Source organism: Amblyomma maculatum, chromosome 8 (assembly GCF_055883805.1).
Source record: "Amblyomma maculatum isolate TAMU_Amacu chromosome 8, ASM5588380v1, whole genome shotgun sequence".
Lineage (NCBI taxonomy): Eukaryota > Metazoa > Arthropoda > Arachnida > Ixodida > Ixodidae > Amblyomma > Amblyomma maculatum.
The window spans coordinates 124,068,947-124,138,495 of record NC_139351.1 but is presented as its reverse complement, the minus strand read 5'-3'; the positions used below and the strand labels follow the sequence as shown (position 1 = coordinate 124,138,495).

At 45.7% G+C, this 69,549-nt stretch overlaps 1 protein-coding gene across 1 annotated transcript; it reads right to left on the bottom strand.

Moving 5' to 3' along the window:
• Positions 1-18,452: 18,452 nt before the first annotated feature.
• Positions 18,453-69,081, bottom strand: LOC146182462 (ileal sodium/bile acid cotransporter-like). Its single transcript, XM_084577587.1, has 5 exons — positions 68,557-69,081; positions 49,851-50,087; positions 21,033-21,204; positions 20,690-20,927; positions 18,453-20,127 (listed from the first exon to the last, which is right to left on the bottom strand). Exons 1-5 carry the CDS (start codon positions 68,992-68,994, stop codon positions 19,650-19,652), a joined length of 1,563 nt encoding a protein of 520 aa, XP_084433713.1. The 5' UTR covers positions 68,995-69,081; the 3' UTR covers positions 18,453-19,649.
• Between the last annotated feature and the right edge of the window lie 468 nt (positions 69,082-69,549).

Here is a 69,549-nt window from a genome sequence, read left to right as displayed (position 1 = left end):
GGTATGGAGGCGCCACTGCTCCGGAACAAGTAGCGCCACCTCCCGCCGGCGCACCCATATGTGGTATGTCTGCTCCTCGGAGAGAGGCGGCGGAGTGAACGCGAAGTCTACTCTTCTCGGCAGAAACCTTGTGAGAAGAAAACTTTTGTCGGTCATTTCCTGCCTCGTGTCACACGCGTACATAACAGACACATGTACCATGTGTGTGTGTTGAAAAATAAACCAAAAGCAAAGCGAAGAAAGCCGCTACCCATTCATGCCGTCTGGGAGAAGGCCGCCGGCGCTTTGGGCGCAGCGCATCGTCGGCGCGCGAGCGCTACTGCTGGCGGCTCTACGGCTTTTTTTTTTTTTCCTTTGAAGTAGGAATTCGGAACCCGAACAATATGGCACTTTGAAAGTAAAGACATAACTAAAACAAAAACGCAGCCAGTGTGCAATGCGAAGCACTGGCTTTTCCCCTCGGTGGCAGTGTATGTGGAAACGGCATGCTAGACCCCCCAGAAGCGACAGCCGAGAGCTGAGCTCCGTTGGTCAATAGAAAAGCTCTTAAAAAAAAAAAAAAAAAAAAAATAAAAATCACGTTTTCCCCAGGACGGGACGAGCAGGCTGTACATGGAGATGTACCCTAAGGCGTTGGGCCTTGCGTGCACGTGCTTTTTCGGCGCTCGGCAGTTCTACCGTAGTTTTTATTTTCTACTCGATGCGTCGAAATAAGTGGTGACGGTTCAGTGCACGGAAAAACAGCCATGGCTGAGCAAGCTCCACAGCGCGTGCTGTTGGGGGATTTCGCGTGATCGGGAATGTTGAGATTTAATTTAAGAATAACTGCTTGGTGCGCGGTCAAAAACTGTACGAAGCCAGCACGTGCGTGGAGTGCGCGGGGAACTTCACAGTGCAGAAGGATCCTCGGATATCTTCAGAAAATGCGCTAACGAGATGAAAACCGCCTTCTACGACGTCAGCTTGAAGGTAAGTTTTATTCGGCCCTTTCGGCGTCTCTTCACCACATATGTAATTCATTTTTTTGTATGTAGTTGTTGGCAAACCCATGCAATATCACGGATGCCAGTTGCATCTGCAAGGCCGGGTGCCACTGTTAACGATGCGACACATCGCTCTCGTATGATTTCCAAGGAAACCGCAAAAAAAAAAAACTTGATTTTCGATTGCCGATCCCGACGTTTTTTTTTAATAACTATTATGACACCCATAAACTCAACAGCAGATCGAGCTGTTCGTTTAAAAGGACGTTTTCTCTTTGCGGGGAGCCAGAACGTGTGTAAAGTCGGAAAGCGCGCACTCCTGCAATGTGCTTCGCTCTCCATGTCGTGCTTCTACGTCTTCTACGTCAGGCTAGGCTTCCCAAAATCGAGCACCGAGAACAGCTGGAAACTATTATTAGGATGTCGTTAGAAAAAAAAAAAGCTCCCGTTGGGCAGGAAGGCTCCACGCTCTCTACAACACAGGCCGTGTCCGAAGACCTGCCAGCGCTGGTTACAACTTTTAGTAGTTGTTACAACTTTTAGAGCTCGAGTTGGGTCCAGAAGTAAAAAAAAAAAAAAAAAAAAAAAAAAGACCCTTTCTTTTGTGTGTGTGTTTTTCGCGTGTTGCGCGCTCGATACAAACAATCGATCGCTCGTGCATGCTTGAAAGAAACCTAGCGTCAAGTACTGTACAAAAAAAGAAAAGTGGGAAATGCGCAGCCGAAACGAAAAGCAATGGGTGCGATATGAGATTCGAAATGACTAAGTAAGTACAGGCCCTTGTTTCAGTCGCTGTTTATTTTTTATTCTTACGGGGAACCAAAAAGAAATCGGAACACAGCGTCCGCGCTACCCACGGTTGCGGATCCAGACAGCCGCCTTTTACAGCGGCGCCTCCCAGACGGCGCCACATGTTCGGCCAAAGCTGCAGCGCACCAGGCCCATAGGGGTAACGTGAATCCAGGGTCCTAGCAAGCTGATTCTGACATAACCGTCCCATGTGAAGCGAGAGACCCAAGTTGGCAACTCCTGCCAGCCCACCCCGCTTTAACCAAGCCCCAAGTGACGTCACAGCGCGCAGCCGCGGCTGCGACCGCGCTACGCCGACCGCTGGAGTTGGCAGACCAGCTCTCACCCTAGTGTCACGTGAGGTGTGACGTCTATGGGGGTTCATTCTCGTAAGAGAGAATGCGCCACGGGGAGGCTATAGACGCTAGAGTCGCCTTCTAGCCCCGACGTGCCAGCCCTAGCAGACAGAGCTGTGACCCCCAACCCGCGGTGCGAGAAATCGCCACTGCGGCGGGTTCGGGCCAGAGGGGACAAACACCGAGTTACGTACTCGAACAGAGTTTATTGCACTGCTCGAGTACACGGCAAAGGAATAGCAATTAAGAACAACCACCGTGTAGCGAGCGAACGCCGCGTACGGGGGTGAAATAACAACCACCTAATAGGGAAGCGCGTCAAGTAGGTGAGAGGAAGTGTCTGCTCACCTGACACAGCTCCTCGCTCACATCCCGTTGCGGTAAGTGCCTACGGTCAGTGTGCGATTCTCGGTGACGGCGGTGGTCTCCTCGGCAGAAATCATGAACCGCGCGCGTGCGCGCCCATTCGCTGAAGAACCCCGAGCGAGTTGCTACAGTCGCGCTCCTCGACAAGGAACGGGAGAGGAGGTCTCCCGGTTACGCCGGCAGGAAAGAGGGAAACCAGCGGCAGCGTCTCCGCAGGCCCAGGAGGCGGCGGGGGGTGGCCAGCATGCCCTCTCCTCCGCCAACCTCTCTGCCAGCGCGCGTAATCACGCGTGTTAATTACGCGCGGGCGTTACAATGGAGGAAGGGGATTGTGAATCCCCACACGTCACAGCGACACGTGGGTAAGACTGGCTACCGGCCGCGCCACGCTGAAGGCTCGAAACCTAGAGTAGTATTGCTTTCGCAATAAAAAGGCCGAATGGAGGGGGTGAGAATGTAGCGATCAGAAAATTCCGGTGGGTGTTCTGACACAAAAAGACCGCGCACGTGACATAAATGCAGACGAAACCTCGAATGCCCCTCTACTACGCCTTGCTGACAAGCCGATAGCAAGACTCAAGCTTTGGTCGCTTTGTAGCGACAAGGTCTGAACATCGCTGCTTTAATGTGCAAAAAAACACGCAAACACATTATAACAAATAACTTTAAGGAAGTTATAAACACCTGCCGTTATATTGTGGTCATACAAAGAGTGATGTTCTCACATTCTCACACGCAAGAGGTCTGAACTGTCTTTGCCGATTTTTTTTTTTTTTTTTTTCTACCAAGCACCAGGCCAGATAGGCCGCAGAAATCGATGGAAGCATGCGTTCTGAGACAAGTTCAGTGCAGCAGTGTTGTAAATTGATAAGTGGTGACAACAGCATCGAGAATACTGAAAGTAACTACATTTTTTTCTCAGGATTCTGAAATCGATATACTAAACAGAGCTTTCAGGAGGGTTAGACATGCTCTTGTTTCACAGTATAATATTCTTTTTGTCATGTACTCGACCGAATAGTGGCTTTTGTAAGTTGCGGCTGTGCTTAGCTTTTTGTTCTGCCACCCCTACGCGCCTGTCTTACATTCAGTGTACCTAGCCTCTTACAAAAGAATTTGTCGTAGATGCGCCATCCGTCCATACGTTTGCATTCCCATGCATGGTAAAGGTACATTTCGCGTTGGAGCTGGTTCTAACCTGAATAGGATAGTTACACGATTTTAAGAAAATCCAGTGGGGCGGCAACCACTCATTAACCCCGATAATGGTAGCTCGAAGGACAGATTTGCCGCATATTCTCGTAGGCTCTTCGATGTGACAGGAGCTCAAAAATATTAGGTAGACCCCCTTGACAAGACGCCATTCTATATCTTCAGGCAAAAATAAACACCTCTGGGTAAAATATCACATTTCGCACAGATATTTTGTTACCTTGTGTAGTCGGAGAATTGAAGTGGAGCTTTCTATAAGACAGCAACGAAAGATGTGTCGTTCGAACGACGTCAATCATCAGAAATATTTTTATGTGGAATAGTTGATCTGCAAGATGCATACTTCATTGACTAGAGCCTCATAGCATTCAGTGCCATAATCCGTGCTAGTACAGAAATATTTTATGGAGTACTGTTGGCAAGGGACACATAAATTAAAAAAAAAAAAAGTTTTTTTTTCTTCTCGGACAGCTCGACCGCGCCGTAATAGATGGTGAAAGCGAAAGAAGAAAGAGGAAAGGTGTGCCGCAGAGAAAGAAGCGTAGAATAAGGCTAGATGTGCCGAAGTAGAAAAAGTTGCCTTTAAAGGGGGCAGCAGAAGATGCAGGAGACACAGGCCTAGAGTGGATGTTAAAAGCAGGTTCAGCACTAAGGCTGTGTTGTGTCTTCATCTTCCCCTTGACTGTCTTCTTCTTGTTAGCGCTCCACCTGGATAGGCTTCCACGCAGTGAAGAAATACAGATGGTCCTCTGCTAGGCAAAGTCCTGCACACACACCCTGGACCACATCGGTCCAAAACGCGGGCTCCGTGTGGACACTATATGTAAGGAGAAAGAGAGAGAAGTGAAAAGGACGCAATAAACATGATAACATCGATCGTAATCCTAGAGCTGCTAGTCCACGAGAACGTGAAAATATGTGTAGACAAATCCGAATGAACCCTGCTACGTGAAATTAGTCAAAAATGTTGGGTGCTCCATGTCTCGGGAGCCAAGAAATGAAAATTGTAGGAAGTTTGAAAATGTGAATTTTATTATTTGCATCTATATAGCGTGGCATGACAAGAGATAGACTCTACCGTAATCATGGGATGCATATTGCTCTCTTGCTCTCAAGACTCATATAGGACAATGTTTTGAAGTCCGCAAAACCCGATATATATATATATATATATATATATATATATATATATATATATATATATATATATAATAACGCGTCCGGTGCTCGTGGGTTCGGTTCCCACCATCGGCACGTTGTTTTTTCTTCTACTTTGTGTTTAATTATCTTTCCCCTAACAGATTACATTACTAATTTCTGTGATTATCCAAGTAAACATTAAAAAAAATTGACATAAAGTACCATCCCCAACGCTTTCCTTGGCCTCGCCGACTGTTGGCTTCTTTCCTTCATGTATTATAACGAGCACCCTCATTTCCCCTTAATTGTCCTGCTTATCTATATATATATATATATATATATATATATATATATATATATATATAAGTATTCTAAGAAATACCAAGCACAAAAGTAGGTTGATTCTTTCGAGTAAAGGTGCGTCTAGGGTGCGCTTCGCCGCACGACTGTACGCAAATAAACAGCTGCGTCATTAGCAAGGAACTATTACGAAACTAATAATTAAGTGAGGTGCAAAGTACATTTTCGGTAATTTTGAGCTTAGCTTAGATGCGATTTTCGCGTCAGCATGCGGCGCCCACAGGAAAACCCGCGATCGTACTACGCTGCCACAGTACAGATAGCACGCAAGCAGCATAACTATAGTATTCGGAGCCCACAGGCAAACTTGGGATCGTACCGCGCAAGCAAGATATAAAGTACGCTTGGCGTATATGACTAATGAATAGATGTGTCATTAGAAAGGAAATTCGCGAAATTAAGAGGCGGTGTTAAAGGCGATATCACATCTAATGTTAAGGCGAAGATTAAGCTCATTCCTATTTTTTCTATCTTTTTTTTTTCGGTTTCACTACTTGCGCAGGCCAGAAAAAAAAAATTCGTTTTCTTTTGTTTTTTGTTTTTTGCAGCGATAGGATATTACTGGAAACTTCCTTTGTCGTATGAAACATGTCCGCTCTCTGATTGATGTTTACATTTCAAGAAAGTGTTGCCAATTGGACCAAAGGCTCGTGCAAATCGGAAATAGACAGGTTTAGCAGCCTCTGTCGCTGTTCGCTCACACAGGCCATACATTACGCCGTAACTACCAAATATACTTACCCATGGGGTACAAAATGTGTTCCTTGAAATCAGAAACGGCCTAGTGGTCCCGCACCTGAAAGTAGAAAAAAAAGTTTCATTGCAATTTTGACCGAGGTAAATCGTCCAGAAAGGCAGTGCCCTTTACTTCTGCAACCAAATTTTGTCAACAAGGTCTGAGATTGTTTGTAGGGTTTGCTCATTGCAAGCGCAAAAAAAAAAAAAAAAAAAAAAAAAAAAACAAAAAAAAACATGGACATGTCCTGTGTCGCTCTCACATCCCTGTCTTTTTTTTTTTTTTTTCTTTCGCTTCAAGCTTCATCGAGATGAGCAAATTCGCTCCACCATGAAGTTTGCCTAACTAACATGGTCGACTATTCATAGGCTGGGAGTTTATGAGAATATTCTTATCAATTCATTATATAAATGTATGCACCATCAAAATGTTTTGCTCCGCAACCTAACGTTTGTAAAAATAAAAGCAGACGTCTTTTTTTTTTTTTTTTTCAATGCTTCCCGTATAGGGGGGCTGAAAAGGCAATAATATGCGGGCGCGGCCCCGCCCTACTATATATACGCAGCTGCCGACACACAAACATGCAATATGAGATCAATCAACACAGGCAAGCGCATTTAGCGAGCAAAGGAGCGCATGACTGCGCTCCTTTCCAGTTCCTAATTAGCATCCAAGTCTCTCCACAGTGTAGCATTTATGGCTACAAACCGCAAGAGTAATTTTCAGTAGCATAAAACTAGAACTCAAATATCATCATCATCATCATCATCAGCCTGATTATACCCACTCCAGGGCGAAGGCCTCTCCCATATTTCTCCACTTAACCCGGTACTGTGCTAGCTGCATCCACTTGACCCCTGCGAACTTCTTAATCTCATCCGCCCACCTAACTTTCTGCCGCCCCCTGCTACGCTTTCCTTCCCTTGGAATCCAGTTTGTTACCCTCAGCGACCATCGGTTATCCTCTCTTCGCACTACATGTCCTGCCCATGTCCATTTCCTCTTCTTAATTTCTACTAGAATGTCGGTAACTTGAGTTATTTCTCTGACCCACTCTGCACGCTTTCTATCTCTTAATGTTACCCCTACCATTTTCCGTTCCATAGCCCTCTGGGTTGTCCTCAACTTAAGTAGAACTCTCTTGGTTAGCCTCCCCGTTTCAGCCCCATAGGTGAGTACAGGAAAGATGCAACTGTTGTATACTTTCCTCTTGAGCGATACCGGTAAGCTGCTAGTCATAATCTGCGAGTGCTTGCCAAATGCGCTCCATCCCAATCTTATTCTTCTTGTTATTTCCTTTTCATGGTCCGGATCTGCGGTTACTACCTGTCCTAAGTAGACATATTCGCCTACTACTTCCAGTACTTCGCTACCTAATATAAACTGCTGTTCCTTCCCGAGGCTGTTGAACATTACCTTAGTCTTCTGCATATTGATTTTCAAGCCTACCTTTCTACTTTTCCTGTCTAGGTTATCAATCATTATTTGTAGTTCATCCCCCGAGTTGCTTAGCAAGGCAATGTCATCAGCAAATCGCAGATTACTGATGTATTCTCCATCTACCCTTATCCCTAACTGCTCCCATTCCAAGTCTCTGAATACTTCCTCTAAACAAGCTGTGAATAGTATTGGGGAGATTGTGTCTCCTTGCCTAACACCTTTCTTTATGGGAATTGTGTTACTTTCTTTATGCAGAACTATGGTTGCTGGGCAGCCACTATATATATCTTCCAGCACTTTCACGTACGGCTCGTCTACCCCCTGATTTCGCAATGCCTGCATCACCGCCGAGGTTTCAACTGAGTCAAATTCTTTTTCGTAATCAATGAATGCTATGTATAAGGATTGGTTATATTCCGAGCATTTTTCTATCACCTGATTGATGGTATGGATATGATCGATAGTAGAGTACCGTTTCCGAAACCCTGCTTGATCCTTTGCTTGATTGCAGTCTAAGGTTGTCCTGATTCTATTAGCGATTACCTTAGTAAATACCTTATACGTAACAGACAGTAATCTGATTGGTCTGTAATTTTTAAGGTCCTTAGAGTCCCCTTTCTTGTGAATGAGGATAATGTTTGCATTCTTCCATGATTCCGGTACCGTCGATGACACCAGGCACTGCGTATACATGGGTGGCCAGTTTTTCTAGCACGATATCCCCCCCGTCCTTCAGCAAATCTGTAGTTATCTGATCCTCTCCAGCTGATTTCCCCCTTTTCATAGTTTCTAGTGCTTTCTTGACCTCATCCTTCGTCACTGGTGGAACGTCTGACTGTTTTTCCCTACCGCCAATCTCATTACGGTCCTGACTACTTTGGCTACTGTAGAGATCTGTATAGAACTCCTCGGCTACTTTGACTATATATCTTTTCCATATTAGTGATGACGTTGCCCGCCTTGTCCCTTATCGCATACATCTGGTTTTTGCCTATGCCCAATTTCTTCTTTACCGCTTTAAGGCTTCCCCCGTTCTTTACAGCATGCTCAATTTTCTCCATGTTATACTTCCTTATATCGGCCACCTTGCGCTTATTGATTAGCTTTGATATCTCGGCCAATTCGATCTGATCTGTTGGATTGGAAGCTTTCATACTCTGGCTTTTCTTAATCAAATATATCGTCTCCTTAGACAGCTTACCGGTGTCCTCTCTAACTATCCTACCGCCTACCTCTACAGTACACTCAGTAATGTTCAGATTTAGGCTAATTCGGGGCCTCACCATCCTGTGGTCACTGCATCGCACTTTTCCGATTACCTCTATATCTTGCATAATGGCGGGGGTTGAACACATTATGAAGTCGATTTCATTTTTAGTCTCTCCGTTAGGACTTTTCCATGTCCATTTCCGGTTCTTCCGTTTGCTGAAGAAGGTATTCATGATTCATAAGTTATTGCGCTCTGCAAACTCAACTAGTAACTCCCCCCTGCTATTCCTAGAACCAATGCCATAGTCACCTACTGCCTTGTCTTCTGCCTGTTTTTTCCCTACCTTGGCACTGAAGTCGCCCATTAGTACAGTATACTGCGTCTTTACTTTTCGCATTGCCGATTCTACATCTTCATAGAAGCTTTCAACTGCCTGGTCATCATAACTACATGTAGGTGCTTAGGCCTGTACGACCTTCAGTTTATACCGCTTATTAAGCCTAATTACGATGCCTGCAACCCTCTCATTAATACTATAGAATTCATCTATATTACCCGCTATATACTTATTGACAAGGAAACCTACTCCTAGTTGTCGCCTCTCTGGTAAACCTCGATAACACAGTACGTGCCCATGCTTCAGCACAGTATATGCCTCATTCGGCCTCCTAACCTCACTAAGCCCTATGAGATCCCATTTCATGCCCTCTAGTTCCTCTAACAGCACTGCTAAACTAGCTTCACTAGCTAGGGTTCTAGCATTAAACGTTGCCAGGGTCAGTTTCCAATGGCGGCCTGTCCAGCAGAACCAGGCTTTCTTAGCACCCCCTGCTGCGTCACAGGTCTGACTGCCGCCGTGGTCAGTTGTTCCGCAGCCGCTGGTGACTGAGGGCCGGGGTTTTATGGAGCTTATCAATAGAGACGCCTAACCATTCAGGTTACGCAGCTGCTGGTGTTGGTTCGAACTGGCCGTTATATTACGATCACAACGCTTCAAACAGTTAAAAACACTGTGTTTTTAGACATCATAATTTCTCATTGACCATCGAAGAGAATTTTATTGTAACTCCGAAAACTGAGGATACATGCTGGTATACACACTGTCCAGCACTATATCAAACAATGATATACCCGTCCTACACAACGACCACTGCACTACAAGCATACTACAAGCATAGCCCCCCCCCCCCCCCCCCCCGCCCGAAAAAAAATTGAGACGTTACGAAGGGCAAATGACTTCTCGTACACAAGACTCATAGCAACCAACTTCTGTGTACGTGAAGTCTTCTACACTGTGTAGCGCTTTTTGTGTTGGCTGTTTTCACCTTGCATCATGAACCAACTAGCACAAAAACAAACTTTCCTCAGTTACGGTGTAGCGAGGTTCTAATGTTTGGTTTATATTTGATTTTCATGTTTTAAACTTTTTTTTCGCGCCCCTGTGCGTTTCAGGTAAAATGAGGATCCTCGTTCAGCTGACCAGTATACAGACGCTTGGGCCTTCATAGCTTCGAGTCGCTTTGCCCTGTAAAATATCTCAAATTCCTGAAAAAAATTTGTTTGCACAGAACGTAGAATGAATTATTCTAATCCAGAGGGGATTTATTGACTGGGTACAACAGCTAACGCTGGCAGTCCTTAGAACGCAGCGTAACAGAAAAATTACGAGGGACTTTAGCGTCTAAAGTAGTGAAAGGCGAAAGCCTAAGTGCCGCATTGTGCTACGCAACTGGCACTAATAATTAATTAATTACACATTAGTAGGTGTAAATAATTAGTTGTTCAATTATTCAATCAGTAATAGTTTAAATAATGAATTACTTAATCAGTCAATAATTAGTGCTTAATCAATCAGTCATCAATTACTAATTGGTCATTGATTGACATATATAAGACACTAATTCGCGCTTACTGTGGTAGTGCTCTGTGATTGGCTGAGACCTGTATGACGTCATCCCGCCTCGGCCAGTCAGAGGCGCCGCAAAAACGGGACACATTTTGTCCACGACAGCATGAGCCCACTAAAGGCTTTCGCCTTAAAAACCAGCCGCAGGCCGCATCTTCAGTGCGAGAGATGCTCGCTAGGGCCAAGGGCTGGCGGTAGAATGCCGCAGCGTTTAGTGTTCATCGTCTTGCTTACAGCAAATGAAGATTAGTGTTATATATTTTATCCTTGCCACTAAACATGACACGGAGTCCTTGTGGCTGATTTAAAAGTGAAATAAAAGGCCGTACTTACTCGCAGGACATAATCAGAGCCAAAAGAGCACACAGGAAAAGCATTGTCCACATCATTGCGGGAACCTGCGATTCGGCTGATTGTAATTGGTGAAAGTGAAGCAGCCCATTTCTGTGATCTGAGTCTTGATATTTAAATGCGATCGTTATGAGCGCTGACATATGCTTATATTTATTTGGCAACACATAACCTGTTGTGCTAAATCGCAACCAAGAATAAATTTTAGGTAACGAAATCGTTTAGAGTCAAAACCTAATCAACTGTCTACTGTCGCACAAAATCGAGTACAGGGTCCGGGACGATACATTAAATTTGTGATTCAAACTGGCTTGAGTACTTTTCCTCTTGCTTCAAAAGAGCCTTTAAGGTTCTCAGAATTAATGCATATTCGCTTAAAGCTTGTCAGTCTCTTTGTTAACGACTCGTGCGAATATTAGGCGCACAACGTTGTTGAGACACTTTCCTCTTTTTTGAGTTGATTCTGGCGTTTCACCCCTAGAACGTCATTCCTGATTAGTGCATTTCCATTCACTCAGAATCAGCGAATTGGTCGTGCGTATTGCCGAGAACCATTCAACTCTTTATTTGATGTTCTTTTAGGATTTCTTTAAAACAAATATAAAGGAGTAAAGCCGGAATTTCGTTAATCAAAAGTGTAGGTGTGAATTCAGTTCCTTTTATTTTTATTTTGGGAAACAAAATGGGGGTTGGGGGAAATAGTTGCAGATACTCCTTGGCAAGGCAGCATAGCTTCATGGAGGCCCAGGGTGGGCTATTTATGGTGACTCTTGTACCGCGATGGGATCATCACGGTAAACGTTGACTATACAGTAGACGCAAATGGCATAGAGGTTGCATAAAAAAAGAAATGCCTATGCACACAATTACAAAAGCATAATATGATGGTTTCCAGTATTGTGCACGTCAATGCAGTTCCTAAACATCCTCGCAGAGCGTTTTAAATGTTCCTAATTTAATTTGATTTTTCTAAAAAACCACCGTTGTTGTTTTTTCTGTTTTTTTTTTTTTTTTTGTTTGAACTGATGTCTTAAGGCCACACTGGAGAATATCCAGCAAGATATGTTTATAGAATCATGAAGAAACTTTAACAAAACTTTTTCCACGATGCCCTTTGAAAATCTCAATTCTGAATGCGCTGGTAATTGCTTAGCGCATTCCCATTTTCATGTTTAAAGACCAAAGTGGATCGATCGAGCAGCATTTATGTACAGAAAATACATGCAGACAAGATTACGTTATATATGTGTAATTGTGTATTAAAGCTAGACATAGTATGTCAAGAGCATATATTTCGGGACCCATACGATAACAACTAGACTCCTTCGATTTCCATTTTTATGTGCAGTTATGCAGGAGTTCATTTGCCCATGGCATGTAAGAGAAAAAGATAATGACTACGCATTCTCTGAAATACAGAAAGCTTCTGATATTTTGTTGGTAATAGACTGCTTGTAGAGACCACCGTTATGTACAGAAAATGTCGAAGGTATTCACAAGCGAAGTGCAGGAGGTACATTTTCTGTCGTGCTGGGAAAAACGTTCATGCAAACAAGTAATGAAAAGACCACAAGCAGAAAGGTTCTTTCTATGTTGATATTTGAAATTGTTCAAGTGTAGTTTAGTGTGCGGGGATGTCAGCTGTGATACAAATTCAAAATGCGGAACATTTAAGGCGTTATACTTTGGTGTGATATTAGCATATTAGACATTGTATTTGGTTGTCATATGTCCGCAGCTGTACTTGGTGGATGGCGTTAGAAAAGTTTCGTCAGCATAAGTCGATTTTCACGGCCTCGAGTCATTATAATTGACCTTTTCATTAGCGCATGCGAATGTTATATACGTCTCAGTTCGTCTTGTGCAGAGCATTGTTATACATATTTCCTTAGGGCCCACTCTAACGTCAGTCCTTTCATTGCGACAAGTTCCAATCAAAGCACAGACAGGCAACTCGACCAACCATACACTGTTAGAATACGAAATCGAAGAACATCGGTTTTCGAAAAGAAATTTGATGTAAACCAGTATTGCTTTATGCAATTTAAAGGCCGAAATCCTCTCGGTGAGGATAGAATTTCAGAGCCATTACTGCATACATACCACACCTTGGACATACGTGAAGCTATGGTGCGTAGACTATATCAGGTGGTACCAGATGGCTGTGAGAGCCATTATACATAGCCAGATTTGGGCCTCCATAAAGCTGTGGTCTGTAGGCTTCGTCAGGTGGTGCCAGATGGCTGTCAGAGTGCCTATACATAGCCCATCCTGGGCCTCCATAAAGCTGTGATCTGTAGACTTTATCAGGTGGTGCTATATGGCTGTCAGAGCCATTGTACATAGCTCATCCTGGGCCTTCATAAATCTGTGGTCTATAGACTGACAGGTGGCTCCAAAGGGGTACCTAACAGAGGACGCCCTGGAGGTTATCCGGAAGTGCCCTGATCTCCTGTGATCACCTAGTGTTTTAGGGTGAGCTGTCCATTATCCACTGCCTCCGTCCTTGATCATGCCTTGAATAATACTTCCCACGAATATGAAAATATGATTATGGATGGTATCGCGCTAATATACTTGACAAACTATATGAACTCTGTGTGCCAGCGTGAGATGCTGGTAAATTCAATACCGTTATTGAGTTAAAATCCCGTGAGAAATATTGTTAGGCGGCGTAGAGGAGACAAGAATGAAGTGTGGAAAATAAGCTCGCCAGAAGGAAGTTTGGGGAAGGGGAAGCTCGAAAGACAGTCTGCGTCAGCGTGCTTATGGACAGTTTTGTATGTGACTGTAAAGTCATACTTTTGTAATCGTAGGGCCCATCGCGCACCCAGGCCCAATATGATAAAGCACCAGGCAAAGCAAGAATTTAGCGACTTAAAATTTCTGACGTCAGATTTACACAAATGATCCTCATTGTCCAGCACTTAAAGAAACGTACTTAGCACAGTTTGAAGTTGACCCCTACATCTATGCTGCCGCACTTATGGCATGTGATTAACGGTACTTCGTAATGAGAAATCTGAGCTCAGCTCTTCAGGCATCTTAGTTTTGCGATATGCTGGAATAAATATTTTGAGAGGCACGCTTCTATATAATGCATATAGAGCCTACGTTATATTATCTAATTTATAACTATTTAACTTCCACTCAATCGTTTCTCTTGATTCTTACAAAATGGCAGCCGGCATGATACCTACCACCTTGCCTCGACGAACTCATCTCCAAGGCGCGTGGATGACATGGGCCCGTTTCTCTTTTGCGCAAACATATTTCACAACGTAAAAAAAAAAACATTGGGGATACTTATGCTTCGCCTTTGAAGGCATGAAGTGGCCGCGATAATAGACAGTTTTAGCGTAGCGTGATTGGCAGTGCGTACCGCAATCCGACATCACGCGTTCTAATGCGCATGTCCACATCGCCTTGATGGCGCTAGATGGCGCCACATGCTGAAATTCGTCACCAAGACCTGCCGCGTCACGACAAGTCAGCGCATAAGCACCGGCAACGCACGGTAGAGGCCCACGGTGACTTATCCCGGATTGCGCTATGCTAAATCTCTCTAATGGCTGCCTTTTGTGTCCCCCTTTTTGGATCCCCGTTCGCATACACGAATCCACCTTAATCGTCTCTTACTTTGTGTCATCATCTCAAACATACATACATAACAGACAGTCGTACGCCGGCACATTGGGTGAAATTACAAACGACACACCTATACAGCTCCACTTTAAACAAGCCGTTCGACTCGCGATTCAGGGATCCCGGCTTTTGTCATCCCACTTCGTAACCTACCAACTCTACGGTAGCAATGTATGCCCCCTTCGCTGATCATGAAGCCTACTTTCCCGCGTTAAAATTATGCATCAGCCGATGCAAACAGAGCGCCATCCATTTCTATCGCTACCATCGAACCCTCCTACTCCACCTTACTTTTCAATGTATTTCCCTCTTCCTCCATGCCCTCCTCACTCTCGCCATCGTTCCTCCTCCTTGCATGGCAGCCACCCTCCAAGATATTCCCAAAGCAGGCTAATTCCGACTGCGCATTCTTTTGCTCTACCTACATAGCCAAACCACTAATCCACCTGATGCCTTTTAGCCTCTTCCCTCCCTCTAAATTCGCTAAGGCGATTTTATTCTCTAGTCTACCACCCTCTAGTCGTGGCAGGTTGCGTTTTATTCACTTTTCAACTGCCTTCTACGGCCGTCAGGTGGCATGTTACGCCGACAACTACGCCAAAAACGGCGATGCGCAATCAAAGAATGGGAGGCTAAGAGCTGCATTCTGAATGCATCTTTCTCGTCAAAACCTGAGCTCTTATAATGCAGTTGAGGGCATAGCGCGACAACTCTAATGGCGCGCGTCAGTGGCTTGCCTTGAGGTTGCTCGTGCGATGCGTCAGCAATGCTACAACGCATCGGTGAAGGATAACGCTGTGGCGATGGGGAGGAGTGGCGGCGGAAACCCGGGGATTCGGTTTTCCCTCTGACCGGAGGGTCGTCCTCGATTTGGGCAGAGTCAGCGTTGAAGTGGTGGCGAGCAGAAGCAGGCGGAACGGCCTGCCCCTCTTCGCGGTAGCGGCTGTACCGATACACATGGCCAGGTTGTCCGCAGTAGAAACAGAGTGGTCGGCGGTCATAACAGTGCCACCTGCCAGTTCGGCGTAGTTGAGAACGCCAAGAAGGCGCCCACTGAGGTCCCTGAAAGAATCGAGTCTCCTGATGGCTCGGTGAGCTCGGTGGGGCGTGGTCTAGAGGCGGGCGACGAAGGATTGCGGCATAGCTCTCTGGTTGCGGCTCGTGGTAAGATGTGGTAAGATGCAGGGATGTCGGCCGTGTAGCTGACCGGTTGTGGAGAGTGGTATGGTTCGGAAATGGCTGCCGCGTTATCGACGGGGTGAGACTCGTGGCATGGTGCAGACAATGATAGGCGCGTACCGCAGTTCATTCCTCATGCCTTCTACGAGGGCCTCTGAAGGCTGAGCCTTCGTAGCCGTAATTAGCAGCTGCTCCTCAAGGACAATTCCTTGAATGAGGTCTCGAAGAGTGGTCCTATTGGTTGCAGTCAGCGCCGCCGCAGTCGTCTGAGCACAGTTGACGGGTCGGTTGCACTGGTGACAGCAGTCTTGGAGGGCTCGCTTTATAGCCGTAGCGTCCTTAACTCACTCGCGGTTTTAGGTGGGTTGCGTACCAAGCCGGTAAACCCCCGCTCTTTGACACCGTGAATGAGATGCCGTAGCTTCCTTGGTTCACTCATCAGGGTCGGCACGGCGAAAAAGGCGAGCCATGTCTCCCGCAAACATAGCCACGCTCTCATTCGAATTGTGGACGCGTACTTCAAGCAGGCGCAGCGCATAGTCTCGTCGATCAATTCTCGTAAAAGTGTCTACACTAGCTGGCGGCGGAAGTCATTCCATGCGGATAAGCTGGCCACGTGGTTTTCAAACCACGTTCTAGCATCATCCTGAAGGGCAAAATAAACGTTGCAAAGCTTCTGGTCTGCTCTCGACTGATTGATCTTGGCCACTCGCTCAAACTGATCTAGCTAATCCTCCACACCTTCAAACGCGTCCCCGCGAAAACACTTTGGCACCTTGGTGTTCTGAAGAGCCTTTGGCGTAGGCTTGGGAGACCTGACGAACTTGGGCATTTGAAGAGTCGCTCGGCAGATGGCTGTACTCCGGGGCTAGGCCTAGAAGGTGGCGGCCAGCACGTTGGACAGGCGTGTCGATGCCTGGGATCCTCTGTGGACTGCCGGAAGGAGTCTTATGCATACCCAGCGCCTCCACCAGTGTCACGTACGTCTCGATAGAACGCCAAGGAGGGCCTAAAAATAGGACGGTTTGAATGGTCGACCAGAACAAGTCGAGTTCAAGCTTCCTTTTCTTCCAGGCTCGCGCTTGTGGCCCCAGTCGTCATCTTTGCCGTTGTCTTCTATGCGGCAATATTTTAATCGTCTGTTATCTACTCTGTCCGTAATGCATTTCTTCCCGATGAGGTGCAGGTGCCCAGCTATTACTTTTACAATTACTGCGGCTTTTAATCCTTACGAAACACAGACAGAGCGCCCATAAGGCATTATGACGCGACTGATGGCGCCTAGCGATCGCGTGCCCACCGGAGGCCATACTGCAAACCACGTTCAAGAAGCACGAAGGCGTAGTTGCCCCCTACAGCGTGGGCGAGGCAAAGGAGGCTATGGCGAGGCACACGTGTAACGCGCCATCCTAGCAACAATAAAGCAATGGACGAGTCCGGATTCCCGATGCGATCGAGGAAGATTCGAGGAGACCAAAAATGCGCATGCTCGCCTCACATTGGGCATAATTGTTGAAGTATTAGGGTCCTGTGGACCTTTTGCCAATTGCCCTGTGTTCTTCTATCGGAGCTATTTGCTTTCAATACGTTTTTCGTCTTCGTGTTCCTATATTCATAAACTAACCTGAATGAAAACGGGATCAGTTTATGCGGTCGATACATTTGTAAGTTTATAGAATCAGCTTCTAAAATAAAGCGAAAATGTATGGCGCAGTCTCTATGGGTATCCATAGAAGCCATGCAAATGGTTTCGACTAGAAGTGAGCTCCCTAGGTCTTGATAAAGGTATTGATACAAATATGGAGGCATCATAAAAAGCTTACAGGCTAAGGATCTGGTTTAGAGTAGTGTAGTCGGGCAGTTACGACTGCCCCTAATATCAAAATTTTAGAGGACAGAAGAATCATTTTTATCGGGAGAACCTTGAAAGGTTTAGCGGCATTTTAAGTGTCAGGTTTTGCTACTCCAAAGCAGACACTGTGAAACGTGGTAACTTTTATCCAACCCTTTACGTAAACAAATAATCTGGTGGAAATCGCCGCATCGATCCAAGCCATTTTTAGGTGAGTGCTGAAAACATGGCGGCTCAGCATGTGTCACAACATACACACTGTGTCCGACGGGCAACTCGAAACTAAGCCTGATGAATTCCGTGTCGACCACAGTTCGTCCTATAACTGCTGCGATAAATTGGTCAACCCTATTTTCTAATACTGCCAGATGTTAAGTGCGTTGGCTGCTGACGTACAGTTACAGAAACTTGTTAAATTATAGCGTCTAAAATGATTTAGTTGCTTTTTCCAACAGCAATAAAAAGTTACTTATGTGTTTTTGTCGTCTTTCTAATTTATAGGCTGCTTTTGCATGCACACGTCACTGGGCATGACGTCATCTCCTTTCGAAAATGAATTTATGAGGTATTTATCGCCACGACATCGTAAATGCTCGAATCTGAAGGTTCATTACAAGCTTAGCTTGCACCGAAACTGAAAACTTATTGATAATGCATCCCCTTAAATATACATAAAGCTTTCCACTTGCAGGGGCATGGTCCCTCGCACAGTGTGAGCGCAAGTGGCACCTCCGCTACTAAACGCGTTGAAGGATGCCTTTTCTTGCTTCAACTTTCACGTACCAGTAATTTCTGCCATAAAATGCTCTTTATTGAACAACCTACTCACTTCTAGGCCGCTGTGTTAAGCGAAATTTCACATTTAATACGTACCGGTGAATTTAGTTCAACATAGATAAAATGATAAAGCAATAACAGAAGCAAATCTTCAGACTAAAACGTTCTATATTTTAAAAGTAATAAAGTGGAAGATCTTCCAGGTGTTGATTTGAACTTTGTCATTAAACAACCATAAAAAGCCTAACCTCTATAACAAAAACAACTTCCTGGACATGGTTTTCATGTGCCGTAAAAAACTACGGCATTGAAAACAAAATTGCGGTGAGGAAAATAATCTGCATGCTTGTACTCCAAACAATACTTGACAGTGCTTCCAAAAGAATAGTCTTCCGAGAACAAAGAACAGCAGGGGAAAATGTTGAAAGTCACTGTGCCTACAGAAACACCGCTTTCAACAACCCTTCTAACAACTCTAAAGCAGTTCAAAACGAAAACTTTCGATTTCCTGAAAATACACTGTGAGATGAAGCCCGTAGCAGCTTTCAAACATGAACAGTCTTTCAATTTTCCAAAAGCATTAAAAATATAAACATGTACTATACAACAGCACAAAAAGGTGTACTCTGAGGCAGCGACACCAATTGATCATACTGCGCCCATGTAGTCTGTTTCTCCACAGTCCGTGTTTCGCCCTGTTACCAACAATTAGTCAGCATGAATTACTTTCTCGCCAAAAACTTGTACATTGCTATAAGGCGTAAAACACATCACTTTACTGACACCAGCGGAGGAAGAGTAAGGGCTCAGGCGTCTTTGAAAAGCCGATGCTGCGCCCAGTCCAGGCAAACAATAAATCTTCCAAGACGTAATGCCGAATAGTCGTTGCCACGCCATTTGAATAGTCGTTGCCACGCCATCAAATGTCTGACAACGTAAGCAAGTGGAAACATAAAACCATCAATATTTTTTCTGGGACTGCAAACAGTGACTACTGTTCCACCGTAAAAACATCCATATATTAAAATATCAAATGGCAGGGTTTATACAAGGAGCAGGTTGGTGGAAAAAAAAAAAAAAGAAAAAGAAGAGGAAGTGTGCGGGTCAGTTTTCTTAACTAACCCTTGTTTTCGCGTGGCCTCTAATTGCCTAGTGAGTATCAGTGCATAGACATAGTACATGATGACGGCAACGTCAAGACAAAGCGGGGCAGGGAAGCCGCGGCCCATTTTGCACGTGCACGCGAATCGGGCTTGCTTCGATACGGCACAACAATATACTGCGAACATTATCAATGGTCCTGAAAGCACGGCGCTTCCACCTTGGAGAGTCCCCTATCACCCGTTATCACAACCGAGACTTCTTCTCTTCGCTCTCGGTGACCACAGAGTCGAGCTCAAGGACATCCTTTCGACAAACGGGCGGGCTGCCACCGGCTTCAAGAGCCTTCGTTGAGAAGAGGCCGTTTTCGACTTCCGGTTCTGAACTGTCTTCCGGAGTCACCTTCTTTTCCGGATGCAGACGGTTGTCGATGCACGACTTTATCCGCTTTCCCGCGTACAAAAAGTAGAGGGGGACGCCCTGTAGAATGGCCTGGCAGACGACAGGCACGATGACCAGATCGGCGTCGGGGAGCGGAAGTGACGTAAACAGGATGACAACGGCGATGCCGCTGTTCTGGAAGGCGATCTCGATGGCCACTGCTATGATCTGCGGACGACTGAGGCGGCCCACAAACGCTGCGAGGGCTCCGAAGACGTAAGCGCTCCAGGAAACGAGCGCACCGCACAGCAGGGCTTGCCACGTCATCAGCTGGAAGATGTACCTGAAAGCGATGAGAAGGAAGCTGTCCGGTGAAATGCAATATGTGACCAGATGTATGGCACCTCTATCAAAGGCATGCGCATGTTTAAAATTTCCTGCTCGTTCATTGAGTCTTTTCGCTGATAAACTATGATGCCATGATTGGAACAGGGTCGGAACAGCCATTCTTATTATGCAAGTAAAAACACATTGTTTCACACATTGTTCACATTGTTTATAGTATTGTGTCAGTATTTTTGGTTTTCCTACAATGCACGCGAATTCGTATTTAAATTAACTGGCATCGGGGATTTCGAGCATACATTTACGAAACCTGCTGTACGTTTGTCGGCAGTGTTTCCGTTTTTTTTCGTTATTGATTTGCATTAAATGTTTTCTTTTTGTTGCAATTCACATTTTTTACCACTGCGAACGAAATGCTGCTGCCTGTACATTCCTGCCAAATTAATCCTTAAATTTAATCACCTTTGCCCCACAGGCTAACTGTATCTAGGTATACATTAAATATCACTCCGTGCTTTTAGTTAGGCACAACGTGAAGAGCACTCAAACCAGACACTCACTTGTTGACAGTGACGCTCAACGCCAGGATTGCGATCAGCACGATGACAGTAATAGGCTTGATGTACTTCGTCAGAGCCTGGGCCCAGTTGCGCTTGAACCTTAGGATAATCATGCCGATTGCCAAGGGAACGGCGAGGCCTACAAGGCTGGCCATAATGTTGCCGAAAGGAATGTTGAGGACTCCAGTCTCAGGAGACATGTGCCGTCCCAGAATGAACACCCACAACGGCATCATACCTGTAAAAAGAAAATGGTGAGTACGTAAGCAAACTAGGATGCACGACTATATATGATTCTACGGAGGTGGCAACGTGTGATGGCCCCAGACTCTTTGGTTCTCACCTATGCTGGCTATGGTGCTGATGAAAGTCATTGTGACGCTGAGTGTGACGTCGCCATTGAAGATGAGCGTCCAGAGGTTGCTGGAGTTGCCACCGGGCGAGCAGCCAAGCATGAAGATACCGAAACGCATAAGCGCGTTGTCCAGCAGAAGCAGACCGATGCCGTAGGACACCTGCGCAGTTGAGCACGAACATGTGATCTCTTCGATAAGTGGACCAAATGGCATAAAAGTCACCGGACGGCACAATGTTCGCATAATAGGAACGTTTAAACGAGAACTAGAGTGAAAATATTTTGCGACATGTGCAAAAATTGCCACGTGCTTTGGGTCATCTCGCAAGTAAAGATGAGAAAGCTTGAAAAAAAAAAAAACTGAAATTTCTAAAGTAAGCGCTTTTTTTTTCTTTTCAGGAGAGGAAAAGGTAAAAATAAAAAGTGGAACATTTCCCAATGCGATTCAAAAGCTTTACGACTACTTGCTTTCAGTTTAGGTTTCATTTTTTTTACTTTGAAAATCTCAACAGCAAGCGCCGAACAGGGAGTGGTGTGAAGTTGTCATCTTCTGTACGTCGTAAAGCTCTATCGGCTATGGGAGATGCCGAAAACGAGAGCTAGGACAATTTTGATTGCAGGATACTCATTACGTGCGCGAGGTGCGACAGCACGCCGGCGCCTTGCGTCACGTCTAAATCGAAATGCGGCCGCCGGCAGGCATCAAAGTCTGGTCACCCGGTCTAGTATAGTTGAGCGCCTATGCCATCGTGTGTTAAGGTATCTTTCATACCTTCATGCTGCGAGAAAGTGAGCTGAAGGCAGGACCCACGGATGTGTGAGGCTGAACACGACAGGTTTGAAGTATTACCTCATACGTTTATAGACCAACACCGTGTTTACAAACAAAGGAGGCGCTCGCTGCGCCACTGGCGACTGGGGGTGAAAAGTAGGGTTAGCGCCCGTAGGAATACATGGAACCGAAAGCTTCCAAAGCAGTTTTCTCATTTCACGGGGCACCTATGATGTGGCTATTCGGTGCGAAGCAACTATGAACATCGTAAAACAGATCATGAAATTATGAAATCTCATTACCATGGCGAAGTATTTATAAAACACGCGATAGGTATGGGGTTGCGAGATGGGAAGGTGACCCGTAGAAACGCATGTAAACACAATTTACCGCAACATTTTTCACGTTTCGCAGAGCACCAGAAGTGGTAGCCGGTCGTTAAACGTTGGCCAGCACTTTGAAGAAATGTGTGACAAGGTATGCTGTGCCATTTTGAAGGCAATCTACTTTTAAAACTCCCTGAATAATCGGTGTTGCGAATCCGGACACACCCAAAAAGAAAGCTGGGTGTAGCGAATCGCACAGTTTTGTTTATAGTCTGATATGCTGCCGCATGGGTAAGTTAGCTTGATAATACTGTCGCTCAAGTGATACAGCCTAGACAGAATTACATTTAAAGAGAAGCTATCAAACGCCATACGACAATATGGACAGAACGAGAATCGCGCATTGCAGCAGACGACGGCTCAGCCGCCTCCAGGTTCGAAGCGTGATTCGCAAAGTGACTGAAACGCACCGAAGCGATAAGGTATAGTAGCGTTAGTCCTGAAAAACTATAGCAACATGCAAGCAACCGGTGGTACCGTTGCTAATAATTTGGTTAGCCTACTCATGGCCTACGTTTGCTTATGAACTTTCTCATAAAGTCATTATTCGATATTGGTGCCTTCTAGTGAATAAATCCAAGCTAGCCTAAGCATGTATTTGATTTTTTCCAATTCCAATTTATATTTTTCAATTTTCCAATTTTTTCAATTCCAATTTATTTAAGATTTTCAAGAAATTGAAATTAGTTGATTTTTCAAGACATCAAAATTTCTGGAAATACTGCATCTCTACTCGGAAAGCCGAAAGAAAACGAAGAAGCAGGAGTTGGTAGGCGTTGGGAAACTGAATTCCTATACCGCAAAAAAGAGATAAACATTTACAAACTCAGCCTGTAAAAATATTTGAGAGGAAGAAATTTGACATTTATTGCAATGCGCTTTTCACGACCATGCGTGCAGCATTGCAATGGGTCTTCAATCGTTGAACCTATAGCCAGAATGACACTGAGAAATACGTAGTTTATGGGTAGACAGAAGCGGTAAGAAAAAGAAGATTACTTGGCAATGTACCTTTCCCTACTATCCCGAAAGGCGCCACACGCTCACTATATCACATTCATTAAATATTGGGTGTGTCTTGTGTTTTATGGTAGGTAGGGAACTATATAAAATAATTCACCCAGTAAAAAGGCCAGTAAAGGAACCAGAACGTTAACAAGGAAGCCTGCATCTATAAGTTAACTTCAGGACTGCCAACCAGTCCGTTTGAATATTTTTTTTTTACAGTCCAATATGGCGTACGTAAACAATACTTATAGACCGTGCACTCGGCGCCGTAGTGCAAGTTATGGCAATTTTGGGAAGAATATTATTCTGGCAAGGTAGAGTGTTTCAGAAAAGTTAGTAGCTAAGAGTGATTTTCTCCTGCTTCCCAATCTAACCTCTAAAAATTAATATCGCCAGACAGAGCGCCAAAGTGGAGTCGTTCGTTACTCAAAGTCAACTCAACCACAATTAGCGAATTCACGACGCTATTCCATTGGATTGCGCCTTCGAATATTTGGGACCGAAAAACAAAACAAGTTGTTCGTTAAAATAGTACGACAAAAAAAAAAAAAAAAAAAAAAAAAAAAAAAAAAAAAAGGCGAGATACGTGTGAACGCTCCTAGTAAAAAATGAACTGCATGGACACTTTATTCGATTTCCTTTTTAGAATCGAGTTTAAATAGCCGTAAGTTGCGAAGTTAACTTTGAGCCAAAAGTTCATATCTGTCGCATTGAAATTTGATGTATTATACATTATACTATATTCGCAGTTGTATCAAGAACGGAGACGGCACAGCATGCATTCAAAGAGCATAATCTTGCAGCTCATATTACGCGTTTTCTATAGTCCTCTACGGAAATAGCACTTTGCGGCTTACGTTATCAGTTTTCTCACCATGTTCATTCAATAATACCATCAGCTTACGCGCAAGTCCCGAAAGGCTTAAAAAAAGATGCTGAAAGTGTACGCCAGTCGTTCGCACAGTTATAAAATGAGCTTGGCTCCCAATCGGAGGCGTCTTCACATTATTATATCTGAGCGGACTCTCGAGGACTCACTTTGCAATAAACGTCTGAAACAGCAGACTGCTTGTAATCCAAGCAGCGCTAACCAGTGTGTTGGCAAAGCACTCGCTCTATGTAGGGCTGGTCATTGCTGACACAATGTCAATATTGGGTCGATAGCTTGTGCTACCTTGGAAGTGATCTAACCCCGGATGATATGCAACCAATTAACCTGGTCTGCGTCTTTGGTTCGCAGTTAAACGAGTCATTCATAGAACACATTACTCTTAGTCGCCGCTTCTAAGCTAGTGATGGTTTCCACGTTTTGTACTACGCCAGGTTTCGGCCCGTCGCGTCGCCCCGGGAAGGGCCACGTTTGACCTTGTACAGCCACAAAGAAGAAGAAGGCGAAGATAAGAAAAAAGAGCAAATGAAGAAAAAGGAGAGAGAGAAGATGAAGAAGAAGAAGAGAACGAAGACGACGAAGAAGGAGACGAAGGAAGAAGAAGACGAAGAATAAGGAAGAAGGCGAAGAATAAAAAAAGAAGACTAAGAAGACAAAGAAGACGAAGAAAACGAAAACGACTAAGAAGAAAACGACGAAGAAGACGAAGAAGACAAAGAAGCAGAAGACTAAGACGAAGAAGAAGACAACAAAAAATAAGACGAAGAAGAAAACAAAGACGACTAAGAAGGAGACGACGAAGAAGAACACGAAAAACCCTCGGTCAGTAGCAGCTAATGCTTTCGCTCCACATTCGGTTCAGCAGCATTGCAACCTTCTAATTTATATGCGGGCTGGTAGCTTACGATCTCACGTCATACCCTTAAAGGATGAGCTTAAGTGTTCCCAATAATGTAGCACCTTACACTGATAGGGCGTGATAGGGGAATAATGTAGCAGGCAAAAGAAGCTTCCGCCGTTGCTAGAGCGATTCAACTGGGGGTAACCAGAGTTAAACCACAACTATCTTTTTTTATGTTCTACGATGTGCGCACTGTTCTCAGGTCGTTCATGCAGGCATTTATTAAACAATCAGAATGTCTCTTTATCTGATGCAGACCACTTTACAACAAGTGCCCATTGTCGACAAAAGCACAGAGCATAAAAAGACTGAAAGCAACTACTGAATGATTTATTACATTAGAAATGAATTGAGCAAATAAATATCATCAGTTTTTTTGTTGGTTCACCAAAAAAAAAAAAAAAGGGGGGGCTCAGAGAGCTGGTGCTTGCCGATTATCGTGTGCAACCGGACCTTGTACGCTCAGTTCAGTTCAGGCGTTCAGTCGTGTCCGACTCTTCGTGACCCTATGGACCATGTCACGCCACGCTTTCCGGTCTCTCACTATCTTCTTAACATCACATAGCTTCATCTGCAATGCCTCGAGAATGCCATCTAACCATCGCGTTCGCTGCCTACCCCTTCTCCGGCGACCCTCAACCTTTCCCAACATCAAATCTTTCTCCAGCGACTCCTCTCTTCTCATCAGATGACCAAAGTAGCTGAGCTTTAACTTTAGAATTTGACCCTCCAATGAGCAGTCAGGGTTTATGGTCGACAATATCGACTGATTTGATCTTCTGGCAGTCCAAGGAACTCTTAAGAGTCTTCGCCAGCACCACAATTCAAACGCGTCAATTCTTCGGCGGTCAGCCTTTTTCACAGTCCAACTCTCGCATCCATACATCACAACTGGAAAGACCATAGCACGGGTTATACGGATCTTGGTTGGCAGATTAATGTCTCTGCTCTTTACTAAGCGGTCAAGGCTAACCTTGTACGCTAGCACGTTCTCAACATGAACATCATGTTTTCAAAGAAAGTGCGCCAAACTCTCGCTTATCTCTTATCTCTTAGAACAAAACAAACGTCATTCGCCTTTGTTAGACTTTGTTCCCTCTCGCCAGATTTTTTTTCGTCTCCTTATTTTCTCTTGCTCGCCTTCAGTGCAAAGACCTTCAGGTAGCACATTTTGTTGGATATTTTTGATATTTTAGCTCAATCTTGAGGTTGCAGAATCGGGAAGAGAGTTGTTAGCATTGGGTACCAGGAACCATATATCACATTATAATAAATAAGTATGCTTCTCGAGTGCTTTGGCTGGTAAATCACGGTGATATATACTCACAACATATCAAAGGGTGACTTCTCGGTTTGTGTCCACCCTTTCGCCAAACATTTTGTATTCCGCTACAGAGCCCGTTCGCCCCTCAAATCAAAATCAAATAGGGCATTCTATGCGCCGCGCACAAGAATTAAATGGTAAAATTAAGGAGTGATAAGATATGATGCGATTAGAAATGTTTTCTAAAACGTCACTGAATTTGCGGGGAGAAAAGGAAGGCACACCACAGATCGCTCGAAAAAAATAATTATGGGGGACACTCAAGCTACGCCTTTAGGGGTATGACGCGACAGTGTATAGGCTACCAGCCCACATACAAAGACCCGGCTTTAACCAAGCCGTGTCAACGTGCTTGCATGGCGGGAAATGCAAGGGTCATGGCAGGTTGATTTCGATGTCACCCTCCCATGTGAAAGGAGCGACCCGAATTGGCAGCTCCTGCCAAACGAAACGGTAGGGCAAGCCTACGTCTAATCGGTGAGCAGCCAGCTACCCGCTGTTAGCGCCATGCCCGTGATTTTTCGCTCACAGCGCCAACGCTGACGGTGGATTTTCTAGTGAATAAGTCAACGCCATCGCATTAATACTGTCGCCCATCAGTAGACGCAAGGTGACATTGCCAGTCATGGAATGCAGCAAGGCAGCGGCAGTTGTTCAATGTGCGCCCTCTTGTTCAGTGTTCGACACTTCTGGCCCAACAGCAAGTAACCAAAGCAGATTTTCGCCTATTCCTCAGAACGCAGAAAACGCAGTGACTATGAATGGAATAGCGGAAAACAAATAAAGCGAGAATTTGTTTTATGCGGCTCCCAAGAAAACAAAAATTTGAGGGTAGAGGAGAGCGGCGAAAGCCTACCCTTCCTCTCCTATCATTTGTCTCTCATTGTTTGCCCCAGTTGCGATCTTTTCAAGTCGTCGTTTGACATAATGGTCGTTTCGTAGTCATGCGTAGTCTTTACCACTCATACCTAAGCATTTTACTCATTTCTATTCAACTGCGGTCATTACAAGTCGCCGTTTGACATACTGTCATTTCGTAGTCATTAGCAGTTATGCCTAGTCATTGTAGTCATTAGAAGTCATGACGAGTCATGCCTAGTCATTGTAGTCATTAGCAGTCATTGTAGTCATTAGCAGCCATGACGAGTTATACCTAGTCATTGTAGTAGTTAGCACTTATTGTGCATTTTTACTCAATTCCAATCATATGCGCACCGCCGCGGTGGTGCAGTGGTAAGACGCCATGTGTGTGTGTGTGTGTGCGTGTGTGCGTGAGAGGTCTTAAAAGAGGTCTTGAAAACCTACCGCAGTGTAGCTTCCGCTACAAACAATTTATTTTATGAATGACCGGGGCGGCCGCCTTTCGAAGGAGGCGAGTCGCAAATGCGTCTGTGTGCTCTGCGATGTCTACGCTCGCTAAGGGTCCCTATGCGATCAAAATTCTAGGGAGCACTTTGGATCACTAAAGTGCGATGAAGCGAGAGCTTTTGTTTGAAACGCCGCTGATTCCTACTTTACCTGCTTCTGTATGCTGTGTGGCGCGGCGTTCGAAGAAGCGCCAAATGAAATGTCATCAGTCGATCATGACCAGACGGGACGTTATGACCGGATGTGACGTCATGATGACGCCAGTTCCGGTTATTATACGTGACCGGTTGTGGCGTCACGGCGACTTCAAGTACGGTTTGGTTTGGTTTGGTTTGTTGGGTTTCACGTTCCGAAGCGGCTGAGGCTATGAGAGACGCCGTAATGGAGGACTCCGGAAATTTCGACCACCTGGGGTTCTTTAACGTGCACTGACATCGCACAGCACACGGGCGCCTTGCTTTTCGCCTCCATCGAAAAGCGGCCGCCGAGGCCGGAATTCGATCCCGCGTCCTTGGTCACAGTAGTCGAGCACCGTAACCACTGCGCCACCTCGGCGGGACGGTCATGGCCGATGACATTATCAGGTGATGGCGTCACAAGCTCGCGGTATCCCGCGGAATCTCGCGAATAAGTGGGACACTTCTCGCGGACGCACGCACAGACGTACACGCTGGTGAGTCATGATTCATTAAAGGCTTTCGCCTTAAAATTACAAATGTTTTGGCTGTACACGTGTTGTGCACCTCTACTACCCACAAAGCGTTAAAGATATGTATGCTATATCTGAGTACGCATTAACAAGCTTACGAACGCGGACTTTGCTATCCGAGAAGACGACGTTGGCTTGGAGCAGCTCCTGAACAAACAGAAGTACTTGTCAACCATTGCTATGTCGTCGCACAATCAACGGGCATTGTTCACCCCGCCACTTAGTTTGAAGGATCCTCTCGGGAGGACAAAGCGTGTATTTGCATTGTGTGGACGTTGAATAAAAGGTTTGCGCTTGGTCTGGACGGCTAATCGAGAGAGTACGCCACGCTTGTTTGCCCTGACGAATAGCTGCGCTCTGAATGCCACCGCCACCGGAAGCTTGCGAGACTATGCAGTTATCGGTATACAGTTATGCAAATATGAATTACGTAATCTGTGGGCATTCGGTATATGGCAACTTTGCCTTCATTCAATACGCAGAAGTTGGTTGCCCATTTGGAACTTTTGGCTTGTTTCTTTACTTCATGATGCCAACATTGACGTAAATGTGATAACTCCTAAATTTTGCATATCATTTTTCGCTATTAAGGTAAAGTCAGAGGGGGTTGAAATGAATGGCCTTGTTGACGCTCTTTCGTATTTCATTTTTCTGGAAGTGATTGATTTATAGGAAGGGAAAAGGCGCAGTAACTGTCTCACTTGTTTGCTGTGGACACCTCAACCGCGCCGCAAGGGAAGGGAGGAAGGTGGGAGTGAAAGTAGAAAGAGAGAAAGAGGAGCCGTAGTGGCGGGCTACTGAGTAATTTCGACCACCTGAGGATCTTTAACGTGCGCTGACATCGCACAGCACACGGACGCCTCTTCGTTTCGCCTCCATCGAAACGCAGTCGCCGAGGTCGGGTTCGAACCCGGGTATTCCAGACTGTAGTCGGGCGGCTTCGTTTTGACGTCACCAAGTAATGACGTCACAGTCAGGGAATCTCGTGGACATTCCTCGGGGTAACGCACGGACACACTTCCCACAGCCACAGCAAGTGTGACAGATACTGCGTCTTTCCCTTCCTGTGAAACAATTATTTTCAGTGGGTTTCCTATAGCAACCACAAACATCCTCACACTAGTAAGGACGCTGGGCTGTTGAGTCGTAGCAGCCGCAGCGTGCGAGCCGGTCACTGTTTCTTGTCCAAAGCGTTCGTTTCCCCTGCCATGGAGGGTTTCTTCTCAGGGTCATTCGCGGTGTCTTCTTTGACGGGCTCGACGGATCATCATAGCCAGTTATGCACTGCGTACACTGTAAAGCCGAGCCATTCTTCCATAATTTATAATTCTATCTTGAGCCTACACTTCCCCCGGAGGTTGCAGATGCGCGTAAGTGTCGGTTTTCAGGTAAATATTCATGATTACATATTTAATTCGGGCTTTTGCAGTTCCTCTACTGCACAGCCTTCAAACAGCGCAATGTGAGAGAATGATAGTTCGCGTTAGGACTTTCAGTGAAAGCTTCGGAATGCTCAGGTTGTTCCTGTGCATTTTTAGTTGCCTTCGAAAGAAACGTTGCTCGCTGGTATACCATTTAATTTTATACTATGTGAGCTCTGCTGGTACAGTCTCTACTTACAGCAAGCATTTGGAAGAAAAATTCAAAAGAGCAAGTTAAGCACTTGTATGTTCTAAGGAGTCAGCCAAAGGATGTAGGACAATGGGGCAGAATTTTCAGATGGCCACACACGAGCGTATGCTTGCCTCCTATGCGTTGACGACTGAAGAGGTGTAAAAGATTAAAATTACACTCATTGCCACCTATTCCTGCGCTCTTGTAATTATTTCATTACGTTATGTTCGGCGTTGGCCCTAAAGCTCTCCACAAAGAAAGGTGCATCCACAGACCACAGCTTTCAGGTGAATGGCGCCTGGAACTAGTTCAGATTCTTAGACTTGGCAGCCAGACTTTTCTTGAGTAAGGAGGAACTAGCTAAGCCTAATAACAAAAAGGAGAATTTTAGCGTAGTACACGATATTTAGGCAGCACCTATAGTGTAATTGTACTGTTTTCTTTTCCCCAAAAAGTCCACGCTACATAGCAGCGACCACCGTTATTGTTCTCCGATCGGTCAGGCTTTGCGTTGTACCTGTAGCGATACGACGCCGGCTTACAAATATTTACTCTGTGCAATGCAGCTACGGGTTTCTTTGGAAAGAGGTGCAAGTAAAAACCTGATAACCTGCTGCTACTCAGTAACCTCCCTCTATCAACGAGTTTGTTTTGGTAACCTTGTTAAGCCAGAATTGTGCGTTTACTTTGGAAAGATCGGAACATATTCTCAGATTGTTGGGTCGGATGTTGTTGTGTAGTTAAGGTTATCTGTCCCCGATTGTTCCAACTGACCACAGAAAAACCAGCTACAGAGCACTTTAACAGGAACGAGCCCGATGATAATCGGATAATCTAACGCTATTTGCTAACGTCAATCTGTCGACGTGTTTTGTTTTGGAAACGTTGCTAAACATTTCAGGGAAGCTGTGTGCACCATTCGCCGAGGCCTAATCCTGCACTCGAACGGTCCTCGAATCCACCAGCAAAGGCGCATTACTCAACAGAAAAGCCAAGTAGCGTATGGACTCTGCCAAGCTGCACGTCAAGGAGAGACACTGAAGCAAAAAGCTTCAATACGAGGGTCGAAGCCGAGCTTCGCGTATGCCGTATGCCGCGACCGAGTGACGTCACATCCAAGGCCAGCTGCGCAGTTCCGTCGCCAAGCTCTGCCGGCGTTGCTCCGCCTCATTAAAAAAAAAAAGAAAAAAAAAACTAGTCTCAATCCGGGAACCGAACCTCCATCCCTTGGATCCCCAGCCAAGCGCTTTACCTCTGTGCCGCGCCCTTTTTTCTTTATTGCCAAATTCATTATTAGATTTCGCACATAAAGAACATTACTCCACAAAAATACATGTGTTAAAACCATGCCATTTAGGCTGCGTGATTCATTACAAATCAGGCATTTGCAGCAACATTTCTATTCTCGGAAGCCACTCAAACATTTCGTCTTGCGTCTTAAAAACTTCAATAACACTCGCAACGGCTTCGCGAAAATACTGTCGTATTTTCCTCGTATCAACGTCTGCATGCCTGAAAGTCATTCTGGATCGCCAGACACTGTGCATGCCCAATAACATGATCATCTCCAGCTGTAGCCCATCACCATCTTCAATTGGTAGAAATCGAATTCCGAATGCATCCACGGGTAGGACTTTTTTTAATTGTTCGTTGTAGACTGTCCCAGAAGGAAAAGGCTTCCTAGCAGTCTAAGAAAACGTGTTCGATATTTTCCGATTTACGGCATATGAAACAGTGATTTCCCCAATATACAAAAAAAAGCCCTTTATTTCTAAATAAGTCTTAACTTATAGTGTATTATTGATATGCAGCTTGATATGCTCTCCCTGGTACAGCCATATTTTTTACTCGTTTAAGACTGACTTCCATGGACCTGCACAGTACAATGATGTGTACAATGGGATCGGGAGAAAGACATCGCACAAGTCCTTATAAAGTTTCTTTCGTGTCAAAGTTGATAAATATTCATACGATAAACGGGCTTGCAATACATGACATGATATATGTACACTTCTTTAAGAATTCCGAAAATCCTCCCTTGCATGCTCGCTGAACTTACAACTAAATTTGGTAGCACTTTCTTCAACCTAACCTGACACAGAATTCAAACCACAGCTGATGGAGATAGCCAGAACCTATTTGCTCATCGCGGGCAAACCACTCCATTCGAAGGAAGGCCTGCCCTCTACAGACTTCAGCACGCGCACTTGCTGATAGTCGTAAGCTTAACCGGTAGGCCCCCACTATTAGAAAAGAGTCCAGAAACAGACACTGTCGAGTTAGCCATTTTGCTTCTGGAAGCCACTTATAAACAAGACAGTTATAGCAATACTCAAAGGTTTGGTTAAGGTCTATGGCGTTTAACACCCCAAAGCGACTCAGGCTATGAGGGGAGCTGTAGAGGAGGGCTCTGGAAATTTCGACCACCTGGAGTCCTTTAAAGGGCACTGACATCGTGCAGCACATCGACGCCTTGCTTTTAGTCTCCATCGAGAAGCGGCCGTCATGGCCGGGATTCGATCCCGTGTCCTCGGGTAGAACAGGTGAGCGTCCTAACCAGAGCACCGCCATGGTAGAGCTATTAAAAAAGGGTCCATATTCTATATAGTATCACTGTGGAATTAGTCCTTTTGCTTCTCGGAGCAACTTATAAACAGGACAATTATAGTCAGGCTTATGGAATTTGGCACCAACGGCAGCAAGATCTTCGCTTTCCTATACTTGCATGGAAAGGAAGCCGGTAACGTTAGTTTAGAATCGTAAATCTAGCGCGCTGCTACAGTCATTTTATTTCCTAGGAATTACGGAGGGACATGCCTTAACGCTCTTTACACTGAAGTATTGACAAATTTTTAATCCACCCCACTAATCCTCTACTATTCCACCCCAATTCACCCGTAATCCAACTGAATCTATACACTGAAGCGCTGAAGTTTGTCAGACTAATTACCTTTGGAAGCGCACTTGGCACAAATTAAGCAGCCTCTACCACTTCCTCGGAGCCAAGGTTTAATTTGGGCACATGAAGCTACGTAGGGTGTTCGAGATATACGCCGGACATTGATCTTTATGTAAACTAGTTCACTTGACAAAGTCAGTTCAATGTGAGTGTCAAGTGAATTGTGGGGATTGCTTCTCCACAGTTTATTTTTGTACTTTGTAAATTCATCATATTTTCTTCAGCAAGCCTTTCCGTCGCCAGGGAGAATGCATTACTGGACCAAGTACCGAGTAGGCTTTGCCAAGATGCAAGTTAGGGAGGGTCATTTGCAAGCGGCTTCCCTAGCGACGAGTAGGTCCATCACTTAAATAACCGTACGATCTACTCTTATCGGACAATGGGACGTTGGGATTTATCACATTTTGTTCAGCCAACTTCTCTATCACCAGCGACGACGCCTTACTCAACCAAGTACCGACTAGACTCTGCCAAACTGCACATCAGGGACTGTCATTTGTAAGTGATTTCCCTAGCGACGAGTTGGTCCACCACTGAAACAACCGCACACTCTCCTCTTATCGGACAATGGAACGTTGGCATTATACAGCGGGTAGAGATAGCCAGAACCTATTTGCTTATCGCAGGCAAATCACTCCATTCTTAGGGTGGTTTGCCTTCTATAGACTTGAGCACGTGCACTTGGTGATAGTCGCAATCTTCACAGGTAAGCCGCCACTGTTAGGAAAGGGTCTAGAAACAATCACTGCGGAATTAGACATTTTGCTGCTCGAAGCCACTTATAAACAGGGCACTTATAGACATGCTGTGGTGCTTTTTGGCACCAAGGCCCGCAAGAACTCCAGTTTTGCAACACTGGCATGAAAAGGAAGACGGCAAGGTTAGTTTAGAATTATAATTCGAGCGCGCTGGTGCAGTCATGCGATTTTCTGTGAATTACGGAGGGCCCAACGTTAACATTCCTTATGCTAAAGCATTGACTAATTTTTAAACACATCCACAAATCCTCGCTCCATGTTTATGCAACCCACCACAAACACACGCTCAATGCACCCGTAATCCAAAAACATCAGCCGCATTCCTATGAAATCTAAAATAATCCAAATTTTAATTATTCGCAGTCTACCAGAGACCAGCTTAATTTGATGTAATCCGAACAAGGGGCTGTATCCAACGGCTGCCGAGAGAAGATAGAGGACAGCGAAATAGCAGGTGTCCATGCGCCCCTTTCAGATGGACACTTTCGAAGCTATTGCGTCGAGAGCCTAAATATTCTCAGTCGCGATCGAACTGAAAGGAGTTGTGCCACTGCTACGTGGTTAACTCCATCGCCTTCGAGATATCCCGCCGAGGTGGTGTGCCGCCACCATTGCCTTCAATCTTTTTGCTTACACAACCATTATCATCACCAGCCGGACTATACCCACTTCAGAACAAAGGCATTTCCCATTTTTCTCCGTTTAACACGGTCATGTGCTAGCTGCATCCACGCGATCCCTGATAGCCTAACGTCATCCACCCACCTAATTTCTTCTGCCCCCTGCTAGGCTTTCCTTCCCTTACAATCCAATTGGTTACTCTTAGCGACCATCGGTTATCCTTTCTTCGCACTACATGTCCTGCCCATGTTCATTTCTATTTTTTTTTATATTGATTAGAATGTCAGTAACTCGAGTTACTTCCCTGACCCACTCTGCATTCTTCCTATCTCTAAACGTTATATCTACCATTTTCCGTTCCATATAGCTCTGTGTTGTCCTCAGGTAGAACCATTTTCGTTAGCCTCTACGTTACAGTACCATAGGTGAGTACCGGTAAGATGAAACTGTTATACACTTTTCTCTTTAGCGATACAAGCAAGCTGCTAGTTATTATGTGTGAGTACGTCCCAAATGCTCTCCATCACAATCATGATCGATTTATTTTCCTTTCATGGTCCGGATCTGCGGTTACTGCCTGTCCTAAGTAGACATAGTCACCTACCACTTATAGTGCTTCTTAATTATCGGAAACTGCTATTTTTTTCCCGTGACTGCAGAACATTACCTTAGTATTCTGCGTATTAAATTTTAGGCGTATCTTTTTGCTTTTCCTATCTAGGACATTAATCATAAGTTGCAATTGGTCCTTTGAGTTACTTAACAAAGCAATGCCATCAGAGAATCGTAGGTTACTGATATTGTCACGGGTTCTATCGCTACCCGGACGGCAGTCCAGAAGGACAGGGTCAAAGGACGGGGTTGAGGCACAGGAGGCAGAGAGCAGGCGCTTCACCAGGCAAAAGCAGCGGCGTCCCAGAACCACGCGCACTCCGCAGAACTTCGTCTTCTTCTCCCTCCAGAACTGACACGGTTAGCGCGGGTTACACTACTCCTCCCCCTGAAAGGCGCATCGTCCCGATGCGCGCTCCAGCGTTACTGAAACGTTAAATCGAGCAGAGCTCAGAGTCAGAATACGTGGTTCTAGCGTTCACAGTAAGTTTTGAGGCGAACCACATGCACCACTTCAGGATGAGGGGGCCGACGAGATGTGCTCGGAACAATCGGAATCACCTCGTAATTCACGTCGCTTATACGGCGAACGACCTCGTATGGGCCAAAGTAACGTTTTAGCAGCTTCTCGCTGAGACCGCGACGGCGAACGGGAGTCCACACCCACACTTTATCACCAGGTGCAAAATTAACTTCACGATGCCGGAGGTTGTACCTGCGTGCATCGACGTGCTGGCGGTCTTGGATGCGTAGTCGTGCCAACTGTCGGGCTTCTTCTGCGTGCTGGGTTACCAGTTGGACATCGTCGTAGGAGTAGGCCTCCGGCTCATGGGGAAGCATGGCGTCAAGCATGGTAATCACCTCTCGGCCATGAACCAGGCGGAACGGCGAAAACCCGGTTGTTTCCTGAGTTGCGGTGTTATAAGCGAAAGTTACGTAGGGAAGAATATCGTCCCATGTACGGTGCTCGACGTCCACATACATAGATATCATGTCGGCTATAGTCTTATTAAGGCGCTCTGTGAGCCCATTCGTTTGGGGGTGGTATGCGGTAGTTTTGCGGTGGTGCGTGTTGCTTAAACGCAAGATCTCTGCCATTAGCTGGGACACGAACGCGGCACCGCGATCTGTGATCAAGACTTCGGGAGCACCGTGACGGAGGACGATGGACTCGACGAAAAACTTCGCTACATCAGCCGCTGTTGCAGAAGGTAAAGCTCGCGATTCGGCATACCGTGTGAGGTAATCCGTAGCAACAGCAATCCAGCGGTGTCCCGAGTTGGACGTAGGAAAAGGTCCGAGCAGGTCCATGCCTACCTGCTGGAACGGAGTCATAGGCGGCGGAATGGGGTGAAGATGTCCTGCGGGTTGTACGGGCGGAGTCTTACGTCTTTGACATTCGCGGCAGGTCCTGGTATAGTGACGAACAGTCTTAGCAAGTTGAGGCCAGTAATACTTGGAACGAATTCGTGCGAGTGTTCGGCTGTATCCCAAATGCCCGGAAGTTGGGTCGTCATGACAGGCGTCCATAATTTCATTACGCAGGTCAGCCGGAATAACCAGTAGCCAAGACCTCGCACTCGCTGCGAAGCTCTTTTTGTATAGCACATTGTTGCGAAGACGTAATGCGGGCAGAACGCGCAAGAAGACGCGTGGAATGGTGCCTTCTTGACCTTCCAGATGGGCGATTACTTCACGGAGTTCAGTGTCGTGTCGCTGCCGCGCTGCCATATCGACCGTGCTTATGGTACCTATAAAAGCATCTTCATACTCGTCGTCTTGACCGTCAGATACTGATTCTATAGGCGCTCTGGAGAGGCAGTCAGCATCTGTGTGCCTGCGACCGGACTTATAAACTATTGTAGCATCGAATTCTTGCAACCGAAGTGCCCACCGTGCAAGTCGCCCTGAAGGGTCTCTCAGAGTGCTGAGCCAACACAGAGAGTGATGGTCGGTAACCACCTGAAATGGGCGTCCGTACAAGTAGGGTCTGAACTTATTAATCGCCCAAACTACCGCGAGGCATTCTTTTTCAGTGGTCGAGTAGTTAGTCTCCGCCTTCGATAATGTTCGACTTGCGTAAGCGATTACACGCTCGGTCCCGTTCTGTTTTTGAATGAGCACGGCTCCGAGGCCCTTGTTGCTGGCGTCTGTATGAACTTCAGTCTCGGCGTCCTGGTCAAAATGCCCGAGTACAGGGGAGGTCTGTAAGCTTTGTTTAAGGCGGTCGAATGCACGCTGCTGTTCATCCGACCACTGGAAGGCGACGTTCTCTTTCGTGAGGTGAGTAAGCGGTGCAGCGACATGAGAAAAATTGGGAACAAAGCGCCTATAGTAAGCACAGAGGCCCAGAAACCTCCGTACGGCGTTCTTGTCCGATGGTGTAGGAAAGGAGGCGACGGCGGCTGTTTTATCGGGATCTGGACGAACACCCGCGCTACTGACGACGTGGCCAAGGAATTTTAATTCATCGTAGGCAAACTTGCACTTTGTTGGCTTCAGAGTGAGGCCTGCGCTTCTTATAGCTTGTAGTACTGCTCTCAGGCGAAGAAGATGATCGGAGAACGTGCTTGAGAAGATTACAACATCGTCAAGGTAGACCAGACAAGTTTGCCACTTCAGTCCGGCCAAGACGGTGTCCATAACGCGCTGAAAGGTTGCTGGGGCGGTACAGAGGCCGAACGGCATCACTTTAAACTCATATAGACCATCCGGGGTGATAAAAGCAGTCTTCTCTCGGTCGCGCTCATCCACTTCGATTTGCCAGTAACCACTTTTCAGATCTATGGATGAAAAGTAACGGGCATGTCGTAGATGATCAAGTGCGTCATCAATGCGAGGAAGGGGATAAACATCCTTCTTGGTGACGTTGTTGAGACGGCGATAGTCAACACAGAATCGAAGAGTGCCATCCTTTTTCTTTACTAGTACCACTGGAGCTGCCCATGGGCTGTGCGAGGGTTGGATTATATCGTCGGCCAGCATTTCTTGCACTTGGTTCTGAATAACTTCACGTTCTTTGAAAGAAACTCGGTAAGGCGACTGACGAACAGGGTGAGCAGCGTCATCGGTAATTATTCTGTGTTTGGCAATGGTCGTCTGGCGAACTCCGGATGACGTAGAGAAGCAGTCTTGGAATTCTGCAAGCAGCGCTATCAATTTGGCCCTCTCGCTCACAGAGAGATTAGGTGCAATGCTTACACCCAATGGTGCATCGTTCTGCTGCGAAGAGGAGGAGAAAGCACCTTCGGACAGGGCAACAACTTGAATAGGGGCGGTAATGCTCTCCATGGTACCGAGAGCCGTGCCTTTCGTAAGGCGCTGTGGAGTGCCACAAAAGTTGGTGACTAGGACGTGTACGCAGCCAGTATCCAGCTGCGCGATACCTCGAGCAACACCAAGACCCCGTTCAAGAAGCAGCTGAGCACTTCCTTCCAGCAGAACTTCGCCAGAAGCAACGTGGTCGGACGTGACAGGGAGAAATACGCTAGACTGGGGCGGTACGGTTACGTGCTCCGCCAAGACGCGTGCCGTGCAAACTTGGGGCTTTGTTTGCGCCGAGGTATATCGAGGTTGACGAAGCGTGAGGCGGCGGTCGGTAAAGTCGATTACAGCGCTGCAATCACTCAAAAAATCCATTCCGAGAATAATGTCTCTGGAACATTTCGATAGTACAACAAAGGTAACCGGGCACCTGAGACCGTTAATCTCAATACGAGCAGTGCATCTGCCGATTGGTCTCACGAGGTGGCCTCCAGCGGTTCTGATGTCGGGGCCATCCCACTGCGTCGTTACCTTGTGAAGTCGGCGGCATAGCTCCCCACTCATAACAGAATAGTCTGCACCAGTGTCAACGAGTGCCGTCACGTCGTATCCGTCGATCACAACATCGAGGTTATTGTACACTCTGGCGCGACGGTCGTCGGAAGCTCCGTCGGGGAGTTCGTCGTGAAGTTCGTCAGAAAGCTCGTCGGAAAGCTCGGCGGGAAGCTCGGCGGGAAGTTCGGCGAGAAGTTCGGCGCGAAGTTCGTCGGGAAGGTCGTCGGGTTGATCGTCGGGTCGCGTGGGGGAGCGGGGCGAAAAACGTGGAGGCTCTTTAACAGGAACGGGTTCGGCAACGTCACCTCCAGACGTCGCCGGGCTTAGTTTTCCCGATGAGGGGACAGGCTTTGCCGTCGATTGCTGCGAAGGGGAGAATCGTATCGGCGGGACGGTGTCGAGCGAAGGTCGCGACGTGAAGACCGGTCGGGTGGTGGTGAACGGCGCAGATAATCCGCGATGTCGCGGGGTTGCTCGCCGAACTCCGGGCGGGGAGCATTCCGCTGGAAACCGCGAAGACCAAGCTCGCGGTAAGGGCAGCGACGGTAGACGTGGCCTGCTTCTCCGCAGTGGAAGCATAGTGGGCGTTGGTCGGTTGTCCTCCACACGTCAGCCTTGCTCATCCATTGCTGCTGCGGACGAAGATCGTACACAGGGGTACGGGGTTGTGCAGGCAAGTACTGTCGACGAGCAGGCGGCGGTGGTGGCTGCTGCGGCGGCGGGCGACTAGCAACGGACGCGTAAGTCTCAATGGGCTGAGTAGGGGGCTGAGTAGGTGAAGAAGCAACGGAGCACTGTGGATAAAGGGCACGCTGTACTTCTTCGCGGACAGCATCCGTGAGGGTGCAGGATGCCGAACCATCAGCAGGTGGAAGCAGCTGCCGTATTTCCTCGCGTACAACTTCGCGGATGATCTCGCGTAGGCTTGCGGTGTCGAAGGAACCAACAGGGAAACGAGCAGCTGAAAGGTTCGAAACGCTGGGACCTCCAGCAAGGCGACGATAATGGTCCGCTCGCGTAACCAAGGCTCGCTCGATGTTCGTCGCCTCATTTACAAATTGTGCCACTGTAGTCGGCGGATCACGAATAAGCCCGCCGAAAATGTCACTCTTGACGCCCCGCATGAGTGCACGCACCTTTTTTTCCTCGGTGGCACGGGGGTCGGCACGGGAGCTAAGTCGTAGGACGTCTTGAACAAAACTCGTTACAGTTTCGTCGGGTCGTTGTACTCGTGTTTGCAGAAGGTCTTCTGCTCGCTGTCGCCGATACTGATTGGCGAACGTCCGTCGCAGCTCTTCCTTACATGTGTCCCAGGATGTAAGGGAGGCCTCGTGGTTTTCGAACCAGTGCCGAGCCGTACTGTCCAGGCAGAAATACAAATTCTGAAGACAGTTTTCGGCATTCCAGCCATTGTGGCGGGCCACACGTTCGTACTGCTCCAGCCAATCCTCCACATCTTCGGAGGCATCGCCATGGAACGTGGCAGCCGCTCGAGGAGCCATCGGTAGGTACACCACGGACGGTGCGAGAAACGAGTCCGTCTGTAGACATTGGGTCGTGGTACTCCGGGCCATTGTAAGTTGTGGTGAGCCGGAGTTCGGCAACAGACCAAATTCAGGAGCAAGTCCTTGAAGTCGCCGGCTGGCACGTATCTCGGCCTCCTCGTCGAAGGGGCGGCGGCTGAGACTTGGGGGCGAACTCAGAGTAGCGGGTTTTGAGGGGCTGTGCTGCATTTACCCCGCGTCTCCACCAGAATGTCACGGGTTCTATCGCTACCCGGACGGCAGTCCAGAAGGACAGGGTCAAAGGACGGGGTTGAGGCACAGGAGGCAGAGAGCAGGCGCTTCACCAGGCAAAAGCAGCGGCGTCCCAGAACCACGCGCACTCCGCAGAACTTCGTCTTCTTCTCCCTCCAGAACTGACACGGTTAGCGCGGGTTACAATATATTCTCTGCCAACCCTGACCCTTAACTGCCCCCATTTCATGTTTCTGAATACGTCCTCTAAGCAAGCTGTAAATAGCACTGGGGAGATTGTGTCTCATTGCCTAAAACCCTTCTTTATGGGTATTTTGTTACCTTCTTTAAGCAGAACTATGGTTGCTGTGAAGCCACTATAGATGTTGTTACGAAGAAGGGTTCAGGAAAGCCAGGAAAAGGAAGGAAGAGGAATTTGAGGGGTGCGCGTTCTCTTGGACCTTGTCTGGTGGTGCCTGTGCTACTGCCCCGCTGGCTGTGTGAACCTGGCCTGTCAAACCTGCCAGAAGGCCTTCCTGGTCACGTTACGGACATGACACTGTGGTGGAGGGACCGGAGTAAAGAACCTAGGCACACTATTCAGCGCAGCTAGAACTGGAGCATCGTAAGTCATCGCCTTGTTGGCCTTGAACCACTGACCAGTGCCATGCAACCTGCCGATGACCCGCCAGCAGCCCACGGTGACGCTGAAATCCAGGCTGGAGACCGGCCTGCGGATACAGGGACCGGTTTCTCGCAACATTATCGGGAGCCCCGGACTTGCGCAGGAGCGGCAGGCGAGGGCGTTGATGAGTGGTTGACCCACTACCAACGGGTGAGCCGCTACAACCGATGGGATGCCGCTGCTCAGCTTGCGAACGTGGTTTTCTTCCCGACAAATACCGCGTTAGTCTGGTTCAAAAACCTCGAGGACTCTCTGATAACCTGGCAGCATTTTGTTACCCAATTGCACCTGTGCTTTGGTGACTGCCTTACGCGGAAAAAACGCGCTGAACACCTGCTCGCACACAGGGCTCAGATACCGGGAGAAACGTGCACAATCTATATAGAGGAAATCTTTAAGCTCTGTAAAGCAACGAATTCTCAGATGACTGAGGAAGATCAAGTAGGCCATTTGCTGAAAGGCGTCGCTGACAATATTTACAATTTCTTGATAGCAAAAGATGACCGGGATGCCATTTCTGATCTTATTTGCCACGTTCGTAAGTTTGAGACATTAAAGACTCATCGCCTTCATGACGTGCCTGGCCGCCTTGCGCAGTAGGCAATCAGCTTGCAAGAATTTGATTATATGGTGTGACAAAAGAGCGGGCGCCGGCACGCTGATGCGGACTCTCTCACGTTTGCCGGTTGCGACGGCAGAATGTGACGCCGACAATTTTGACGATTATATTGTAGCAGTATTATCTCCGTTCCCCGGCGCCCGCAAGCTGCGCACTGAGCAGAGGCAGGACAAGAATTTCAAGCCATAATTTACTGCTACACAGGACTCCGCAGCTTCCAGTCCTTTTTGTCTACGCGGCGGCCTTTTATACAAGGAGGACTATTGTAGCACTGGCCTCCGCTACCTTCGGGTGGTACCTCACAGCCTACGAACCTCTGTTCTGCGCGTCATGCATGAAGATCCTACTCCGGGACACCTAGGATCTGCGAGGACACTCCATCGCATCCAAGAACGTTTTTATTGGCCACGGATACAGGAAACCACTTAGAAGTATGTGGCAAGCTGGGATCAGTCTGCCAGTCACAAACGTCCCACTGGTGCTCTCCCTGGTCTTCTACACCCTGTGAAGCAGCCAAGATCTCTTTTTGAGCAGGTCGGCGTAGACCTACTGGGGCCCTTTCTCAAATCTCATGACTAACCGCTGGATCGTTATCTGCTCTGATTATCACACGCGTTATTGTGAAACGGCAGCTCTTCTGTCGGCTTCAGCGCACCAAATCTCTCTTCCTTTTACACTTCGTTGTACTTCACCATTGGCCACCACGAGTGTTGATCAGCGACCGAGGTCCCCATTTTACCGTAGATGTTGTGGAAGAACTCCTTCGCTTGTGCGCAACGCATTTTTCACACACTACATCTTCTCATCCTTATATAAATGGACTGACCGAGCAAACCAACCGGACAATCACCAACATGCTTTCAATTTACAGGGTCATCCACTTCTACCTATAACACGCTCACTGCTTTCAAAGCAACATTACGTTCAACCCAGGTGCATATAGATTCAAAGCGATGCAAGCACAAAAGGACCCGGAAGTGCTGCTTCGCATAGACTGTCAGTTTGCATTACTGTGCTGACAGTTCGGACTTAATGGCGCTTTGAAAGCAGTGACCATGTTATAGCTAAAAGTGAACGAGGCTGCACATTGCCGCTGACCACCAGAATCGGGGCCCTGTACTACCATTCATAACATACGCATGCAATACTGCTCAACAAGAAACAAGTTACAGTCCGTTTTTTCTTCTGTATGCCCGCTCTCTTCAACACACCCTCGACAGCATCTTTCTATTCTTCACAGACGCCCATCCTGGGGTTGCCGAGATCCTCTTCCGGGCTGAAGCAACCCTCAGGATAGCCCGCCTGAGAACGCTCGCCTCGCAACAACTCTCTAAATTCCGCTACGACGCCCATCATCGCCAAGTCGCCTATCTCCCTGGCGAGTTGGTCTGGCTATGGCACCCAACTCGGAAGCGTGGTTTAAGCTAGAAAATGCTCGCGCACTATGCTGGTCCCTACGTGTTCTTGGACAAAATCAGTGACCTTATCTATCGGATTGAGCGCCTCTCCAAAAGTGGCCGACGTTCGGCATGCACTGAGATCACTCAGTGCATCGTCGTCCTGACGAGTGACTCTCCCGCAGGGCTTCGTCTGCGACGGGGGAAGTGTTACAGAGAAGAAGAGTTCAGGAAAGCCAGGCAAAGGAAGAAAGAAGAGAAGTTGTATGTGCGCGTTCAGTTGGACCTTGTCGGGGGTGCCTGTGCTACTGTTCCGCTAACTGTGTGAACCAGGCCTGTTAAACCTGCCAGAAGGCCTTCCTAGTCACGTTACGGGCGTGTCTATCTTCTAGTACTTTCACATATGGCTCACCTACACTCTGATCTCGCAATGCCTACATGCCTGCTGATGTTTCGACTTAGTCTAATGCCCTCTCGTGGTCAATGAATGCTATGTATAGGGGCAAGTTACATTCCGATTCATTTCCTATCACCTGGTTGACAGTATGGATATGATCGATGGTAGAGTACCCCTCCCGAAAACCTGCCTGATATTTTGGTCTATTCTAAAGTTGTTTGATACTATTAGCAATTACCTTAGTAAATACCTTCTATGTAACGGACAGTAAGCTGACTGGTCTATAATTTTTCAAGTCCTTGGCGTCCCCTTTCTTATGAACTAAGATAATGTTAGCGTTCTTCCATGATTCTGGTACCTTCGATGTGATCAAGAATTGCGTATAAAGAGTTGCTAGTATTTCTAGCACGATACCCCCCCCCCCCCTCTCCCCTTGTCCTCGGCTCTTGAAAATATCTACCTGAGCCTCCCTAGCTGCTTTCTCTCTTTCATAGCTTCTTGAGCTTCCTTAACCCCGTCCTTCGTTAGTAGCGGAACGTCTGATTGCTCTTCACTACTGCCAATCAATATTTTCCTGACTACTTCGGCAATCATCTTACAAATTTAAGCTCGAGAACGTTAAACAGAAAATTATTATTTGTTTCAGTAATATTATTCACATTTGAAATAATGTTAACAACGTTATGCAAATTCAAAATCCGCTTCCGGCAAAGGAGTCAGTTCGGTTGCCACCAGTTCCGGTTCCACAGTTTCCCATCAATCTTACGATGGCTAAGAGGGCGAAGACGAGAGTTTTGAAAACGACGCAAGCTCAGAATACGTGCCCTGATGTGGTGTGCTGCACCCGCACACCGCATCTGCAAAGTTTGTTATTTCGGTGAAATGACAAAAATATTTGCGCGACTCGCTCTCATGCCTCTTTTAAAGTACTTTTTTTTAAATTGTTATCTCCATCTCCTTCTCAGAATTTGGACATGACCTCGACTATGCGACACGGTCTCCCTGACTGTTTGCACAATCCGCACATGATGGGTCTGATTACCTTTACAATCAGCGCACTTGGGCCAAGTTTGACGTCCTCCACTACTGTCTGAGAAATATATGGTCGAATTTTGGCACATGATGCACCGTCGGATGTTCGGAAAGCAGGCCGAGCATAGGTATTTATGTATTATACTTAGATTGACTTAGGCAGCTTACTAGATATAAATGTAAGTACCAGGTGCTTTGCGGAAACTTCTCTTCGGTTTTTTATTATATGCATATTTATAATATTTTGTTCTGCAAGCCTTTTGAGTATTTCTGGTTTGGTTTGGTTTGCGGGGTTTAATGTCCCAAAGTGACTAAGGCTATGAGAGACGCCGTAGTGCAGGGCTCTGGAAATTTCGACTACCTGGGGTTCTTCAACGTACACTGGCATCGTACAGCGCACTGGCGTCTCGTTTTTTTACCTCCATCGAAAAGCGGCCGCCATGACCGGGATTTGAGTATTCCTTGTTTGGCTAAGTTTATGAAGGAAATTTCGGATCTTATCCGACGCGTTGCATTTAGAGATTGATGTGGTGTAACGGACTCGAATATATCCCTGAACTACACAATATTTTGAACTCTGGAGTTTTAAATCCTTTCCCGTACTTAAAGAAGTGGATCTCCGTTTGACTTCTTCGACACATTCTAACCAGAGTCCAACGCTTCCTCAAAACAAGTATGAGCTACAAAATGATATATAACGTTGGGCGGTTTTTCATTTTTTTTTCTCTCTATGCGGTAAAATTTTATGAAGGGAAGGGAAAAGGAGATAGAAAATGTGGATGTGCTGTGGATGATGAGAAATTGAGGAAGCGTTTCTTTAGCGGAAAACTGGCTAGTCGCCTCTTCGGTCCGCCCTCGATCCTTTTGGAAGATCAGCAAATGCAAGGGAAGGATCCCTAAAATGTTTATACCCATTACTATACTCTATCTGAGTGGTAACTTGGAGCACTACCAAAACTATAATGAGTGCCGAGGCGACGGTCTGAGACTGGAATGTAGTGCAGTCTGAAGTGGCGGCAAAGCATACGGGATGACATCTTTTAAAGCGCACATTCGCAAAACGCTATTTCTAATCGAACCTTAGCCTATTCTCGGTTTATCTAAGCTATTTCCCGAGTTCAGCGTTTGGCGCAATTTCGTAGGAATACTTCCACAGTACTGCAAGTAAGTGGTGAGATATGTAGTAATGAAATGGGTAGTGGTGCCAGATACCGAACATATAGAGCCTGACAAGAAGACAATGCATGAAGTTGAACGCATTTCCTACCCTTGCCAGCTGGACAACCCAGCTATAACCCAATGTGGTGGAACTCAGGGTGATTTGCCACACAAAGTTTACCGTAGCAGCCTGAAACAATAAAAAACCGACCAAGATAAGAGGAGACCAAGAAGTGAGGCAGAAGGCAGGAAAGTGAAGGATGGAGTTAGTAGATAAAAGCGACTGGCGGTTTCCTCGGGTGTGGTCCGCTGGAGGTGCCGTGTAAAAGAAGCTGAAGCAAAGTAGTATGTCACTTCTGCTGAGAGGCTTCAAAGGTCCAAGCACTCGGCGTCGGGTCAACCACCAGGATCCACTTTTCCCCGGAGACGGCAATTGCCACGCACGGCTAAGCGTAGGTACTCGGGGTTCGTGACGTCACAAAGTATACACCAAACATCTGCTTTAACAAGCGCCCCTGTATACTACTTTTTTGTTAATTTGCTACAACCCAAGGCTAAATGTGCGAAGCGTTTAAAGCCCGTAAAGACTTTACAAAATTTCGATGTGCAGGCGTTTGATGGTACCACGTGCAACAACCACGGCGGGTCAAAATTGCCGTCGCGGTTACTACATAGCCTAGAGTTTGGGAGATCTTCCCGGATCATAGCACAGCGTGACTTCGACGAATGGCTCACTGCCAATACGTTTCACTGCCTGAAGACATGAGGCTTATCTACGCCCTGCGAACAAGCTTCATCGAGACTACACATGTGTACTTGTCTGCCGATAGGTGTGCCATAATCCACGGAATGTTTCGACACAATTAACAAAAGAGCAGCCAGGAACAGAAAAGCGATTGTTTCTCCAGTCTTGCAACCGGCAAGCCACACTGGCGAGTGAATCTACTCGAGTGTGACGAGTACACAATGCCTCTGCGAAAGCGGCTTAAGCAAGTGGCACGTGATACGTAGCTTGACAACGTCACGATAAGGAATGATGGGATAGCGGAGAAGACAGCTTCTCCGTCTCGAACTGTGTATCGTATTGTGTGAGTCAAAAGCAAGGAGCGCCAGCAGCCGATGCTCTTGTAGGGGCAAAGTAACACACTCCATCAAACAAGGAGATTCAAGGGATATCAGAGCATTGTGCCACAGCTGTCACTGATGACAAATAATGGGATCAATCTTTTCCCCTCGTCGACTCTCCCTTCCCGCTTTCTTTTATCGGGACTTCTCAACCCTAAAGAGATAACGCCAATGCCCCAGTATGAAGCATGCGAGAATTGGGGTATCAAGTGTGTGTATCTGATCGTAATCTTCGCTGCAACGAACATGTGTTTGTCATGTTTTTAGAGCAAGGAAGTTTAAGGGACTGATTGATACTGTCTTGTGCTTCCTTTCAATGTAGTACCTAATATAGGCGTACACCTACCGTGTACGTCGTGTACGTGTATAATGACGGTAACGGGCGCAGCATCAGTTGTTTATCGCGCTTTTAACATTTTAACGCGGTAGCGTTAAGGAGCTCGTGTCGCAGAAAAGCCGGTGTCGTTGGCGTCCAGTGAGCGATAAATCCCGGAATGCACTTCGTAAATAAACATGCACTTCATAAATAAAAAGCAAGTTCCAAGATAGGCTGGGTGGGAATCGAACCAGGGTCTCCGGAGTGTGAGGCGGAGACACTACCACTCAGCCACGAGTTTTTTTGTTTTTTTTTTCTTTATTTCCTGGCCACTCAGCCACGAGTTCGATGCTTGAAAGCGGTACAAAAGTGCTTCTAGTGAATGCGGTGTTGCCTTAAAAACATGCCGTAGAACGTTATACTGCAGTGTATATCGGTAATTATGAGCATGTTACTTACAGAAGTCGCAGTTACACGAGTAGCGAAGTACGTTTCCGCTACATTTCTTCTGCGCTCTGCACACATGCAGAGCCATCTTGCGGCAAACACAGAAGAACCCCTCCTCGCAATGTGCGGCGCTGCCCCGACACGTGGCGCGCCACTCGCCCCTGACGTTTCACCGTGCACCCTCACAGGTTGTAGAATCAAGAGTCTTTCCTTTCTTTAGACCACTATCTTCGCTCACCCGCTTCTCCCCTTCGGGCCGCGCGGGTACCGGTGCGAGGATGCCCCAATACCCTTGCGTTTAGTAAGTTTTCTCGACGAGGTGCAATAACGCTATCGCGTTCCACTCTTGAAGGCGAAGCTTAAGCGTCCTCCAATTTTTAAACATATCACAAGTTAGTGCCCTAGTAGGTCATGACGCAAGGACTTAGAGTGTGCTTCATAATTATCGGGGTGGAATTGACGCAGCCATATAGAGAGCAAGAGGAAGTTTGCGTTTACCCTATCAGCTCAGCACCATCAATTGCCTTGCTTCTATCTACCATGAATGGTCACAAAATTATTGTCGCGCTAAGAAAAGTTTATTTAACTGCAATCCATTATTTTCCATTGAGTTTGTGAGCTGAGGTGCCGGCAGACAAAAATATCTAAATTGATTCGAGATGGCTCAGCAGTTGCGACACGAACGTTTGAAAAAGTTGCAACAAAAAGACCAGAAAAGAAAATATCGCTCGTGAGCACATTTATGACTAACTGCTTCTTTCTGTTTCTCAGTTAACTGCAGATCCCGGAATGGAGAATTTTCTTAGTGCTCAGAGCTTCATACTTGGAGGCTCCACTAAGCTTGCCCATGCTTGCCATGTGTCATGAAATGTTGGCCATTTTAAAGGCCTTCGAGTCACGCTGAAGCACTGAGCTCTTAGGTACTCAGGATGTCGTAATGACTACAGTTGGTCTGGTGCCCAAAGAACTATGTTAAGCCCACCTTTGCTTACCACCGTACATGTGAGCAGCTAAACAAATTGAGCTCGGCCCTAACACACCAGTTTTAAGCCTATAAGAATTCCTATAGGAATCAACTATTTGACGAAGTAATCCCTTAATATCACCAATGTAACGGAAGCCATATGCTTCTAGAGCCTTCTCACGACCTGCGTAGCTGAAGTTATATTTGTCGCGATCAGGGGCTACAACTCATCATGGTTAAAAAAATAAGCTAACAGCGTCGGATAGCAGGTTGCAAGGCAAGGCCGAATCGATGCGCAACTCTATGCCGTAACTGTGTGTAAGGAATTTACCTAAGATTTACTTAAATCAACGAAACACGAGTGATCACTGATTTGATTAAAGTTTCTTTCACCTCGACATTTCTCTATTTACTTTGGACTGAAAAATTCATAAAACACCAAAAATCATCATGTTCTTAAGCCGTCCCAGACATCAGTGATCTTCGCACTGCTCACAGCAAGATCACTTGAAACAGAATGGTAAAGGGTAACCTTTAGAGTGTTAGCTCTACTCCTCTAGTGCACAGATCTCGAAGTTAATGGGTGCAATTGTGACCTTGAACCACCATGCTAGGCAGAAAACGTCGTCTTTATCGTCGTGTCCAGGCACAGAGCACACTGTGCTATCGCCGCAGCCGATCACGCCTCATGTAGAACTGCAACACGCTCTCACGGTGCGAAATAAACACCGTCGTCTTCATTAAGTTCCAACTGAAAAACACTCTAGAGCCGTGCGGTCAACATTGCCGTCTTCATGAAGTTCCATCTGCGCAGCTACTTCATTTAACCTACGTAAATATACAGCAAACATATACATCATCTCGCTAAAAGCAGAGACCGTAGCAGTGCCAGATAGGCTGCCCGGACCATCGAACAACGAGAAGCTTACCAAGCGCGGAAGTGAGCCAAATTGAAGCGGCAGTAGTGACCGCGACGGCGGCTGATGACTAAAGCTAATGAAACTTGGTTCAAGGATAGTTGACCCTCTAAATTTGTTTTTATTTTAGGAACCGAGTTAGCGACCTGATAAGCCAAGAGCATTCTGGCGCCATGACCGAATAAATAGCAGTTAAAACACCGTTATTCGAGCTGTCTTATTTACTGAGCGTACAAATGTCAGTAAGCAAGCATGTGTGAACCCAGTACTCACGAGGGGCATGAAAAGAAATTGGCAGGCGCAACCCAGGAGCGGCGGGAGCGGTTTCTTGAGCGAGTTCCAAATGAGTTTAAGATCGATCTGGCAGCCCATGCTGATGTAGTTGATGGACACGATGATGCCGATGAGGAAGGGGAAAGACTTTTGAAGAACCGTAGGGACACGCAGCACGGCAACCAGGTAGCTGTGCTCTGTGCAGTTCGTCTCGCTTTCGCCTTCCAGTAGGCATACCTGCGAATGAAGAAACATGGAACACTGGTAAGAGGGCACATAGTCTGTACTACGAGAAATATCGTTATTGATGCGTGCTTAAAGGGTGAGCCAAAGATAGTTATACATATAGATGTAAAGAATGTGCTCTTCACTTCGGAATTTACCGCATAAGTGCCCTTTTCATCGTTTCAACAGGTACGGTGGGTGCATGGGAAAGATTAGTTAGTATTATAGCGCCCGCCGACGCTATAAAGCGGAGGCGCTGAGATCAGCGTTACCAGCCCGTGCTAGAAAAAAAAAATAAAGATGTACCGCGCGTGCTCAGAGCACAAGCACGGCACGAGCTGTTCAAAATGAGAAGCATGCCACGCTGGTCATCTTGCTCACTGCGACCCTGCAGATTCGCAACAGTATGTTTATCACAAGACCCTATGCTTGACATTATTTCTGTAGATCTTTTTCGCTCAAGCAACGTTACAGAACAAAAGGTTAGTTAGCTGTATGCGTTTTTTGGGGCGTAAGCAACTGCGGCTATCATGAGCCAATCACAAGGTTAGATTATCTGTTATGGCCTATATGTTATTTTATACTAAATTTAAAGCACTGGCTTTCTTCAGAAATATACAAACAAGAGAAAAATCGGCGAGTGCTTGTTCGCCTAAAAGCAATGCAGGATAAAATAGAATATGTGCATTGTAAAATACAGAAAAATATTTTTCCTGGGTTCTTCGTGTAGTGAACATGAGAATAAAAGGTGATTAACTGTGACCTCCATTACTGAACAAAAGAAAAAAAGAAAATGCAGTAGGACAAGTGCCTTAATAAAAGCACTCACGCTACAGTACTTAAATGGCGCATACAAAGGTGGCGTATTTTCACGCTGACTGTTTCGGAATCTATCGCCTGCTCATCAGAATAGAACGAACCAAAGAAGGTGATTTGTGTCTATTCTTTTCCCTTCCACCAGGAGCTCATTTTGTCCTGTTTTCATGTCCGAGTTCTCAGCTCTCTCCTGCTGCTGTCACCTAGTCTTCAGCTGCTACAGGTTCGTTCAGTTTACCGCATCTTTTCGATGTGGCCCTGGCCCGTAGGTTTCAAGCCTAGCATTATACTGCTAACACAGCGAAGACATCCTTATCGCTGCCGCCGGATTCTCAGTAAACTACAGGGGAGATTTGTTTCGGATCTTCGGCAGACAGCGTGAGATAGCGTCCTTCCGAATTGCAAGTGCTTGAAAAAAAAAAGCAAAAAAAAAAAGAACAAAAAAAAAAAATCAAGCACTCGAAAGATACGTCTTCCAGGCGGCCAGCGTCTCCACGAAAGAGGGTGTTGTCCCACCGAGCCTCATGCATCGCATATACGGCGTCTTCCGTTTGCACCTTCCATGCGGCAATGACAAGGCCCTGTTTGCCTGCAGAGCTTACCGGTTGCGTAGCGGTGACTGCTTATCTCGCGTTCCGGGAAAAAAACACAACGCAGTTTGCTCACCACATTCAGAGGTACGCTGGCGCCGACGTGCTTCAAGTCGAGTGCGTCCTAAGAGTTTGGACTTTCTTGCCGATACACACACAGGGGCTTCTTATTGTCTCACTAAACTCCTTGTGAAGTAAGTGCTGTCGTTTTTCGCACTTAACTTTCCTAGGTAAATATATATGTTCGATAAAGCGAGGCAGCTTTTAAGAGGCCACCTGAATGGGTTTGTGCTGACAAGATATGTTCTCCATTAGCACTTACATCTCGATATTTCACGCACTTACAATATCAGCCAGAAGCACTGATAAAAAGTGATCCATTTTATTTTTTTGTGTTCATACTTCAGCGTTCTCCTGGAGAATACGTTTGGCAGATGATCTGATAAAAAAAAATTGTAGGGCTAGGGTGACAGCGTTCAGGCAAAGACGATGATCAACAAGTGGTCTCAGTACATCTTGCACGCACAAAAAAAGCAGCAACAAGTATACACTGTGCAATTGAGCCGAACCACATGTTTAACATGTTAGGAACATATCAGAAGGAGAGAGATTGAAGATTTACCCGTTTGGTGAGATCTTTATTTATGCTGTTAATTGTGTTTCAGATATAGCTGGTCACATTTTTGAGCGGGCCGCAGTATTCAGCAACCAAAACATTGCTTTCTGCGCTTATCCAGTTACGTACCCGCTCTCAGGTACGAGGTTTTGCAAACCACGATGGAACGCTTATTACAAGGAGCTTTCGAAAAACAGTTTCTAGCAACCGACAAACTCCTCCTCAAATCAACGCAGGGACGAAACTGACAACTTCGACGAGTGTCATGATCGAATCAATAGCAGTTAAGGCATCATTCTTCGAGCCGCCCTATTTTCAAAACCTCTTAATGTACGGACGACGCCTGGGTTACTAAGCATGCCATAATGGCAATGTTAGTTTTTAAGTAGAGCGGTAATCTTGGCTAGTTTGCGCACAGTCATCGCATGAATAAGGTAACTGAAATACACTGACAACAGCAATAGAACAAGACAGAACGGGCACAGACTCAGCTGAAATTGACTAGATGAAGGATGACGTATATACAGCGAAGAAATACCTTGTGATCAATGCTTTCAGTTTGCCTCCGTTACAGTCTCGCCTCCAGAAACCGCACCTCACATTCACAAAGCACAACAGAAGGATCACTAACAGACACGTTTGTGCATGCGTGTGTGTCTGTGTGCGTGCGTGCGCCTTTGTGCGTGTGTGTTTGGCGATGGGGAATATTGTTAAATTGTTCCTATAAATGAACATTGATACACCTCCCCGTCTGCCTAACATATGCATGCCCGCAGGGAAAAGGAAATTCATAGACCACGGCGTACACACAGAAAACAAATCATGACCTGTCATTTACATGACATACAAAGGGGTTATGCATGACTGGTCTTACCTTCAGTCTTTCTCTGGACACGTGCAGACAAGTCGGCCATATTTGGAGAGGGGGGGGGGGGAATAAACCATGTTCACCGCATAGCATTGCGCAATGTTCTTTAACTTATGGGCGACCTTACGCTTTTAAGGGCTTTTAAGGTATCACGGCACATTTCTTTTTTCCTTGCCCATTGACCTCCTGAGAGGCAGTCTCACCAGAGTTAACCTTGTCAGTAAAATTTTCAGAGGCTGCTATCACAGAGCTCGGACGGCTAGCTGAATATAATCATCGGCCGCTGAACGCTACCCGCTTTCGCTATCAGAGTTCCTTTCAACTGTCGCGCTGATTTCTTTTGTACAGTTTTCCCTCTGCAATTACAGTTCTCCGCTGTATTTTATAGCATATTTCTTGGGTGGCGTTTGATGTTTAATTCTCTGTTCCTGCACTACATTTTCGCATGCTAAGTTTTCCTTTTACTGTCTGTGCGTTTCGTTGGTTTCTAATTTTCATGTTGAATTTTAGTCTATTAATTTACAGTTGTTGCCCCTCTTACTCTATGCTGCGAACTGGTGCCTGTAAAGTATTTTATTTATTTATTTATTTATTTATTTATTTATTTATTTATTTATTTATTTATTTATTTATTTATTTATTTATTTATTTATTTATTTATTTATTTATTTATTTATTTATTTATTTATTTATTTATTTATTTATTTATTTATTTATTTATTTATTTATTTATTTATTTATTTATTTATACTGCAATCCCAGGAAGGGATTTTCGCAGGGTGAGCATACAGAAAATAGGTAAGTACAAATATTAAGAAAAAAAAAATACAAAGACCACAAAATAATAAGCAAAAAAACACAACAGCAAAAATGAAAGGCTCAATGACGTAACACACACACAAAAAAAGTACACTAAGGTTTGGGGCATATAAATACACTACTATCAAGTCATCAGTGAACACGGTCAACAGGGAATTAATTAAATGAAGAAAGAGCACCAGAACGATCACAATAATAAATTCAGTTCAAAAATGGGAACCGGGAATGCATGACAGAGGACATTATTGTGCACTGAGGTTGCCGATGAATGATGTTACAGATAGCTGTAAGACTTCGTTGATTCCACTCCGTTACTGTTCGCGGAAAAAAAAAAGAATATTTAAAGCAGTTATTACGCTGGGTGAAAGGGGTGATTGTAAGATTGTGACGTTGCCTTGTAGAATAACCTGAAGAGAAAGATATTAGTCTATCAATGTTAATTTTAAAATGACCTTTGACCAATTGGTATAAGAACTTTAGTCGAGAAACGCGATTCCTTTCGGTTATAGATATTAAAGCAGCCCTGTTTAAGAGGTCACTTACTGATGTGCGTCCGTAGCTATTGTAAACAAAACGTACTGCTTTCTTTTGTATTTTTTCAATTTTATTTACGTTTGTTTTGGTGAATGGATCCCAAATTATTGCCGCATAATCTAATATTGGAAGGACAATCGATTTATACGCTAGAAGCCGAACTCGGGGTGTGGAAAGTCTCAATGCACGCCTAAGAAAAAAAAAGTTTACGGTTTGCATTAATTACAGTTTGATCAATATGTTTAGTCCAGTCAAGGTTGTTAGTAATCCATAGCCCTAGATATTTGTAGTGTGAGACTTCGGAAAGAATGTTGTTATCAAGTGAATATTGGAACATCAGTGGACTTTTCTTGTGAGTGATTCTCATATACACGGTTTTTTGAAAGTTGATAGGCATCTGCCATGCATCACACCAGGCACTAATTTTCTGAAAAGCCTCATTAAGTTTTACCTGATCTGACATATGTTTAATTTCGGAGTATAGCACACAATCATCCGCGTATAGTTTAATATTAACTGGAATGTCTTTCACGATGTCGTTAATGTAAATGATAAACAAGAGTGGCCCAAGCACTGAGCCCTGAGGGACGCCAGAGTCAACAAAAACAGTTTGAGAGGAATGTTCCCCAAAAGAGACATATTGCTGACGGTTATTCAAATATGCTGAAATCCAATTAATGATTTTAGTATTTCTGAGTGTGCTATTAATTTTGGAAAGCAGCTTTTTGTGAGAGACCTTATCAAATGCTTTGGCGAAATCCATAAAAATGGCATCTGTTTGGCTACTATTGTTAATAGCTTTCGCAAAATCGTGTATAGTCTGAACTAATTGAGTACAAGTAGAATAACCTTTCCGGAATCCGATTTGGAAATTTGTAATAAAATTGTGTTGTTCAAGAAAATGGGAAATGTGGGTGTGTATTATGTGTTCCATAATTTTGCAAGCTGTCGATGTTAATGAAATCGGTCGGTAATTATTAATGTACTGTTTGTTGCCATTTTTATGAAGTGGTTGGACTCTGGCCGTCCTCCAGTCACTCGGAACCTGTCCTTCGTTTAGAGACCTAGAAAAAATTATAAACAAATACTTGGACACCCATTCTGCATACCTCGTTAGGAATGCATTGGGTATTTTATCAGGCCCAAGCGATTTTTTTACTTTAAGTTTCAAAAGCATTTTAGTTATACCCTGTTCACTGATGACAAGATCAGGCATCGGAGGTAAGCATGTTTCGAACAAAGGTTGTATGCCATTATCATTAGTAAAAACGGATTTGAAGTATTCGTTAAAGGCGGTTGATATTACTTTTCCGTCATGTGTTAATGTGCCATTGATTTCAAATGCATGGGAATCCCTAGATACTGGTGAGATTGTACGCCAAAATTTTTCAGGTGAGCTAGTTATAAAATTAGGCAACAAATCGCCAAAATAATTTTCTTTATCAAGTGCTACTTGTCGTCGTAGTTGACTTGACAGAGCGGAAATTTTATCCAGCAGGCCATCAGGATGGACAACTGCTTGCCTTTTCTTTTTCAACTTTTTTAATTTTCTGCGCATTTGTATTGAAGGGCGGGAAATCCAGGGATTGCCACGTTTTGTCTTTTTAACAATGATAAATAAATAAATAAATAAATAAATAAATAAATAAATAAATAAATAAATAAATAAATAAATAAATAAATAAATAAATAAATAAATAAATAAATAAATAAATAAATAAATAAATAAATAAATAAATACTGTGCAAACGCAAAATTTCTTTACAGCGGCACTGATGTTGGGCAGAACTACGTCACATTATTAGCTGCCTTTGAGTGTCCTGAATAAATATTTAAGGTCGCTTTCATTGGTTTGGGATTTAAAAAAAACACGAAAAGGTATAATTTGCTTTGGTATAATGAAGGCGAATGTCTACAAACTGCCGCTCGTTTTCCTTGGGTAATTCGACCATTAAGTTCAGGCCAAGCCTTGAATCATTAAAAACCTTCTGGTCATCAAGAACATGACTCTTCAATAGACCTTTGTTGACAAAAATGAGGTAGTCATCTTCGTATCGAACACACGGAGAGCAAGGTCAGTCAGGTTATTGCTGATGCTCCTGTCTACTTTGAGAGGAAGATATTACTGAGTACAAAAGCTACTCTGGAGCCAATAGAGCCCCGACTTTTATGTACTGCCCTCCTCAACAGCAAAAATATAGCTAAAAGATATACATATACACTAAAGGCGAAAAAAGGCTTCCACAGAAGTGCTCCACTAATAATAAAGATTTGCCGTTATGCCGTGTGATTTATTTCACAAAACCAAATATTTAGCATTGGAAGGATTCGAAAGTGTTAGCGCCGCCGCAACGATTTTGTATTTTTTTTTTCAATATCTTTATTTTTCTTTTGTTTTATTTAACTTTTATTGCTTCATTTTTTTATCCTTTTTATTTATTATTTTTGTTTTGTATTGATTTTATTTTTTGTTCACCACTATTATTATTTGCCATCATCATAATTATCATTTATTTTTATGATAACCACCATCACTAATTATCATTTTTTACACAGCCTGGTAATGCTTCCGCATTAGTAATTGGTTTACAGAGAAAGGCTCAGCGTCTGCCACATTTTCTCTCTGGACACAACTGTCGCGGCTTCACTTTTCGAGTCCACATTTTTGTCTCACCAACACAGCTTAATAATTCTTTCACAGCAATAAGCTCTGGTCGGGGTATTTATTGCACAGCCTTGAGCACGTGGTGTTTGTTTACTGGATCTATTTCAGCTGTCATTTAGTAACATTTAGTTGTGAATCTGCGCGCGTCCTCTCTTGTTTTTTAGCGCAGTTGTTTTTAAGGTCGTGAAAGCAAACAACGTTGTAGTGTGTATTCATTTTTTGTTCGCTGCGTGCATGTTTATTTTCATTGCTTAGTCGCAGCTTGGCCATGTGATGTGGACTCATGACGTCATACTACCTGCCGACCAATCTGCTCGACCACGTAGCCTACCACCTGCCGAAGGAATGCTCGTGATTTTTTTGCTCATAGCGCCGCCGCCGGACCTTCTGGAGAAGGGAGTCTACAACTCGTTCGCGTCAAGAGGCTGAATGGCTAAATGAATCCCTTTAATGGGAAAGTATTTCTTGGCTCATATGTAGAGTGGACAGGAATTGTGGACAGAGCGCGCCCACACGAACTCGCAATGGAGAAAAAAACATTGCGCCACTGGGTCTCGAACCCGCTCACAAAAGGAACAGATAAGCTTCCCTGGCCCAGGCACGAGGGCGCTATGCTATCGTCGCTTTTCTTTTTATTGCCAGCTTCAAAACCTCATCTTACCCACACAAAGTGATGCGGCGTGTCTCATAGCCTAAGTCGCTTTGGGACGTTAAACCCTATAAAACAAAAAAAAAAATTATATGCGGAGAACATAGGTTGAAAAAAAAAAAACCACGCCACCATGGGCTGCGTGATTCATTAGAGTTCGCGCATGTGTGCAGAGCTTCCATTCTCGGAAGCCACTCAGGCACATGGGTTTCACGACTTGAAGTCGCCAATAACACAGCCAACGGATTCGCGAAAAAACTCTTATTTTCCTGACATCAATGTCTGCATGGCTTAAAGCCGTCCTGAATTTCCAAGTAACGTGCAGGCCCAATTCCATGATCACGTCCAGCGGTAGCCCGTCATCATTTTCAATGGGCGGAAATCTAATTCCGCATGCATTCACGGTTAGGTCTGTTCTAATTGTTCGCTGTACAATGTTGCAGTCTATCCCGCCTCGTGTAAAACAGCGACACACTCTCGCGCTGTGGAGTAAATATCGTCGTGTTCATCAGATTCCACTTGCAAAACGCTCTCGTGCTGAGCAGTGAACGTCGTCATCTTCATGACGTCCAGTCCACGCCACTTTTAACCAGACTTACTGAAAAATTATTGAAAGGTAAGGGGGGGGGAGGTCCCTAGTCCGGAGCTCCAGCGGCTGCCGCAAACTATCCACGCGCGTGTCACAAGGTCTCGAGTCCGGAGCTGAATAGGGCTGCCTCCCATCTCCCAATAGTTGACACTGCGTTTGGATCATCAGATGTTTTGTTTCCGGAGGTCCATACCATGTGGTGAAGACCTGCTATCTCCGCATCATGTTTGTATTTGGGGTACAGGACCCAGGGTGTATTGTGCTTAAACGGGCTGGTGAGTTGTATGTGCCTGTCTGTAGCCGTCGTCACCTAACTTCCTCCGATTTGGACAACCCTGTGGATGTGCCTATATGTTCTGCGAGAGAGTCTGCAGTGTTGAGCCTCTCCGTGTACATCGCCATGGGGGAGAGTGTAGGGTGGGGTGGTGGATGGAGCGGTCGAGTCCCGGGGAAAAGCAGCTCGGGCAGTGATATGGGCGCACTCGTTCTCTTCCGCGCCTTGATGACCACATGAAACATTTATCTGTGTTAGGGTGGCCATAATTTTTTAATACTCTGGTGGCCGGGAAACTCACTTTTCTTTTGATGTAGTTGCGGTAGGCCACCATACAATTCGTGATTATATAGGCGCAGGTGGCTTGCGTAGCGGCTAAAACAGTGGCCACCTCCTCCGCCGTTCGTATATTGCCATCTCAGACGGTGAGGGTATCAATAAGCTGTTGGTGAGCCACTACCGTCACCGTGTACCCAACCACTGACTTAGCTGCATCTACGTAGTAGGCCTCATTGCATCGCCCGTATTTTTCCTGGATGTGTTTGGCTCGCGCCTTCCAGCGCCCTTCGTGGAATATAGAACATCTTTTGGGGGTGGGGGATTCACTATAAATATGCCATCTGGTCGCGTGAGGCCGAGGTCCGCTATAGCGTAGTATCAGGCGAATCCGCCAGGCGGTGTGACTGAAAACGCAATGATTTCGCATTACTACACCTAAGCAGACTTAAGTGTAGCCCTGGATTTCTTCCCAATGACGTCATTTTCCGTATGCTAGGTGATAGCGCACAAAGAAGGTGCCTCATTTTTTGTCTTTGGCTTTGATGATGACTATTGATTTTATTGGCCCAAGAAAGCCCTCCTACCCTAAGGCGCGACCACTTCGGTTTCTCTAACTGGCGCTGGCATCGCAATGACCTCGGGCTCCTTGCTTTTCGTTACATTTATCTAAAAGCGGCCGCCGCAGCCGGGATTCGATCCCGCATCCATGGACACAGTAGTCGAGCACCGTAACCACTGCACGGGTAGAAGATAAAAAGAAATGCGGCAATAGGACAGCAGTGCGTATTTTAGACCTTATTGGCACTGGGGCAAAGACTAGCTTTTTAAAGCATTTCGCTCTGAGGGGTCGAACACCAGGCCGAAGAAAATCGTTTACTGGTGGACAAACCTAACCGATGGGCATGCTTGGCGGTCTAGGCTTGGAACCAGACTCCTGTCCAATGAGAGTAGGCTCAAACCAAAAGGACATGGTTAGAACCCAGCTCCTACCGGATATGAGGCAGGTGATTAAACTACTAGGTGATGGTTGGAACCTATACTCGTACACAAATACGAGGTGGATACTAAATGAATAGGATGACGCTTAACCGGCAGCCTGAATTGAGCTCAAATGTTGCCAGAAAAAGAAGTCTTGACGAAAATTTCCACCACTTAAGAGCTCTGGATGCTGCTGGAATACACACTCCTGCAGAAAGGTCGACGACCGCCTCGGCCTTTTCTATTCCGTGAGGTCAGCGGAAAAAGCGGTAGTGCTCTTTTTGTCCCGCACTAAATGGTGGCTGTGACTGGAAATCAGTCACTGAAAGTGGCTTTACCTAAGGTCCTCCTGTTCGTCAGCCACCCGTGGTTGCAATATCGGTGCTTCGAGAACGCGTATCTCTTGCCTCGCAGTCGCCGACTCTCCGACGTGACGTCGTCGTGTATGAGTATGACACTTATCTTTACACCCTCGGTGCGTGGTTCGACCGCTGAAGGTGGCTGCTGCTGTCATTGATGCTTTATTTTCCTTGCGATTTCTTTTCTTGCTTTGCTGATAACAATCTTGTTTCGAAGCTCTAGTGGTGATGGTGCAAGGTTTCGGTACTTTAACGACATCAAGTTGACTATTCTTCCAAGCAAATGATAAGATCTCAAATCGTGGGTAAACGAGCAAGGACACAATGAGAAGACCGCTTTAAAGAAGTTCTTGCATGTGCACCCATTCTTCCCTTTGTGTCCGGTGCTCAGAGATCTGCTACCTGTTGCCGTTGCTTTGTCCGAGGAAGCACGCCGTCACTGCAGTCGACAATACAGGCTCTGTATTTAGGTGGTGAGATATGGTTTCCTCTCATTGTTTGGGAAACAGGTACGTAGATAATACGAGCGGGTGTTGGGGTCGCTTGTCCCTAGCAGGCATGGCGTGTCTCGCTGTTTTTCTAGTTAAGTCCTCGAAGTCTGCCCACTCAGTCTATAAACAGCAGACTTGGTGTAGGACGCCACCACAACTATAGTCCGGGAACAAGTTCTGCATTGATGCGTGACAAATTCATCAATAATGTCTCTAATAGACTCACCATGGTGGTTATTTGTGTTCGGCAGTTGAGGACGAGACCGCAGCATCGAATCGCGTGTGGTACCCCCCCCCCCCCCCCCCCCCCCTTTGGTGCAGGCGAAATGGTACACAGCCGATCCAGTGTGCGTTAGAAATCCAGGTCGTCAAAATTAATCCGAATTATTTAAATGTAGCACGGCTTACCACGCTTAATTTGAGCTACATGGTTATCGTGAGTGATTACAGTGATTATTATGAGGTACAGTGATCACTATGAGGTACAGTGATCACTATGAGGTACAGCGACTACTATGAGGTACAGCGACTACTAAGCAATACAATGCTATGAGTTATTTCTATGCGGTCAATATCTACTATGAGTAAGCATGACTACAATGACAACAAGCTCGGTGACAGAAATAGCATTAACTCAGCATCACAACAGAGAATACCACACAATTTTCTGTTTTTAGGCGATCTAAACCATCAAGTAATCTTTCTCTTCCTTCTCTCCCTTTTTCTCTTCGCGACGTCGTTGGCGCGTCCACCGAGATGTTATGCGCCTTCAAAATCTTGAAGATCGATTTTCTGCACAGCGAAGTTCTGTCGTCCACACTGCGCGAGTAAGCAGTCGGTGCCTTGCACAATGTTTCCCTTAGTAGCCAATTATGACTATAATGCCTCGAACGATCGGTATTACCTGTGTTAGCATGGTTATTAACATGCATTAGTTGCTGCGACTGGGCTCTTAAATCACAGCCAGCACCGGGCAATGGCAGAGGAATGCTAGTATCAGCGAAGGTTACGGTAAACTCTGATACGCGCTTGCTACGTGAAATTCCCAAGAACCACTGCTCCCGCGTCAACCGATAGTTAGAGTAGCAAATACCTGCAGATATCTCTGCTGGCCTTCTTGTTTCAGCTTAGCACAGCAAGGCTTTATTTTGTCGGGCGGATCCAACAGGTTCAAAGAAGCAACCTGATGTGCTACAGTTTCGGCACATCTTATACCTTCGAGTGGACCGCTTATCCAACAAGGAGATTAGAACAATTTTTGAATGGTTTATTCTTGAGTTTACTACTACAGGAGGGTTGTGACTGGCTAGTTAGCCCTTGAGAACAAACGAAGCCCGTACTTCAGGTCAGTCTTACAAAATTTGCGCGAGTTTTTGGCTTGAAGACGAGTGAGACCAGAGGTTTGGCCTAGTACCTCAACGGCGAATGAGATACTCAAATAAAAACAGGCTGGAACGCTAAGCACGGTTGCTATGGCACAGATCAATGCAGAATTTTCCGCTACCACTCCGTTTTCAAACACCCCGCAGCTTTAGGATAATAAATGAAAGCATCAAGAATCAGAAAGTAAGCGAGAGTTCAGAAGATAAAAGTTAAACAGAATCTCGCTTTTGGGGTCAGTATTATTCCAAAATTCCTGCGCCGGCTACGATCTCCAGCGCAAAGAGGGCTGTCAGAAGTGGCCGTGGATGAGGGGTAGCGTTCAGGTAAAATTAAAACGGCGAAATGCACGTTGGTGAACATAGAATATGTAGAATTAGAAATCGCCGGTCGATGCGAATCAAATAACTGATGTCAAAATAAACCGTACTTCGGGAAATCAAATCTCGTTGAGTAACGAGCCTATTAAATTTGGCGGTACAACGCGACAGCAGCTGGCGTTGCAAGATGCGGTCCTGATATGGACTGAGCTCGGTTGACGATTAAGGTTAGTTTCCTCCTGGAGTCTACTACGTGCAAACTTATATCGCACAGTACGCGGGCGTCTTGCTTTTCGCTACCTGCGAAAAGCGGTCGCCCTGTCCACAATCGAACCCGCGTCTTCGCAATCAGCAGTCGAGCTCCCGAGCCAGTTAGTCCCCGCTGTGGGACATCACAGGTCTGACCATAGCTATTCTCGCCTTTACTTTAGCTAATACTTTAACAAAGCAAATTTGTTCTAGTCTCGTACTGAGGAGCTCCAAATCAATTTATACCATGATAACCCAAGGGTGACCGTTTTGTCAAAGCCAATTTTGCGCCGTGGTTCTATCGAAGCTCGTGCACCCGCTATCGCTCGCTCAGCAGGAGAACGACACAGCCACTCAAGCGACCGCGACAGACGACTGCTTTCGTAACCTGTTTACATCCCGTCGAGGGACCTTCATGGAAATCCCGAACCACTTGCTATCTGTGCAACAAAGGCAACGCAGCGGCACAACTGAGCATAGCGGGTTAGGAATAAAGGATCTGAAAGAATAGAGAAAGACCAAAATTTGGCTACTTGGTGCTTGATAAAAAGCTCAGGCAAGTAGCGTAAAAACACAAAGAGCAAGGAAGATGTTAACCCGACGTTCGCCACTGTGGTAATAATGCTAGAGCACGGCTCTAGGTGCGATATCGATGCCCCTCTCTGAGTGTGTAGAAGTAACGTAGTAGCCCTATGAAAGCATATATGTAGGATTTCCTTTGACTTTATGCCTCAGCACTCGCATTAGCACTACTGGTTAGCTATAGTGAACATCTCATGATGTTCCAAATAACATCACTGTGTTCTTGCCAATTACGTTTCCGCATTCTACTTGGTAGGTCACCGTATCGCATGGTAATGACAAGCGCTGGTCATTCGATCCTGACCAATCAGAACACTTACCAGGACATGAACTGTAGCCAGTGAACACCAAGCCAAAAGGACTCGTGAATGAAAGGTAGCGAAATTCTAGCTTGACATTGAAATGTATCGCGCTATTTAGACTTTCAGTAGTTAACTAGAGGAAAACGGATATGCTTGTTTTCTGCTCTCTAACACAACTACGTTGGCGATGTTGTACTGGTAGGATTCCAGAATCGTTTCTTCTACACCCAGCTTAAAACTTTACACGTGCCACCGCTCTTCATGAGTATGATGTCTTCGCTGATATTGTCACGTAGCAAACAATATCAGCGAAGTCACGATGATTCAGGAAATGGTGGCCTCGCACAAAAACTATAGGCGGATTCTGCGGAGGAAGCATGGCAGCGGCCTTTCGTAACGACGAAAATTCAAACGATGATAAAGCTCAAACTACAATAATCCTACACCTATCTCTGTTCCCTCTTTCCGTTCGACTGCTTTGATTGTTATCGATGTCAAGCCCCTTTGTACCCGTCAGTTTTATCAGCGCTTTGTCTTGCATCCCCTCACTTTACGTTACGTGCCACGAGCGTTATTATCGCGAGGTCCTCCCATGTGCTTTCGGAGTGTGCTTCCACGGTGACACTCAAATGTCGCAAGCAGTGGGCAATCGCGGTTGAGAAAGCGCTTACCGACAAAACAATTGCCCATAGAGATCCGGTTGAACGTGCCGAACAATTTACCGCAACGTTGCCTCGAGCTCAGTACTATAGCTTTGAACACTTCGTTTCCATTTGGGGGCATAAGCTCAGTGGTGGATCAGCGGAATGGCTTTCTCTGTTCATATAGCTGCGCCCGCATCAAATTGCCAAAAAATTGGCTGAGCGCTCACCGTCGCAAGCCAGTTATCGTACTTAATGCATAAAATAAAAGAACAGTTTAACGTAGAGCGGACGTTTTTATTTCAGTGCACTTTCGATTCGTAGAGAGCGTGCTTTGAATACGGAGCGGAAATTTCGGAATCAGAATGGCCATTTTAACGTCAGGGCACATTAAGACGTTATTGCGTGTTGAAGGGTTTGATCCGTATTCTGTTGGCTCTAATACAGTGTGTCCCAGCTACATATATCAAATGGTTCACAAAAATAGACTGTCTTTCCCGTTCTTCAAACTTTAATGATTAAGAAAAACTACAGGTAGCTATTTAATTATTGACATCACGAACAAAGTGTCAATACAGACGTTGTAAATGGTCTTGCAAAACAGGAAGCTGAATTGTTTGCACGAGCTCGCAGTTATGTGATATGATTTTATTGCTGGCTTCAAATAACTCGCAGTAAAAAAAAAAAAAAAAAAAGCGTCTCGGAGGCCGAAATCCTCTGAAGCACTCTCTCCGACGAAGCTTTGCATGTGCACTGGGCGAGAGAAATGTTGGCTACGTAATAGCAGTCTTTGAGATAGGTAAAACGAGCAACACAAAAATCGTACTTCATGCCAATATCGCGAATAGATGTTAAGACGATCTACAACTTTTGAATTGGCACTTTTTGCTCAGGCCAGTAATTAGAAACTTATGCCGGTTATTTTGTACTAATTAATTACTTAGATGAAAGTAATCATCAGTGCAGCCTGATGCGTTCATTATAAAAGTAAGAGAAATTAGTTGTTTTGTTGTTGTTGCTTTTTTTTGTTTTGTTTTGTTGTTGTTGTTGTTTTTTTTGGGGGGGGGGGTCCTTCATTTTTGATGAATGGCCACAAAATGTTTGCGGTCGACATCTGGGTGGTTTATCGTGAGTGACCATTTAAATGTTAAGTGTATGTTTAACTGCTGGTTTGACTTGCCTTGTAGTTTTAACGTGCCAAAACGATATGAACCTTGAATGACGCCGTAGTCCAGCCCACCGGGAATTCACACCTCCTGGGGTTCTCCGTGCATTGACGTCACGGACGCCTTGCGTTTCGCCTCCATCCAAATGTAACCGCTACGGACAATTATCCATAGGTCAATACTGTGCCCGAGACCTCCGGGTGATCATTCGAGCGCCCTAACCCATCAGTCACAGAGATGGGGCACGAGCAGTGCTAGGTGCAGGTTTAAAGAAATATGTTGTAGCTACCGCAGTGGTTCAGCGTCCGTTACAACACTGCCGTAAAACGCTGAACACGTGACCCTTCGCCCTCACGCTCAACCCAGCACATCAGTTAAACGCAACAGTACAACTCAATTTTTAGAAGCAAGCTTACACTCGTGTTTTTATTTGACAACTCTTTATTAAACTTGCGCTTTTTATTGCCGATAGCATTTGCATTTCAATTTACAAAAACCGCACTAATTTAGACAATTTTGGTGTACAATTTGGGGTAAATCTGTTCATGCTTGCACAAAAATCAGGATAAATTCGGACTTTTATATCGCATGATAATACCATACTATACGTAAAAAGAAACACTGATTTACCGGTTGACAATATTAGCCGGTAGAACAGATCGAAACCTGTTCAGAAATATCGCTAAACTACCAAACACATTGCTGAAATCTGCGACTCCTGCATGTATTTTGCGGTGTGGTGCAGTTTGATACAGTTTGTTGTGTTACAGTTTGTCGTGGTACGGTATGGTAAAACATGGTATCGCACGTTACTCTATAGACTGTGGTATGGCATGGTAGAGTATGGTATAATATTACACAGTTAGCTGTGGTAGGATGCTTATACGCTGAGTACCACGAAGGCCATGAATAACATCGCAGAGGAGAATTCCGGTTGTTGTGGGTACACCAGTGTCGAGAAAAAAAAATGGCTCAAGTCTTCCCGAAGCACTTCACAGTCATAAAACAGCAGCTAAGAGGGCAAAGAAAAGCACGAGAGTTCTTCGCGGGTCAATTCTTTAACCAGAGGTTTATGTTTTACAGACGTTTGCACTCGACTATTTGGCTTTTAGGGACCATGTTACTTGTTTTCTTTCGACCTAGTTAAACTGAGAGAAAATCAGATTAATGTTTTGGTATAAGTTCTAATGCAACCAGTTCATTAGACATATCCATTTTAAGCAAAGTTGATTTTTTGTTTTTATTTTGTTTATGGGGCTTAGTAAATAAACCAATGTGGTAATTCCTCGCAGGCCGTCTGGCAGTCTTGCCACACTGATATTAGCTGAACGTTTGTTGAATTTGGTCTAGTTTACGAAATGTCTAGACTATTTTGAAATGGATTGAATAAACGCGTTACTTTCGGAGTGATGTTGAAAGCAGCAAGTGGGGTGCTGGTTATACTCGCGGCGATACGGCAGCGTCACAATCTTGTTCTTGGAGTCCTTGTGCACACACCAGCCAAGGCGTGCCACGCACTCCGACAATATCACTGCGGCGTCAGCGAAGGTATGCGTTGTACGCTCTGAAGCAATTTGACGCTGATCGACCGAGCGCCGGCCCAGGCAGAGAGCCAGGTCAATGGCTGCTCCCGTGTGGACGATAACGTGGCTTGCTGTGTGTGTGTGAACCATGCCAGCACATATATTTCGAGTTGACCAGTTTCGCCTCATCTAATCTGCTAGCCCTCCTGGTGAGCTCTGTTGGTAGAGCGGCTGCCCCGAACAGGTGGTACCCGGGCTTAAACCCAGGACAAGGACAAATTTTTTCAACCACAAAATTGCTTCATGGTCGTACGGCTGCTGTTGGGTGGGTGCTAATAAACACTTCCTTATTACAAATTAACTGCCTCTATGGATTTCCAAAAACATTGGACCATAGCCATGTAAGTTAAAAGGCGACAATCGCCACCAATCATTCTGCAAGAGGGAAAGGTACGCGTAAAAATAGCTTAGTCTACAATTGTGCCGTTTCACCCCAAGTCAACAAGAATGTGGGTATGACTTCCATTCCTGACGATCGATGTTAAATAAACGCACAAGTTTACTGGAACTTAATTAGCTTCATCCATCAAACTTGTGTCCTGTAGATTAAGCTTAACATTCTTGCAAGGCAGCTAGCCATGCTTCTCGTGTGGTCTGTGCCGCTTATGTTGAAGCTGCTGCTTCGTGAACGTGTTCTGCAGGGCTTAAAGGCGTGATTAAGTAGGCGTACGTCACATTAAACGAAAAAGGCGAAGTGCCCTAATTTCACTGCCGTGCCTGCTCCAGGCTTGTACAGTCACGATATTTATGAGCGTGAGCACAGGAGCGTGTGGCGGATAGCCACGAACCCTACTCATAAATAAAGTGGACAGGGAGGTACGTTCCCTCATTTACCAGGAACTGTCGCAGCAGCAGAATCCTTTTCAGTACGTTGCGAAAAGCAGCCCCTGCGTGTCGCCACAAATAGTGTTCGAGGCTATGCACCATGCTCTACTATGTCCACACTGGCTAATCTCATGACTAAGTGAAAGAACGATGGCCTGACCAAGATTTTCCTAGATTTTAGTTGACGACTGGAAGGATGGAAAGACATGGTGCAGAGGTTAATCTGAGTCTATCTTGGAGATTGTTTCAGCGGAGGAGTAGCTTTCGAGCATTTATCTTTCGCCCCTGCTTTTTTTGTAACACTTGATTTCTACATCAGCAGAACGGCCCTCGTCGCTGATACCGTATATAGAACAAAAGAAAGCTCAAGACCTCATGCGTTCCATTTTTGCTTTACGCTCGGTCTATAATATTGTAACCAAAGAGGTTGCCCTATCTACTTGACTGTCTGCTTTAGTCCGTTTGTTGGCATATCTGTATACATTTCAATTAGCGACTTCATCCTTTTAGTTGAGTGTCACTTTCTTTTATGAGCTTTAGTTGATGAACTCCTTTGGTTTTGCGACACATTTCGTGACGAACAGTTCAGTGAAAGAAGTTTTCACTTGCACAGCAACTATAAAACTTTCCGCGCTGAATGAATAAGTTTAAGTACACGCCACAAAGGGAGTCACACGGACAAAACATACTCCGATGAATAAACCACAAAGAGTTCAGCAGCACAGGGGCCACCTATTTAGCATTAGAAAACTGTAACGAAACCGATGGCGTGGTTACGGAATGCCAAGCTGCGTTTGCGATGAAAACGGAAGCATGTCATAGGTGTTCTGGAAGAAACGATTTGTTAGGAACTGCTGCGGCGTGCCACGGTAATATTTTACACGTCATATGACAAGAATCGCCCACCTTGAAGAAGATATTGGTGTAGCTCACGAACACCCCGTGGACGGTGACGTTGAAACCGGTGCCGTTGTTCTCAGCGTTCAGGTACACCTTGGACACATCCACCGTGGCCACGTTTGTGTCACCGGTAGTCACTGTGATGATGCGGTTTGCCCGCGTCGCGAACGTCACTTCCACCACAACGTTCTCGTCTTCTTCCACGTCGATGCGCCGCGGCGGAGTGAAGAACACAACGGTATCGTTTGCCGAGGCATCGCTTCCGTAGGCGCTGCTTTCGGTGGTCAGCACGGCTTCCTGGAATTGTATAACTTCCTTGTTTGGCAAGAATGCTGCGTTTACGGACTCTTCAGTTGCGTTGACGTTAAGACTCGAAGCCGAGTCCAGAAGCAGGGTCCAGGAGAGCGCGTACAGGAGAACGGGGGAGAAACGACGGATGTGCATTGTGGAGGAAGGTATGTGCTGTCCGTCCCTGCGCCGTTCGGCCAGGGAACTGATTGTCTCGGTAGCCCCCTTGGCTTCCTGCGACGCTGGAGCCTGAAAAGGACGATAGGCGGCGAACGTTTCGATATGACGCGCCCATTGACCATATCAGCTTCAGGAGATATCGCCATCACGGAAAACCCAAGCGTGCCTGCTTGCGGGGGCAAAACGCAAAGCTTTCCCTTGTTGTACAAGGTTAGCATGCGCACTTTTGGCATAGGTTTCACGTGCATCCGAAAACATTATTTCAGTAGTTTTTTATCATATTCATCACGTGCAGTTTAATATAAAACTTCCATCCCGAACCCATGATAAAAAACAAGTAAAACAAGAAGTGAACTCTGAAAGTCCTTGACAGCAAACAGTAATTACAGACCCGTGGACGTTTGCGTTTTGCGGGTGGTTGATACCTGCAACGCATTGGCTGCAAGAACTTTGCCCAGTCTAACCAATAAAGGCAGCATATCATTGCACTATCACTGCTGAAACACTCGCCTCAGAAATAAAATTGAAAGT

Coding starts and splice junctions, on each gene's coding strand:
- LOC146182462 (XM_084577587.1), bottom strand. CDS start 68,994: ATGCACATCCGTCGTTTCTCCCCCGTTCTCCTGTACGCGCTCTCCTGG. Junction 20,928..21,032: donor CAGCACCATAGCCAGCATAG/GTGAGAACCAAA, acceptor TTCTTTTTACAG/GTATGATGCCGTTGTGGGTG. Junction 20,128..20,689: donor TTGAGCGTCACTGTCAACAA/GTGAGTGTCTGG, acceptor CATCGCTTTCAG/GTACATCTTCCAGCTGATGA.